Here is a 60,948-nt window from a genome sequence, read left to right as displayed (position 1 = left end):
CCCGCCTCACTTCAGCTGCTCTGGCTTCCCTACTGATCTTGGAGCAGCCACGGGCAATCATACCACAGGGCTTTTGCACTTGCTGTCCTCTCCGCCTAAAGGAGACTACTCTGCATCCGTCTACAGGGTTCACTTCTGCTCATCATTAAGGAGACTCTCCCTGGCCACCCCACGTAGGATTGCACCCCATCCTCACTCCCTCACCTCTGCCACTCGCTAGCCCCCTCTCCTGCTTTACTTTTCTTCCTGGCCTTCATCACCACCAAAGGGACATTCCAAGCATAGTGTTTATTTGTTTATCGTATGTCCCCCCCACTAGAATGTCAGCTCCACAAAGGCAGGGACTTTATTTCATCCTCTGTTGTGTTATCCAGAACAGGGCCTGGTTCATAGTAGGTGCTAGGTGAATATACACTAAATGCATGAAAGTGTTTGAATAACTGAGAAGTTATCTGTTGGTGTCCACTGTGGCATCTTCCCTAAAGGATTTTCAACATTTGCTCATTCAACAAACATTTTATGGAGTATTTTTCTGTGTGTGTGTGTGTGTCTCTCTCTCTCTGCCCCTCCCCCACTCGCACTCTGTCTCTGTCTCTCTCTCTCTGTTAAAAATAAATAAATATTTAAAAAAATTTTTTAAAAGGGGGGGGGCACCTGGGTGGCTAAGTCGGTTAAGCTCCGACTTTGGCTCAGGTCATGATCTCATGGTTTGTGGGTTCAAGCCCCACGTCAGGCTCTGTGCCGACAGCTCAGAACCTGGAGTCTGCTTTGGATTCTGTGTCTCCCTCCCTCTCTCTCTCTCTCTGCCCACCCCCAACTTGTGAGCAGGCGCTCTCTCTCTCTCAAAAATAAACAAACATTTAAAAAAAAAAAAAAAAAAAGCTCATCTCTGGAGAGAGACAGAGATGAAAAAAAAATAACTTAAGGGGCGCCTGGGTGGCGCAGTCGGTTAAGCGTCCGACTTCAGCCAGGTCACGATCTCGCGGTCCGTGAGTTCGAGCCCCGCGTCAGGCTCTGGGCTGATGGCTCGGAGCCTGGAGCCTGTTTCCGATTCTGTGTCTCCCTCTCTCTCTCTGCCCCTCCCCCGTTCATGCTCTGTCTCTCTCTGTCCCAAAAATAAATTAAAAACGTTGAAAAAAAAAATTTAAGAAAAAAAAATAACTTAAATACACATTTGCCCTAAGAGCAAAAGTATTGGTGAGGATGGGGTCACTGGAGAGTCTCATGCATTATCAGTGGGAGGTATAAGTTGGCACAACCTTTCTGGAAGATTTGTCCTTTTGCTCCTGAATCTTCAGACTAGGAATTTACCCCCAGGAGATTACCACCCAAAGGCAAAAAGCCACAGGGATACTCGCTGAACTTTTTTTTCTTTCGTGATAGTGAAAGATTAGAAACCCCAATGGCCAACCAGAGGAGATTGGTTATGAAAAGTGTAATAGATCCACATAACTGATACTAAGGGGCCATTAAACAAGATGTTGTGCAAGAATATTTAGTGGAACTTGAAAAGATATTTGCAATATATTATTAAAAATGAAAAACTTTTCAAAAAACCAGATGGCAGAACAATGTGGCAAGTGTAATGAGATTCTTATATAGACACATTTATATGTGTTTAGATCCAGAAAGATGTTTGGAAATAGGGCCCCAACATGTTTAAAGTGGGGTGGTGGTTTTGATTGCTGAATTGAGGTGATGGGCGTCTGGGTGTTTACTATGCTACTCTTTCAACCTTTCTGTATGTTTGAAAAAAATCTTACAATATAAAGTTGAAAGAAAATGTGGTTATTTTGAGTAGAGTGATTTGGGGAATTTTTCCCCCTCCTTTGTATATCATGTATTTAATTTAATTGCTTATAATGAACCCCTACCACTTTTACAAAAATAATTAAGTGACTTCAAAATAAAATATAGCTCTTTGTACACAAAATGTTTAAGTAAGTTGTTGTTGTTGTAGTAATCTTTCTCCCCAACGTGGGGCTTGCACTCACAATCCTGATGTCAAGAGTGGCACACTCTTTGGACAGAGCCACCCAGGTGTCCCTAAATAACTTAAAAAAAAAAAAAAAAGAATAGTGGCTCTGATTAAAAAAAAAAAAAAAGGACAAGGAGAGACTGTGCAGGCACCTGGGAATAGAGAATTGGGCAAATTAATTATGGTAGTCATTCAAATACTGTGCTACTGTTTAAAAAGGTGTTATAGAAAAGATGTTTGTAGTACTTTGATAAGTAAAAATAAAATAAAAAACAGGCCATAAAACAGTTTGTACAACATTAGCCCCTTTTTGGAAAAAAACAAACAAACAAACAATATATATAATGCCCGCCCATGGGAAAAACTGGAAATATCCACGCCAAAATGTTAGCAGTAGTTTTCTTTGGGAAATGGAATTGCAGGTGTTTTCCCCCTTCCTTTTGCTTATTTGTATGTCATAAATCAGTTTTGTCCAATAGAACATTCTGCAGTGATGGAAATGCTCTGGATCTATATTGTCCAGTATAGTAGCCATGAGCCCCATAAGGCTATTGAGCACTTTAAATGTGGCTAGTGAGGGGTGCCTGGGTGGCTCAGTGTCCGACTTCTTTGGCTCAGGTCTGATCTCACTGTTCCTGAGTTGGAGCCCCACGTCGGGCTCCGTGCTGACGACTCAGAGCCTGGACCTGGTTCGGATTCTGTGTCTCCCTCGTTCTCTGCCCCTCCCCCACTCCCACTCTGCCTGTGTGTGTGTGTGTGTGTGTGTGTGTGAAAAATAAATACATTAATAAAATTTAAAAAACAAAATCAATGTGGCTAGTGAGCCTGAGGAATCGAATTTTACATTTTACTTAATTGTATTTAATATAGATTTGAATGACCATATGTACCGAGTGATTACTTACCGCATTGGGCAGTGCAGTTCTAAATTATTTACAGAGAACACACACTGGCTTTGCAAAAAGGAAAAAAACAACAACGAGCTTTTCTTTCTCTTTTTCTTGTTTGTTTATTTGTCCTGCTACTTGCACAGCTCCTTTGAGATCTCAGTAAGAGGCAGCGAGTGTGAAGGCTTTTTGCAAGTGCTGTACTCAGGAGGTGCTGCTGTGTGTGACTCTTCTTCCTCTTATCCAGGCCCTTTTTCGCCCTTCCCTCCTGGGTTCTGAGCTAGAGCTCCGACTGGAGGAAGCATCCCTGGGTGGCCTCTGGAAGTGGGGAGGGTGTCCTGGGGTCTGGCCCCGGTAGCTAAGGAAGCATTCGTTTCTCATTCATTCATTCATTCATTCAAAAGCCATTGTGAGCCCTCCCCCTTCCACTAGCACCGGGGACAGTGGGACAAGGACTCGTGTATCTGCCCTCCAGGAGATGGGGCGGGGACAGGCTAGGGAGTTACCGAGTGGAAATTAACAGGGCTGGAACATGGAGGCCTGGGTTTGAGCCCCAGCTCAGCCTCCTCTGGGCACGCCGTTTAATCTCCCTAAACCTCCACTTTCTCTTCTAAACGCCAGAAGAGAGTGACGCTGCCCTGCGGAAGCACAGGGTTGACCAGGGCTGGGAAAGCTCATGACACAAAGGCCTGTGGAGATGCTCACAGTCAGAGAACGTGCTCCCCCGGGGGGGAATAATTGGGTAGTGACAGCCAGTTCCGATACGCACTGTAGATATTATTATTAATATTTTATTGCAACGCATCATAGCCTTTTTAAGCGTAGTTAAAATACCAACCTTAGGAAGACCAAAAGAAGGTGTAATCATTCACCCATGTGATGCCAAGGGGGAGTGAGGGGTCTGCCTGGAAATACAGACCTGGATGACCGTCCTCCCCCTCGGGAACCTGACAAGGGAGCAGAGGGGACGCATAAAGAAACAGGCAAACTCCATTCAGCCGTCCCCCTGGTACTTACGGGGCCACTAGGGACACGATGGAACAAGACAGCCTCTGCTCTCAGGAAGCTTCCAAAGGAAGCGGGGAGGCAGATGTTCATCCAACAGGCACTCAAATATGTAATTACAAACTGTGGTAAGGGTTAAGAGGAGGAAGCAGAGTGCTATGGAGGCATGCCATGGGAGATCTTGATTTAATGGTGGTGGGAGGGTCAGGGATGATGTCTCTGAGGCGGGCAAGATCTGAAGCGGTTTAATAAGGGGTGATGGGGTGGGGACAGAGGGCCCGAGGAGAGGAGGGGGAAGAGTGCTCCTAAGGCAGTGTGGCTGGAACCCAGTGGGCAGAAGGGATGGGGTCCCTTACTGGCTGGGGGAGGGGCAGAGCCCGCTGGGTCTGCCGGACGGTGGAAACAGGGACCGGTTGCAGGGGAGGGGCAGTGAGAACGGTTGTTCATTCTGGAATGAACGCCGATGGGGCAGCGTGGAAGAAGGGTGGTCATAATGTGGCCGATGGAAGGGGCTGGCAGGGGGATGCGGAGATGGTGGGAGATTGGGGAGCTCTTTGGAGACCTGGCGTTGCATTCACCCAAACGGAGGTGGCTTCAGAAGGGGTCCTTGTGTGATAAGCTCTGTGAGGGAGGAAGGTCTGACCAAAGCTGACTTGAGGGGCTTTGGGGCGGTCCTCCCAGAGGGAGCCCATCTCTCCGGGGCTGTGGAATGGGTTGCAGCACCCCCTGGTGGAGACGAAGGGGAAAGAGTCTCAGTCGCTGAACTCTGGGAGTTTCCGTGTGCTTGCGGAGCCCTCAGAGAAATGAAACTAAGGTATGTTGAGTCCTGGCCTGTGCCAGGCCCTATTCCAAGTGCTTTACCTTCAGCGCCTCCTTTAATCCCCACAACAACCCTAGGACGTCGGTGCTGTTACAACTCCCATTTTACAGAGGAGAAAACTGAGGCTCAAAGAGGCATCGCCCCTGGCCTGCGAACTCCAGCCAGGCTGACTCCAGTCCCACCTTCTCACCACGGTGTCATTACTGCTCTTGTGGTTTGTGGTGACTAGAGCCTGGGAGAGTCAGAGAAGGGGGAGGGATGAAACCGAGGCTAGAGAGTTGGGCTCACCAAACACTGACGCGCTGCCCGTGACAGGTTAGGGGATCTGGACTCTGCTGTGGCGGAATGGGTAGCACGTTCTTAGGGAAGAGGTGATGAGGTCAGATGTGCTTTTTGGAGAAATCTCTCTGTGTGACCACATAGGGGGAACCGATGGGGGGGGGGGAGGATTCCAGAGGGGGAGACACTTGGAGCAGAAGGGCGCTGGGTGGCAGGAGTGGACTCCAGACAGACAGTTCCAAGATAGAGTCAACAGGGTGGTTGGCAGGTGGGGTGTGAGGGGGGAGCAATCAAACTTGGGTAACAGGATGATGCTGTTTATTTTTTCATGTGCAGAGCAAACTTTTACTGAGCACCTACTAAGTGCCAGGTTCTGAGCAAAGTGCTGAGAACATAGAGGGAAAAAAATGAAATTGGTAACCGAGGAAGCCAAGGAGGGAGGTGGGAAAGGCAGGGAGAGGAAGGGAGAGGAGACAATGATGAGTTTGGTCCGGGATGTATTGAGTGAGTGAGGTGGGGGATAGCTTTGTGGCAATGTCCAAGGGGCATCGGATAAAGGGCCTGGGACTCGGGAGAGAGGCACATTTGAGATGTAGGATTTTGAAAATCGAGGCTTGAGCACAACTTCGTAAATTTGCTGAAAATCATTGAACTGTACACTTAACCTGAGTAAATTTTTATGACATAAATTAGATCTCAATAAAGTTCAAAAATGCAATTAGAAAAAAAAGGTCTCAAAAAGTCATGAAACAGGGAGGGGGCGAACATCCCAGAGGGAAGGCAGAGGACAGGAGGGAAGGTCTGGTAACAGGACTGGATGGTGGGTGTGTGTGTGTGGGGGGGTAACATGGTGTGGCTGAATTTGGGCAACTTGTGAGGGAACAGAAGGACATGTGCCTTGCTCACAGGCCAGTTGCACGAATAACCAGGCTATTGAGCACTGACCCCCTGCATCCTAGGTTGAATCAATCCTCCTGACAACCCCAGAAGTGAGATGCCATCCACATTTTCTATTTGGGGAAACTGAGGTTCCGAGAGGTTAAGCAAGTTACCCAAAGAGACATTGCCTTTATTAAAGGAGTAGAATCAGTTCAGTCCAGGTCTGTTGGTCCCAAAATTTTTTTTTTTTTTTAAATTTTTTTTTCCAACGTTTTTTATTTATTTTTGGGACAGAGAGAGACAGAGCATGAACGGGGGAGGGGCAGAGAGAGAGGGAGACACAGAATCGGAAACAGGCTCCAGGCTCCGAGCCATCAGCCCAGAGCCTGACGCGGGGCTCGAACTCACGGACCGCGAGATCGTGACCTGGCTGAAGTCGTACGCTTAACCGACTGCGCCACCCAGGCGCCCCCCAAAATTTTGTTTTTTAATTAACACTCTGGACCAAGTTTGGCCACATACAACAAATGTCCCCATCCAAGAAGAGGCAGGAAGTGGTGCTAGAACGTGGAACCAAAGCAGGGAGACCTGGGGCTGAGACCCTGGCGCTACAATGGCGCCATCTGCTGGCCCAGATGGGCAGGTGCTCATTCCCCAACTTGGCGCGATTCTCTCAACAGTTTTCCTTCCACCAGCCCTGAGAGGCTAGTAGGCAGGGATTATTGTCTGGCCTCAGTTTACCAGTGAGGAGACCAGGGCTTAGAGAGGAGAAACTGACTGAGTAGCAGAGGACCCAGGATTCAAATCCATCCATGTTCAAGAGAAGCTCTCCACATCCTGTCTGCCCTCAGGGTGGACTTGATCCCCATAGTATCCCCTGAGGGCATCCAGGGACCTCAAGGTCAATCCCCTCCCTTGCGGCCTTACTTATGGGAAAACAGCTTCAGGTCCTGGCCTGACCTACCAAGGTGTGTCTTTTTGTGGGCGGGCGTTTCCGCTGGCAGAGTTACTCCAGGATCTGCCGGAATGATGCTGGGTTTTCAGGCTGGGCAGAGGAAGTCCCATCCCCTCTCCACTAGGGAACCTAAGCCAGGCAGCATTTCTCTTTGGAGAAATGACTGCCCTTTCTCCTTCCCGAACCCTTCAGATATTGAGTCTCGGGTTCAGAAAGGAGGGAGGGGAAGAAAAGAAAGGAGGTCCAGGTAGCAGGGGGGACAAGGAGCTGGGAGAGAGGCAAGGCACCTGCAGAGGGCAGAGGATGAGGCCAGAGAAAGGCCAAGATGGTGCATAATGACAGCCAAGATCCTAAGCTGAGCTGCCACTATTAAGGGACAGGCACTGAGGTAGGTGCTTTATGGGGAGATGACCCTTAACCCCCTCAATGACCCCGACAGACAGGAAGGATTATTACCCTCATGTACAATTGAGGGACAATATCAGGGAGTTTGAATAATGTGCTCAAGGTCACACGCAAGCAGATATGAAGCTGGAGTCTAAACCCAGGAAGCAAGACTCCCAGGAGAAAGGGAATGACGGAAAGTGGAGAGAAAGGGGCAAAACAAGTTATTGGGACAGAGATCAGGCTGGGTGTGGGGAGGAAGCAAAGGGGTCCTGCTGCTGGGGGGTCTTGTCACCGAGCGTATGGATGTGCATGTGTCACGGGGAGGGAGAGGGTCTGAGAGTCTCTTGCCATGTCTTGGCGACAGCCATGAGGAGCCTGACAGGTTTCTTGTCCCCCACATTTCTGGGTTGACTCCTAGTCACCCTTCTCGACTCAGCTGAGGAGTCACCTGCCCTGGGAAGCTGACCCCGGAGAGGATGATCGAGGTGGCTTCTCCCCCAGCTGCTCTGGCCCAGCCAGAAATCAGGTAAGTCTGGTTCTCTGACCCCTTCTCCTGGTTGTCCTGGGAGGTGGGTACTGAGGCCAGGCCCAGGGGACAGGAAGGAAGGAGGACAAGGCTGGAGAAGACAGGCACCGTGTCCCCTGCCCTCCCCAACCACTGCCCCAGGTGGTTGGGTTCCTCTTTGCCCACACCCTCCTTCTCCAGGAATCAAGGGGGCTAGGTAAAACATCCTGGGGCAGCCGAGCCCGACCACCCCGCCAGGCACCTGGCCAGGTACCACCCCCCCTCGAGACTGTTCCCTCAGCATCCCTGGGAACAGCGGTAATGGTAACGGAAATAGGAAACTCCTCTGCGTTTGCAAGCCTCATCCAGAAGCAGGGCTTGGAATAGTGACAGTGGGGGAAGAGGGCGAGGGAGGGTGTTAGACAGACCCTGCTGTTTACCTCTAAGAGGCACGTGAGCCTCAACCTCCTCATACGGAAAGGGGGTAGTAACAGTACCGATTTCAGAGTCTGCTGTGAAGATTACATAAAGTTCTGGAACATCGTTAGGTGTCCAATAAACACTAGATGCCGCCCCTACTGACACTAAATAGGGAAGCATCATCCTTCGTATTCCATCCCTCGCTGACATTAACATCTCACATTCACTGAGCACTTACTAGAAGCCAGATACCATTGTTAGCACCTTACCTGTACCCAGTCACCTAATCCTCACCGTGTCCTTGCGTTTGTTTTACAACAAAGACAGGGAGTCTGAGGCACGGCAGGGTGCCCAGCGAGTAAGGGGTGGAGCTGGGAGTCGAGCTGGACGTCCCTAACCGCTCTGCCGCACGCTTGTATGGTCGAGTTGTAAGCAGTTTCCGTGTCACTCTGTCATTGGGAAGGGTCACCATATTTGCCTCGCTGCAGTTTGTGCCATTCAGCATTTTCTGATCACTCGTTGCTGCCAGGCCCTGTGCTGGGATAGAAAAGGGGGCAACAAAGGGCTCCCAGTCTGGTTGGGGATAGACGCCTTAAGAAAATCCACACTGAAAAAAAAAAAAAAAGAGAGAGAGAGAGAGAAAATCCACACTAGCAGGCGATAGGTTCCATGGCAGTGCTTCTGCCAGGCACAGAGGAGGGAAAAACAAACCTTGGAATAGATGACCAAAAGCAGAATGTTTGGCTGAAAGAGAATGAGTATTTGTCAGCTGAGCAGGGTCTTGAAGGATGAATAGGAGTTTGACAGGCAAAGAGGGAGAAAGAAGATTCCAGAGAGAAGGAGCAGCAGGTTCAAAGGCAAGGTGCCACAGTAGGTTCAGGGAAGCGATCATTTGATCAAACTGGAGGGTAAAGACGAGGAGGCGGTGTGGCTGTTTCCGGGAACCAGGGTTTTTTCACGGGGGAGCTAATGGTGGCACTCCAGGGCAATGTTTTTTGGTTTTGTTTCTGTTTCTCTGGTTTGGCGACCTGTACTTTCTTTTTTGCACAGTTCTGTATCCCCCAAATTCTCGTGTTATAATTTCTTTAATCATAAAAATGTAGATAAATGTGGTTTGTACTTTTTTCGAATTACCTCTTTATCGACATATAGCCGACAGTGTTACATAGTTTCAAGTGCACAACAGACACACAATGTTACACAGTTTCAAGTGCACAACACAGTGATTCCCCGAGTCTACAGCTTATGCTAAGCTCACCACAAATGTAGCTACCGTCTGTCACCATGCGACACTATTGCAATTCGGCTGACTATATTCCCCAGGCTGCACCTTTCATCCCCACGACTCCTTCATTCTACAGGGCAATGTTTGAAAAACTGGCTGTGTGGACTTAGGTGAATTCCTTAACCTCTCTGAACCGCCACTTTCTTTTCTGTAAACTGGAGTATAATTAATATAAACTACCTCGGAGGACTCTAGTGAGGGTTAGACGAAATAATTTCTGTTAAGTGGCTGAAGCAAAGTAAGTGCTTGCTAAATTCTGGCTGCTGTTACTGTTACTGCTGTCACTATTATGAATGTGTATAAAGCGGTGACTTTAAAAATAAAAAAAAACGAGCCAATTTCCTTTTCTCAGATGGACTCCCAGAAGTGGACAAGGAATTTAATGGATTAGCCAGCACATACTGAATTAATAACGCTGAATTCTTTGCACAGAATCTCCCTCCTTCAGATTTAAAGGCAAAGTTCACAGTTTTATATTAACCCCCAGGAGCATCCAGAAGCAGGAAACATGGGAAGAGACCCAATGTCCCCAATAACCCTGGGTTTTGTTTCAAAGTGTTTCAAAGCACTTATTACAAGCTATCATTATGTATCTATGCACTTTATCTTTTTAACCTTTTCTCGAGATAGAACACACATAAAAGCACACAAAGCGCCTGGGTGGCTCAGTTGGCGTCCGACTCTTGATTTTGGCTCAGGTCGTGATCTCACCGTTGGAGGGGGATTCTCTCTCTCTCCCCCTCTCTCTGCCCCTCCTGTGTGCTCTCTCTCTCAAAATAATTTTTTTTTTAATGGGGAAAAACCCGACAAATCCTAAGCGTACAGCTCAATACGTTGTCACAAAGTGAACACGTCTGCATAACCTGATCGAGAAACGAACATGACCAGTCCCCGGAAGCCCCCTTCTCTGGCCTCCCAGTCATCTCTTCCCCCCAGAGGTAGCTGCTGTTTGAGAATTCTCTGTTTATCAATGTCCTAGCACCTGTATCCTCTATGTGTTACTTTCTTTGGGCTGCAGTAACAAATTGCTACAAACTTGGTGGCTTTAAAACAACAGAAATTTATATTCTTACAGTTCTGGAGGCCGGAAGTCTGAAATCAAAATGCCGGCATGGGTTGGTTCCTTCTGAAGGCTCAAAGGGAGAATCCATTCCATGCCTTTCTCCTTTTTCTGGTGGCCACGGGCAAAATCGTTGGCGTTCTTGGAGTGTGACAGCCCTCCAGTCTCTTCTGCCTCCACAAGGCCGTTCCCTCGATGTCCCTCTGTGTCCTATCTCCTATAACGACATTCTCTTTGGATTTAGGGCCCACCGTCACCCAGTATGATCCCATCTCCATCCTTAATTACAACTGCAAAGACCCAAATAAGGTCATATTCTGAGTGGATATGAATTTCGGGGAGGACCCTATGCAACCCACCACAGCCTGTATGACCGCAAGCCCCAGAAAGGCAAGCAGTGTCACTTATCTGTGGGTCCCTGGAACCTGGCCCAGGGCCTGGCCCAGATGAGCTGCTCACGACACGTTGGCTGAATAGGTGAATGGCCGTCCATCTTTATCAGGGCCACCAACGCTGGGCACCTGACACGTGCTGGGTGTCAGTGATTGACAGGTGGGTGACCGAGATTCAGACATGGGTCGAGGGTGAATGCAGAGGGTATTCATGGCAATAGGCGCTGTCCCCCGAGCACTTCCTTTGTGCCCCCTGCTTTCTGTGTGTGGTTCCACTTAATCCGACTTTATGGATAAGTCGGGGAGCTGTATGTCCCGATTTACCAGGGACGGTCTCAGTTTGTGCCCACTGTCCCAGTATAATGAGTGTGTATGTTATGCTCACGCTCCCCTTTATTTCTTAGAAGGGTTAATGAAGAATGTGGTCACCCCACAGATAAGGCAGCTGAGGCCTTAAAAAGTCCTGAAGGGAATACATTCAGCACCTGATTTGTACCCACCTGAGGATCTAAAGCCCTTACCCTCAACTGCTGCTTTGGTGGTTGTGAAATAGGAAAGGTTTCTTGGCAGGGATCAGCTGGTGTCACCCAGCCATCTCCAGAGAGAGGATACAGGCTGGACATCCTCCTGGGACCACCAGAGGCCAGCTCCCTCCTGCTCTGGCCCAGGGATCTTGGAGAAGCGGGGGTTCGTGAGGAAGAATGGAGAGCCTGGAGGACCCTGGATTGGAGGGTAACAGCCCTCAGAGATAGAGGGTGAGAAGAAGGGGCCCTCCTGGTCAGGCAACCCCTCAGGAGAAAGGTCTCTAAGGGAGAAAGCCCCCGGGGGGCGTGGCCCCTTTTCCCTGCTGCCCAAGAAGAAGAGGTCTATAGAAAAGACCGGAAAGCTTCTGAACGTTGGCACAACAGGGGGCTCACTCTGAACTCTGCATCTTTCTCTTCAAGCTTCTTCCTTCTCCAGATTCCCCTTCTTGATCCATGAACTCCCAACCACACGGACCGGCTACATAATTCCCAGGGCCCGGTGCAAAATGGAAATGCAGGGCTTGGAGCTTCTTTAAAAGTTATTAATAACTTCACGACAGTGACAGCAGGGCCTGAAACAAGAACCGGGCCCTTCTGAGTGTGGGATGGTCACACGCCTCTGAAGCCAGCCTTGCAATCACCCAACACCCACGCTGGAGACCTGGCTGCCATTTTGCACCTCTCCCTCCCCCCAGTCGCCTACATTGAGTCCTGTGAATTCGAACTCGTAAACGGCTGCCCTTTCTCTGCCCCTTCTCTGCCCCGAACGCCATGCCTCTGGTTTAGGCAGCATTTCTCACCCCTGGACAACAGCAGCCATTCAAACAGCTTCCAATCTTGCCTGCTCCGGCCCATCCTTCCCTTTGCAGCCAGAGAGATCGCTCCCTACAGGCCACCTTGACCGTCCCAGTCACCTCCCAATGGCACCTGCAATGGAATGAACTGTGTCCCCCCCCCCCCCCACCGAATTCGTGTGGTAATGCCCTAAGCCCCGATGTGACTGTATTGGGAAATAGGGCCTCTAAGAGGTAATGCAGATGAAATGAGGTCATAGGGTGGGGCCCTGATCTGATTGGACGGGTGTCCTGATGAGAAGAGACACCAGTGAGTTTGCCCCCACCCCCTGCCCAGCTAGAGCATAGAGGAAACGATGCCACGTGAGGACCCAGGAAGAAGGTGGCCATCCGCAAGCCAGGAAGAGGCCATCACCAGAAACGGAATCTGTTGCCACCTTGATCTTGGTCTTGGGCTGCTGGCCTCCAGAACTATAAGAAAATAGACTTCTGTCGTGTAAGCCGTGGAGCCTGTGGTGCTGCCATGGCAGGCCTGTGCTGACGAACACAGCTCCCCACTGCCGAGGTTCCGTTCATGGGCTTTGTGGCCCTGTGTGGTTGGGACATACCTTCTCCAGCTACCGGAGAACATCTTTCCTGTCCCTCGCTTCTCGTTCCTGGCAGCCCTTCCAGGAGGCTGGAGGCCAAAGAGCAGGGCCAAGGGTGCAAGGAGAGGTTAACTTTGCACTACCTCCTTCCCAGGGAGAATTTCAACGGTGTCTTCTGGGAATGGGTCATTCATTTACTCAGTCAACAAACATCCATTGCTCTCCCAGTGAGGGCGGGGCCCTAGGCCAGGTGCTAGGACACTCACAGCAGTTGCCTGCGTGTCCCCATCAGGGGACACACAGACACCAGCCATCACACTGTATTGAAAGAGAGTGTCTCCCTGGCAAGTAGTGGGAAAGGGAGGACTCAGATCAGACGAGCCTGGATGCAAATCCAGCCTCACTCTTCATTAGTGGATGATCCTGGGCAATCCACACGCCCCACTTTTTTTTTTTTTTTAATCTTGAAAATGGTCCTGATGTCTGTCTGTTTGGATTAGCAGTTCTCAAATTTTTTGGTCTCAGGAAACCTGTACACTCTTTTTCCCTTCCTTCCTTCCTTTCAAATTGATTGCGTTATTTTTAGAGACAGAGAGAGTACAAGCAAGGGAGGGGTAGAGAGAGAGGAAAAGAGAGAATCCCAAGGAGGCTCTGCACCATCACCACAGAGCCCAATGCAGGCCTGAAACTCATGAACCGTGAGATCATGACCTGCGTGGAAATCAAGAGTCAGATGTTCAACCGACTGAGCCACCCAGGCGCTCCTAGGACCCTGTACGCTCTTTATCATTCTTGAAGACCCTACGGGTCTTTTTTTAATGTGAGTTATTTCTTTCAGTATTTACCGTGTTGGAAACTAAAACTGAGAAATCCTTAACACCCAAGAACACATGTATATTCCATTTCCCATTAGAGTAATGACATAAACCTGCCCCAAGACCCGTGCCCAACCAGAAAAGTGAGAAACAAAATCCCAGCTCCCAGCTCCAACTTTATGAGGAAGCAGAAGCCACCTTTAAACATTTAACCTAGGGGCGCCTGGGTGGCGCAGTCGGTTAAGCGTCCGACTTCAGCCAGGTCACGATCTCGCGGTCCGTGGGTTCGAGCCCCGCGTCAGGCTCTGGGCTGATGGCTCGGAGCCTGGAGCCTGTTTCCGATTCTGTGTCTCCCTCTCTCTCTGCCCCTCCCCCGTTCATGCTCTGTCTCTCTCTGTCCCAAAAATAAATAAAAAAAAAAACAAAAAAACGTTGGAATAAACATTTAACCTAAAAAACAATTTTTTAGGTTAACAACTCAGACGACAACAGATATTGGCGAGGATGCGGTGGAAGAGGCTCTCTTTTGCGTTGTTGGTGGGAATGCAAACTGGTGCAGCCCCTCTGGAAAACAGTCTGGAGGTTCCTCAAAACACTAAAAATAGAACTACCCTACGACCCAGCAATTGCACTACTAGGCATTGATCCACGGGATACGGGTGTGCTGTTTCGAAGGGACACATGCACCCCCATGTTTACAGCAGCACTATCAACAATAGCCAAACTATGGAAAGAGCCCAAATGTCCGTCCATGGATGGATGGATAAAGAAGATGTGGGATATATAGACAATGGAGTATCACTCGGCAACCAAAAAGAATGAAATCTTGCCATTTGCAACTTCATGGATGGAACTGGAGGGTATTATGCTAAGCGAAATTAGTCAGAGAAAGACAAATGACTTCACTCATATGAAGACTTTAAGAGACAAAACAGATGAGCATAAGGGGAAGGGAAGCAAAAATAATACAAAAACGGGGAGGGGGACAAAACATAAGAGACTCTCAAATATAGAGAACAAACAGAGGGCTCCTGGAGGGGTTGTGGGAGGGGAGATGGGCTAAATGGGTAAGGGGCTTAAGGAATCTACTCCTGAAATCATTGTTGCAGTATATGCTAACTAACTTGGATGGAAATTATAAAAAAATAATAAATTATTAGATTAAGAAAAACCACACAATATTTTAGGGGCACCCCGCTGGCTCAGTCTGTAGAACATGTGACTCTTGATCTTGGGGTCATGACCTCAAGCCTCATGGTGGGCACAGAGATTACTTGAATTTTTGTGCGTGTGTGTGCTTAAAACCAGCAGTACAGGGGCGCCTGGGTGGCTCAGTCGGTTAAGCGGCCGACTTTGGCTCAGGTCATGATCTCGCGGTCCGTGAGTTCGAGCCCCGCGTCGGGCTCTGTGCTGACCGCTCAGAGCCTGGAGCCTGTTTCAGATTCTGTGTCTCCCTCTCTCTGACCCTCCCCTGTTCATGCTCTGTCTCTCTCTGTCTCAAAAAAATAAATAAACGTTAAAAATTTTTTTTTTTTTTAAAAACCCAGCAGTACAGATATGCAGAATGGTGATACCAGCTGCTAATCTGTGGAACTATTTCTCCTTCAGTTGAACAGCAGCAGCTGCCCTAAACCCTGTGAGGGTCCTCAGCACTGTGGCAGCCTCAGCCCACCCCAGAGGCCCTCCCTGTCATAACTCTAGAAAGAATGCTCCCAAAATTGTACCTCCTTTTGATAAATCCCTAGAATCAAATTGAGCGATAAGGATACACATTTCAAGGCTTTAGATTCAGATTTCCAAAATGCCCTGGAGAAAGTTTATATTGACTGAAATGCCCACCAACAAAGTATGAAAAGTGCCCATTTTGGGGCACCTGGCTGGCTTAGCTGGGGGAACACGTGACTCTTGATCTCAGGGCCATGAGTTCATGCCCCACGTTGGGGGTAGAGATTTTAAAAATTATTAAAATTAAAACATTTTTTTAAATTTAAATTTTATTAAAATTATTTAAAAAATAAAACTTAAAAAAAAAGTGCCCATTTTCCCACATCTCCCCAATGTTTTTTATAGTTTTTTCATGCTTGAAAACCTCGAAGGTAAAAAACGGTACGTTACTTCAATTTGATTTTCTTTGATTCCTCAAAATGTTTAATATTCTTTCTTGGTTTATTGGCAATTTGCCTATATGCGTGTTGGTAGGGCCTCTTCTTATGGATCTGTAACAAATCTTTGTATATGAATGTGATGGAATTGCAAAGTAAACTCTTAATTCCGGAATGGATTTGGGGATTGATTCTCCCTCTCCTACCCCCTCTAACGTTTTCCACAGAATCAAGAATAATTTTTACCCAATCTGGGAAGGCTTTTTATAAAAGAAATCTTAACAAGATGGAAAATAAGAGATACTGAGACTACAAGTGCTTTTTGTTTGGGAGGATTTTGCTCTCCGATCTACCCTTCCCTACTTCCAACTGTAGAAAGGTTGCTGTGTTCTTTGTAGCCAGAAAAACTGAGTCATACCTCGTGTGATCTTTCTGGCTTCCTTTACTCTCTGGGCCAAGTGGGTCCCCACCCAGGAAACGTCCTCACTCACAAGCTGTGCTTATGCAGGTAAGACACGACCTATTGTCATTTCGCCAAACCCTGATGCACCGTGTCTCTGCCATTGACCGGCTGTGTGTCCTTGCATGAGTCCCTTAACCTCGCTGTGTCTCAACTCCCTTTGAAATGGGCAAAGCGTTACCTCTCAAGGATTTTTGTGAAGATTAGATAAAGTATTTAAGGCGCTGGACACAGCATAGGCGCTTAAGAAACACCTGTCAAACTAACAACTGATGAGTGTTTTCCTTTCAGTTTGTTCTTGGCCTGTGTGGGGGTGTATTTTTGTTTAGCTTTCCCTTTTTTTCAGCTGAAAACTCTTTCAACTTTTCGGAACAATAATATACCAAACCCCTTTGCCTTCACCTCCAGGGGATAGGAACCTTTGGCGACAAGCAATAGAAATTAACTGGAGCTTAATTAGCAAAGAAGGAAGTGGGGGAAATTTATGACAAAGACTCAGGAGTGTCTCAAAGATTCTAAGAGCTTGAGGGCGCCTGGGTGGCTCAGTCGGTTGGACGTCCAGCTTCAGCTCAGGTCATGATCTCGCGGTCTGTGGGTTCGAGCCCCGTGTCAGGCTCTGTGCTGACAGCTCAGAGCCTGGAGCCTGTTTCCAATCCTGTGTCTCCCTCTCTCTCTGCCCCACCCCCACTCATGCTCTGTCTCTGTCTCAAAAATAAAAATAAACATTAAAAAAAAAAAAGATTCTAAGAGCTTGAAATGGGGATTCTTCTCCCTGTTTCTCCCTGAAGGTGTGCTGTGTTTCTGTCTCTCTCTCATTCTGTCTCCCTGATTCATTCTCTCTCTCTCTCTCTCTCTCTCTCTCTCTCTAGATTGGCTTTCTCCACCATTGTAGCCACCACCAACTGCCTCTCCCAGTTACAGTCTTTACCATGTGCAGAGACTCACTAACTGACCCTAAATCCCTAAGCCAGGATCCGGATAGATTTTGATTGGCCCAGATTTGGCCACATCCAAGCAGATGCTGTCCCTTCAGAAATACTCAGTAGGTAACTGCCAGAGAGCCAATGAGTTCATCAAAGTTCTTCTGTTGCAGGGAAAGACTGGGCCAACTGAGAAGTTTGAGTTCTCAAAGGGATTAGTGTAGAAATGACCAGAAATTGAATCCAGAGCTCCCAGAATTGAGCCCAGAAGGTCAGAGCTTAAAAGACATTCATGCAGGGATACCTGGGGGGCTCAGTCAGTTGAGCATCCAGCTCTTGATTTCGACTCAGGTCATGATCCCAGGGTCATGGGATCGAGCCCCAGGTCAGGCTCCATGCTGAGTGTGGAGCCTGCTTAGGATTCTCTCTCCTTCTCTCCTTCTCTCTCTCTCTCTCTCTCTCTCTCCACCCCCTCCCCGCCCCTATCCCCCACTAGTGTTCTCTCTCTCTCTCTCTCTCTCAAAAAAAAAAAGATTCATATATTACTTAGTCTAACCCCTTCCCACATTTTATAGGGAAGGGATGGGGTCCAGAGGTATGTGTTTTTCTGAGAGGCACTCCAGCCAATCAGTGACTGCCCTGGAACCAGAGCTCCTGGCTTCATGGTTCAATCTCAAGGTTTCAGAAGGCCAGACTTGATTTCTCTGAGAGCAGTGCTCTCCGATAGAACTTTTTGTGATGATGGAAATGTTTCACATCCATGCTGTTCAATATGGAGGCTCTTAAGCACTTCACATATGGCCATTATAGTTGAGAAACTGAATTTTAAATTTTACTTAATTTTAATTAATCTAAATTTAAGTCACCACATATGGATAGTGACTACCATATTGAACAGGACAGTCCTACAGCTTGAAGCCTTCTGATAACTCAGGAAAGGAGTAGACAACAAATCCCCAGTAGATGAAGAATCAGAAGATAAAAATAGATAATCCATGCAAGGAAATATATAGAGAAAACCATTACTTTGTAAAAGTATTTGGTAATTATGGAAATGTAAAACAAAATTGCTTTAAGCTCTCTCCTTTTTGCCTATAAAATTGGTGAAAATAATTAACGAATGTAAATTATACCATTTAATCTCCCAATAACCTTGTGAAATAATAATTTCAAGTGTTCTCAGAATGCCTGTCTCCACCCTTTGTGACTTCATCCCCTGATCTGTTACTAATATTACTCCCTACCTCAGAGGGTGTTTTCTAGGGGCAAGTGGAAAAATGCATGTAAAGGGCTCAGCACAGACCTGGATGTGATAGGTGCTCAATATATGTGAGCTGGGATTATTATCTGCATTTCACACGAGGCTCAGAGAGGCAACCAACTTGCTCCACATTGCCCACCGAGTAAGGGCTGGAGCCAGGATTCCCACTCAGGTCTCTCTGGCTCCAAAGCCTTCTTCTGAGTTGTCTCTTTATATGGCTCAGGGTCCCTTAGAACCCTCCCTTCTCCCCCAACTCATTCCTTCCTTATACCTTTACCACTAGAACACTGGTGACTCTGTGGGGTGTCTAGACCGGATAGTCCCTCAGACCTGGCTCCTGAGCGCCCCTCCACACATTGAGAGCTGCCCGGGCTATGCACTGGTGGGGCTGCTGAGGGACCTGCTGGTCTCCTGGCAAGTCTTGCTGCCGCCCATGGGGAGGAAGCTCCCCTCCGTCCTGCAAGAAGAGAGGGAGAGTAAGGTCGCCCCGGTGAAAATGAAGAGGAGGTGGAGGAAGGGTGAGCAAGCCACCAAGTGGCAGAGCTGAGACTTGCCTGGTCTTTGGATTCCAAAGCCAGTTTCCTTCCCAATGCTCCACAGATCCTCAGAAGCAGGAACTGAGAGTCCCAGAAGGGGTGATGCACAGAATCATCCCACGGGCTTCACTTTGCCTTTTACGAACTCATGGGACTTACGGCTAAGAAACTGCTAACACACCAAGATGCCACATAACTAGCGAAAAGCCAGGCTTAGATGGAGGCGAAATTAGCTACACGATCCAACCACTCGCAAATCATTTCTCTACCACCACCTGTATCCAAAGATGAGGGGCCAGTAAGAATACCCTCCAGCTGTCCCCAGGCTCCCAGCTGCCCTGGTTGTAAGACCAGGTTAATCTGTGGCGTGTGGTTAGAGCGTCCCCATGTGTTTTTACTTTGTCATAAGTTTTTTTAAAGGACCAGTCATCAGCATCATCAGGATTTATGAGTGTGGGAGCTGATCTTGAAAGACCACAACACTCAGAGGTAAGTGGACACCCAGGTTCAGAGGGACTAAGGGACCACTGGGGGAGAGGGGCAGAGCCAAGACTCTAATCCTATTAGGTTGGCCTTCTTGGGAGCCTGTTCTTTCTGCCACCTTTCCCTGCATCTAACTGGTCTCCAGGCACAGAGCCTACTCCTCAGGAACTGATGTGCGGGTGGCTCCAGAAGTTCTGGAGGATGCCAGCACTGTCCCGGCCTCAGACTACAGTCTGGTAGCTTGATCTTCAATGCTGGGGCCAGCCCTTCTGTGTGGGAGACTGGCCCCTCTCGCTCATCTTCTTCCCATGTCCTACCCTAAATATTCATTCAACGACCCAGTGCTGGGACCACAGAAATGAGCAGGGAGTGATTCAGGCACGAGTTCACTGAGAGGCAGTGCTGGACTCTGGCTGAGATTCTGGGGTCAATTTGAGTTCTGCTACTTTCTCCCAAGGGATCCGGCTCCTGAGCCTCATTTTCCTCATGTCCCAGGTAGAAATAGCAGTAGCATAAGAGTGATGGTGCATACAGGGCTCAGGGCCTAAAGGTAGTGGCCATTCTGCGTTCATTCACCACACTCAGGGTTTGCCACAAGTCAGGCTGTGTGCAGGCTGCTGGAGGCAGGGATAAATCCATGTGGTTTGTCCTAAGAGGGGCACCTGGCTGGCTCAGTTCGTCGGACATGTGACTCTTTTTAAAAGTGTTTTTAAGTTTACTTATTTGAGAGAGAGAGAGAGAGAGAGAGAGAGAGAGAATGTGAGAGTGGGGGGAACGGCAGAGAGAGACAGAGAGAGAGGGAGATGGGGAATCCCAAGCAGGCTCCACACCATCAGCGCAGAGCCTGACACGGGGCTCAAACTCACGAACCTCGAGATCATGACCTGAGCCAAAGTCGGATGCTTAACCCACTGAGCCACCCAGGTGCCCTGAACATACGACTCTTAATCTCAGGGTCATGAGTTCAAGCCCCACATTGGGTGCGGAGCCTACTTAAAATTAAAAAAAAAAATTTTTTTTTTTAATCCATGTGGTTCTTAAGGCCCAAGAAGATCCAGGAGGCAGATAGGTAAAACATTAGAGCTCCAGCCACTTGATCCTTCTCTTCCCCACCCTTTCCTATGCACGCTCCCCCGCCCCCCAAACACACAGGCCTGATTACCCACGGACCACCTCCCACCCCAGGCCTGCCTTTGACCGTTGGCCCACTTTTAGGGTCCTAGAGGTGGTGAGAAGGGGGTATCAGTCAGCATCTCAAAGCCCAGAGGAGCTTCCTTTGGGTGCTCAGCAGGATCATCCTCCTCCCAACATGGAGAGGGAGAGCCCACCCCCTGTGAGATGGGTGTGTGTTTTTCCCATACATCCCAGCCAGCCAATAGGGACACGGGATTTCAGGGGCGGGCCTGAGAAGTCCTCCATAAAAGGAGGTGGGGACCAGTGCCCGTTGGTCTGTTCTAGGTGTGAGGAGGTACCAGGGGCTCCTCCGGGCTCTGGAGGTAGGCATGTCCTCCTTGGGGCTGGGGGAGAGACCAGAGCATCCTCAGGTGTGAGGTGTGGGGAAAGCCCCTTCTCCGCCCCCTCGGCGAACTGATTTCCTCTTCTACCTCACCCTCGGCCGGCTGAGCTGGCCCGGTCCCAAGGAAGATGAGTTTGGGGCAGGAGGCAGTCAGTTCATGCACTGAGCACACCTCTCCTCTCTCTGAGCAGCTCCCAGCATGGGCAAAGAGAAGACCCACATCAACATTGTGGTCATCGGCCACGTGGATTCGGGCAAGTCCACCACAACGGGGCATCTCATCTACAAATGTGGGGGCATCGACAAGAGGACCATCGACAGGTTTGAGAAGGAGGCCGCGGAGGTGAGGCTGCTCTATCTGAGCCTCCCTGCCCTCCTTTCCAGCCTTGGTTTCCCTGGGAGGGATGCCTCTTGTGGGCTGGTAGGCGCTTTCCTGCCCAATCATGCCAGGCAGGTGGTGTGGCTGCCATTTTCCAGGTGACACAAATGAGGCTCCAAAGGGGGACAGCGCTTGCCTAAGGATGGCACCAAGGTTTAAATGTCAGTGTGACACAGACGCCATGCTGTCTCTCCGAAGGTAAAGCTGCCATTTAAGAGGGGAAAGGATTTATTTGCCATGCTTCTGCCATGGACCTTAGGGCCCTGGATACAATGCTGAACTTGGCAAGCACTGCCCCCTAGAAACTCCTGGTCACACACCCTCCCGTTACACGATAAGCTCAGCAACAGCGTGGGTGCTGTAGGAAGCCCAGTCAGGAACCATGAATGCATCCTGAGAGGCCCTGAAGGCTTCCCCGAGGAAGAAACCTCCTCTGAGCCTTGAGGAAATGGGGCAGGTGTCCGTGAGCCACCAGGAGATTGGAACAGCAGGTGTAGTAGGCCTTGAGTGCCCTGTTAAAGAGCCTGGCCACTTTCCCTGCAGCCACTAAAGGGTTTCCAGCATGCGAGTGACAAGAATCAGACAGTATCTTTTCAGAAAAAGCACACTGGCTGCAACACGGGGACAACAGGCCCAAGGGCCCAACGGTGGGGGCTGGGAAGCCAGTTGGGAGGTTGTTGCTCCTGACCCACAGGAGCAAAGATGGTGGCCTGGGCTCAGGCGGCAGCAGTGGCCATGGCATGGAGAGTAATGGATGGAGTCCAGGGACTTGGAGTTGGGGAATCCACAGAACTTAGGAGTTAGCTGTAGGGAAGGGGCTAAGGGAGGAAGAAGAGCTGAGGGTGAGCCCCAAGTTTCTCATTTTGGAAACTGGAAGATCGGTGAATATCAGGAGCAGAGCTGGTCTGGAGTCTGCTCTAGATGTGTGAAATTTGAGGTGTCCACAGGGCTTTCTGTGCTGATGTCCAGGAGGGCAGCTGAGTATTGGAGTCCAGAGCTCAAGACAGAAACCAAGGTTGGAGACCAAACCACGGGAGTGAGCTGGGTACACGCCGTGGGAAAGGATGTGGGACAGAGTCCCGGGATGGGTGGAGAAAGAGCCCATGCAGGGGAATGAGAAGGGAGACCCAGGGAGGTGGGTGGAAAACCTTAGAGTTGAAAAATGCATCAAACAAGATGGGAATAGTCTGTAGAACCAGCTGCTGTAAAGGTATAGACAGATGGAAAAGAGAAAGCAATAGGTCATAAATCAGTGCCATCAGCTATTTTCCTAATCTTGGCTTCCTTGGGTACAGTTGGAATTGTGGGAGCGCTTATGTGCCAGGGGCTGCTAAGGAAAGTTTTAGAACTTTGAGAAAGAGACTGGTCCACAGTCAATATGACAGAAGCATAACCAGAGTTATAGAAAAAACCAAATGGTCTGATGCAGTGTTTCTCAAACTTTCTGGTCTCAAGAACTCTTTACATTCTTAAAGCCACCCAAAGGAGTTTATGTGAATTATATATTTATGATACTCAAATTTGAAAGTGAGGTTTTAAAAATGCTTAATTCATTGGGGTGCCCGGGGTGGCTCAGCCGGTTGAGTGTCTGACTCTTAATTTCCACTCAGGTCATGATCCCAGGGTTGTGGGATCGAGTCCTGTGTAGGTCTCCAAGCTGAGCGTGGAGCCTGCTTGGGATTCTCTCTCCCTCTGCTCCTCTCCCCCCATTTGCGTGCATGTGCGCTCTCTCTCTCAAAAAAATGCTTAATTCACTTAAAAATAATAGTAATAAACCCTTTATATGTTAACATATTTTTCATACAGAGAAAGTGTGATACTTAACTATTTTCCAAAACAAAAACTGTTGGGAGGGTGGCACTGTTTTACATTTTCGCTGATAGCTTTAACGCCTGGCTTAATAGAAGACAGCTGGATTCTCACCTTCTGCAATCAGTCTGTTGTGATTTCACATGTCATGTAACCCCTAGAAAAGACTACACAATGGCGAGAGAGTGAGGGCGGGGAGGCAAATAATGTCTTCATATTATACATAACAGTTTTGACCTTGCAAACTCTAAAAGGTATCAGGGTCTCCGGACCGCTCTTTGATAGCTGCTTATCTGATAAATATTCTAAACTACAATGGATTTTATAGACGTTCCTACAGCGACAAAAGTTAGGACGCCTGGGTTCTAATTCTATCTCTTAATAACCTAATTAGTTTGCTTGGGGGGTGCCACCTGGTCTCTGGTCTTTCTTGTTCTCCACTCTGCCCTCTAATTAGAGCTAAAACGAACAGATGGCCAGGTCCCGTGAGCTGGCAAGTGGTAGAGTGTTCCCTGAACAAGCATGCTAACTTGAATACGCTACCACCTTTAGGTAGTGTCATTTTTACCAGTGCTGAAAGAAGCTCAACTTTTCCAGGGGGTCACGAGTAATTATCAGCCATAGATACTGGTTTAACATTTAACATAAGGTAGTGGTTGAGAGTTTGAACTGGAGTCTGATGCTTTGGGTTCAAATCCTGACTCTGCTGTTTATTAATTATATGATCTCGGGCCAGTCAGTTAATTTCTCTGTTACTTTACCTGCAAGACGAAGATAATAAAACTTCACTGAGTTGTTGGGAGATTAAATGAGATCACCCATGTTAAATGCTCAAAACAGCACTGAGCCCATGCTCAGAATTCCTTATGTGTTTGCTACTACTGATTGAGGGCTTGCTGACCATGTGCCAGTGGTCCACATGCCTGCCTAGGCGCTCTGTCATTTGGCCCTGCGTCACTCTGACTTTAAAACATGCTCTGAAAGAAAAAATTATATAAGTAATAAATTCTATTGTTTGAAAGATTCAAAGGCATCTCCATACACTGACTGCCCTGTTACCATCCCTCTCACTCTCAACTCGTTTGGGAACTTCTTTCTTGGTTCATGGGCAGCTTTGGATACAGAGGTGACCCTGGGGTCTTCCCTCCTATTCCTGGACCAGGTGGGCAAAGGTTCCTTCAAGTACGCCTGGGTACTGGACAAGCTGAAGGCAGAGCGGGAACGTGGCATCACCATTGACATCTCCCTGTGGAAGTTCGAGACCAAAAAATACTACATCACCATCATCGATGCCCCAGGTCACCGTGACTTCATCAAGAACATGATCACAGGCACCTCACAGGTACCACTAGAGTTGTCTTGGCTCTGCTTTGGGGGTGGGCAGTGGGTGTCCCAGGCCAAATTTGAGCTGGGCCTTCTTGCCCCTGTCACTTGGGCCAGGCAGACTGCGCTGTGCTGATTGTGGCAAGTGGTGTAGGTGAGTTTGAGTCTGGCATCTCTAAGAATGGGCAGACCCGTGAGCATGTACTGCTGGCCTATACGCTGGGTGTGAAGCAGCTCATCGTGGCAGTCAATAAGATGGACATCACGGAGCCTCCTTACAGTAGTGCACGCTTTGAGGAGATCAGCAAGGAGGTGAAGGCCTATATCAAGAAGATCGGTTACAACTCTGAGGCTGTTGCCTTTGTGCCCATCTCCGGCTGGCATGGAGACAACATGATAGAACCCAGCAACAAGGTGAGAGCTGACTGGGACAGGGCCAATTCAATGCAACATTCCCACTCAAATCTTTGAGCTTCTCCTGGAATTACCAGCATTTTTAGCACGCTTATGGGCCAATCACTGTGCAGGGTCTCCTTCCCCAAGGGTTACATAATTTGATCCCCATTTTACAGATAAACAGAGATTACTCAAGACTATGCAACTAGTAAGCACAGAGTTGCATTGTACAATGTAGTAGTTACATGTGGCTATTAAATTATTAAAGTTAAGCCAAATGAAATCATTTCAGTTCCTTAGTTGTATTGGCTACATTTCAAGTGCCCAACAAACATGTGGGGCTACCATATTGGACAGGGAAGTTACAGAATATTTCCACCTTTGCAGAAAGTTCTGCTAAGCAGTGCCAGCAGAGTCTAGAATTCTAGTCCATGCCTATAGCATCTAAGCTACCTCTCAAGGCAGATTAGGAAGTGTGGGGGCAATATAAATGTGTCTAAGATATGGTCACTGTGTTCATGGATCCTGGAACCTAACAGAGTTTAAAATTCTTTTTTTTTTTTAATTTTTTTTTAAACGTTTATTTATTTTTGAGACAGAGAGAGACAGAGCATGAACGGGGGAGGGGCAGAGAGAGAGGGACACACAGAATTGGAAGCAGGCTCCAGGCTCCGAGCCATCAGCCCAGAGCCCGACGCGGGGCTCGAACTCACGGACCGTGAGATCATGACCTGAGCCGAAGTCGGACGCTTAACCGACTGAGCCACCCAGGCGCCCCCAGAGTTTAAAATTCTTAAATGAGTGTCTCCCTACAAAGGAAGTCTAGCTCTGGCATCAGACCTGGGTTCAAGCCCCAGCTTTCTCCCTCACCCAGAGTAAAGGGGTAAGAGAGGAATTAATACTCTCTGCCTAAGGACCCCTTTGATGGGACTGTGAGAATTAAGTGAGAGACTCCACATGGGTTCATGCATACAGTTGGTGCTCAAATGCTAACTCAAATGCTAACTGCTATCTATCACTAACTACTGCCTAAAGCCTACCTTTTCTATAACTGACTTGAGGATTCTTAGCCGTTTCTTCCACATGTACATATCAGAACCTTTTTCTGATTATAAAAGTAATGTCTAACATTTTTACAATGAGCCTTTCATGTAGATATGAAGCATAAACTGCAATCCCATAGCTTATAGATAACCTGGTTTTCATGCAATTCTTTTTAGATATTCACAGCTGGACTTAAACTGTGTGTGATTTTTTAGAAACTCTTTGTTTAGAATCTTCTTTGCCATTTAAACCTGTTTAATACTTAATGGGTGTTTTATATTGCAGATCACAGAGGTACAGCGTAGCCATATCCTTATTAAATGAAAATGGTATTTGAGAAATTACCATGTGCCAGACACCAGACTAAACACTTTACATGGACACAACCCCATGAAGAACGCATTTTATTCCCATGTAAAATAAGAAAACTGGGACACAGTGTAGTTAAATAATAGCCCAAGGTCACCAGCTTCCAAGAATATGGTTTCTTGTTTTGTTAAAAACCACCATAATCATCTTGGTAAATAAATCTTTGTATGTGTCCTCGATAATTTAATTAGAATAAATTGCTACTGAAACAAAGGGTAGGCATTATTTTAGAGTCTTCTGACACATATTGCCCAACTGTCCTTGGGAAAGATGAGAACTACCATTGGCAGTGTGTTCACTTGGATGGTACTTCAACATTTGCATGCTGGGCACTGTCCTTGGTGCTGAGGGTGTGGTGGGGAATGAGACCCAGCCCTGCTCGTGGCACTGCAGTCTTGGGTCTTGGGTGGGAGAGACAGGGGGGTGGTAATATAGTGGATGATGACAAATGCTAAGAAAAACTTAAGGATGAGGGGGGCATGGTATGAGAGAGTTCTTCTATATTGGGTGGTGAAGGCGGGCTCTTCTAAAATGACCATAGAACAGAAACCTAAAGCTTTGATGCCCATTCCCCAAGTATTAGCACATAGTTCAGCTAGTGAAATAAGGGGATTTTATCTTCTTGTCCCTTTGGGCATTTATTGGGCATCTAGTATGTTCTAGATGCTAAAAGAACAAAACATGCAGTCAGTGGACTAGACAGTAGATTTAGGATTTAGCCTCCACTCTCAAGAAATACCTGTGACATTGGAGACATCAGTTTCCCCATTTTTAAGATGGGGGTGATGCTGACCTCCTAGGCTTATTATGCAGGCCTCTGAGTTGGCATAGAGCCAAGTTAGTGTCCAAGTTCATCAAACTAATAGAAGAGATTATCCTCACAATGAGGTTCTGTTTGAGTGGGGCGTTGGCCTCCTTATCAACTTCCTGTTTGGGCATTGGGCAACCTACTTTTGATCCTCAATTATTCCTCTGTAAAAAGAGGAAATGTTCTTTTTTTTTTTTTTACGTTTGAATTATGTATATAAAAATGCTTATTACAGTTCTTCAAAGCCTCCTGCTTCCCTTCCACCCCACGCCCCTGCTTACTAGAGTTGAGTATTAATAGAAATTATAGCTTTATTCCTTGAGTCACCCATTTTTTAGTCCATTAGGCCAGATGTGTTCTGTGTGGCTTCTGTGCTGCATAGCTCTGCTTCTCCCTCACAGAAGAGGGCTTACTTGACTGGAGCCTTCTTCCCTACCCACCAAAGTCATCCCTGATCCCCCTTACCAACCCTTTCACCCACGGCAGTCCCTGCTCCTCTCTCTTCTGAGAGTCTCACTAAGGACTGAGAGATTGTTGTGTGTGATTCCAAGGCCAGGGCACCTCTCCCATGTCCTGCCTTTAATCAATAGGTAAGGGCTGCTATTGCTTTGACACTGATGGTAGACTGAGATTTCAAAGCCTAGGTATTTTCTCAAGGGTCTATGACTGGAAAGGAGAAATGTGACTGGGATTCCACCAGTTTGCCTTAGGCCTGAGCTAAGGCCACATGCTGATCAGCTCTGCCGCTTGATGGCTGGCTGCTCACTTGGCCTTTCACATCAACCTCCTTGGCTCTTTCTGTATCTCCTCTGTCCTGGATTTCCAGTTAACTGATACATCTCTGAAGGCAAAGATGACGTTTCTGATGAAGTTTGGTGAGGGTTTGTAGAGAAGTAAATAAAGTGTCTGCTTAAAAGGCATGCATACGATGTACTGTCATATTTAGTTATCCTTTTAGAAGGCCTCACACTCAATAACGCTCTCCTGGCCTAAGATGTTGGGGAACATCTAGTGTTCAGAAGGTGTAAGTGTTAGAGTATTTGAGTCGTATCTTCATTCTTGCTCCTGATGCTTACTTAATCCTGCTGTATGTTTTTTCTGCTCCTTTGTTTCCCCGTCTGTGGAATGACAAGATGGAATGAGACCCAAGAGCTGATCAGACTCTAGGAATCTCTGCTTCCTAAAAATATTGGCTCAAGTTGGGCAACAACTACAAGATTTAGAGGAATGGCCACCACTTAGTGGGTGTTTAGTACATGTCGAACATTGTGCTTGGTGGATTGCATGTGGCCTTTTGTGTTTTACTTGAGCCTGCAAGGTAGGTGGGGATATGTTTCATAGATGAGGAAGCTGAGGCTCAAAATGCATTAAAAAATTGCTTGAAGTCTCATGTTAAAACCAGTTTGGCACCTGGGACAGACTCCCTCCAGCCTAAGTGAGCTGCACATTTGGTGGCTTTTCCAGATGTCCTGGTTCAGAGGCTGGAAGATCACCAGGAAGGAAGGAAACATGGTGGGCATGACCCTGCTAGAAGCGCTAGACTCCATCATGCCCCCTGCCCGCCCTGTGAACAAGCCCCTGCGGCTGCCTCTGCAGGACGTATATAAGATTGGGGGTGAGTACATGCTGTGTTGGGGGTGCTTGGGGTTGGGGGCTCGTGGAGGTCCGGCTGCTGACAGCTGTGGTCGCTCTGTCCCCCAGGCATCGGCACTGTGCCCGTGGGCCGGGTAGAAACAGGCTTCCTCAGGCCCGGCATGGTGGTGACCTTTGCCCCCTGCAATATCACCACGGAGGTCAAGTCTGTAGAGATGCACCACGAGGCCCTGGCTGAGGCCCTGCCCGGCGACAATGTGGGCTTCAATGTGAAGAACGTGTCGGTGAAGGACATCAGGCGGGGCTATGTGGCAGGAGACAGCAAGAATGACCCGCCCTCAGAGGTGGGGAGCTTCGTCTCCCAGGTGAGGAGGACCATTTAAGGGGTGTCCTCCTGAGACAGCCACACTGTCCTAGGAGAAGAATGGCCCACTGGGTCATTCAGGAAGTGGGCCCTGAGCATATGCTCCATGCTAGGCTCTTGGCCTGCAGTGTAGGTACAGTCCAACTGTCCAGGTTAGGATCCTGATTGCAGCTTATTTACTACTTTGCCCTTTAACTAAACATTGTACTCCGCTGATCTTCGCTTCCACAGTATGGTCTTGATGTCTTCAAGCAGTTTTCAAATCAGGTGGATTAGAATCACCTGGGGAGTGTTACAAAAATGCTGACTCCTGGGGCGCTTGGGTGGCTGGGACTTAGTGCCTGGTGCTTAGGACTTGAGCTCAAGTCATGATCTCCATCGGCTCGCTATCAGTGCCTGCTTCAGATCCTCTGTGCTCTCTCTCTCTGCTCTTCTCCTGCTTGCGTTTGCACGCGCACTTGGCGCACACTCTCTCTCAAAAATAAACATTAAAAATGCAGATTCCAGGGGTGCCTGGGTGGCTCAGTCAGTTGAGTGTCCAACTTTGTTTCAGGTCATGATCTCATGGTTCATGAGTTTGAGCCCCGCCTCCGGCTCTGTGCTGACAGCTCAGAGCCTGGAGCCTGCTTCAGATTCTGTGTCTCCCTCTCTCTGCCCCTCCCCAACTCACTCTCGGTCTGTCTCTCAAAAATAAACATTAAAAATTTTTTTTTATTATTTATTTTTGAGAGACAGAGCACAAGTGAAGGAGGGGCAAACAGAATCTGAAGCAGGCTACAGGCCCCAAGCTACCAGCACCGAGCCCGACGCAGGGTTCAAACTCACGAACCCACGAACCGTGAGATCATGACCTGAGCCAAAGTCAGAAGCTTAACTAACTGAACCATCAGGCACCTCCCCCCACCCTCATAATCTTTTAATGCAGATTCCTAACACCCTTCTCAGTGGTTCTGGGAAGTGATGCAGTAGACATGGGTGGAACCTGGGAATCTGTACGTTAGAGCTCTCAGGTATTTCCTTGGCCCACTTAGAATGTGAAGGCTGTTCTAGATGCAAAGTCTGGCACATTCTTACTTGTGCATGTGGAGGCTGGTGCTACCTTGTAGTGAGCTTGGGAACATTAAATGAGGCGGTGTGGGGCGCCTGGGTGGCTTGGTCGGTTGAGTGTCTGACTTCGGCTCAGGTCACGATCACACAGTCCGTGAGTTCGAGCCCCGCGTCGGGCTCTGTGCTGACAGCTCAGAGCCTGAAGCCTGTTTCAGATTCTGTGTCTCCCTCTCTCTCTGTCCCTCCCCTGTTCATGCTCTGTCTCTCTCTGTCTCAAAAATAAATAAACGTTAAAAAAAATTTTTTTTAAATGAGGCGGTGATATGTAAAACAGCTGACCTGGGGCCAACAGGTCACCTAACAAGTTAGCTAGCTGCTATTATAATCCATCTTCTGAATGGTGGGGAAAAGTAGTACGTAAATAATGTACAAGTGTGTTGGTTTTAGTGTCACTCACCCCCTGCTCTGCCACTTGCCTGCTGTTCCATCATGGGTAAGTTACTCAGGCTCTCTGCTGTGAAAATTAAATCGGAATGCATGAGATCTACTTAGCACAGAACTTGGTACACTCAATAAACGTTCAAATGCTCACTATGACTTAAAATGTGTCCAAGGGGCCTGACCCCTTGGCTGGTCAGGGCTGCCTCCTTTGGAGGATGCTTGGCTAATCCCCTCCCCGGCTCCCATCCCACCCTGGGTTCCAGGTGATCATTCTCAACCACCCTGGCAGTATTGCAGCTGGCTACTCACCAGTTCTGGACTGCCACACGGCCCACATCGCCTGTAAGTTTGCAGAGCTCAGGGAGAAGATCGACCGGCGCTCAGGCAAGAAGCTGGAAGATAATCCCAAAGCCCTAAAGTCTGGGGACTCGGCCATTGTTCAGATGATCCCACGAAAGCCCATGTGTGTGGAAAGCTTCTCAGAGTACCCACCCCTTGGTAAGTCCTGATAGCACCTGGCTAGTGGGACTGCCCCATCCTCCTCCTGGCTCCAGGGAGCCAGTTAGCCAATGTGTCACATCCAAGCCAGGTTGCAGAACCTGGTTAGAAGGACCCGAGTTCCAGGTTAGGGGGGCTCAACAACAAAAAAAAGGAAAATGGTTTTTGTCTAGTGTCATACAGCAAGGCAGGGGCCACTTTAGAGCCTTAGTTACTCAAAGTAGGGTCCGTGGACTAGCAGCATGGGCATCCCCTGGGAGGTGGTTAGACATGCAGAGCCTCAGGCCCCACCCAGACCTGCTGAACTCAAGTCTGCGGTTTAACAATATCCCCAGGTAATCGGGATGCATATCAATTTAAGACACTCTGATCCAGAGGAGGTGAATAAAGCAGAGATTATTAGGGATCTTCTTTTTCCATCTTCTCTAGTGCAGTGGTTTTCAAACCTGGCGGATAATCAGAACCACTGATGGACCCTATTAAACTCAGCGGCTCAGACCCTGATAGATTCACCTGGTCAGGGCTGCAGCCTAGGAGTCTGTTTCTTAGATTCCCCAAGTATATTATACATGGCTAGGTTTGAACAATTAACCTAGAATGTTCTGAACTCTAATGTATAGGGGGTAGGCACTTTTGTACAGTGCCTATTCTGTGCTAGATGACAGATTTTTAAAAAAAAATTTTAACGTTTATTTTTGAGAGAGGGAGAGTGTAAGCGGGGGGGGGGGGGGGGCAGAGAGAGAGAGAGGGAGACACAGAATCAGAAGCAGGCTCCAGGCTCTGAGCTGTCAGCACAGAGCCCGATGCGGGGCTCGAACTCACGAGCTGTGAGATCATGATCTGAGCCGAAGTCAGACGCTCAACTGCTCAACCGACTGAGCCACCCAGGCACCCCACAGATGATAGAGATTTATAAACAAACAAGTCCCAGCCTTCAGGGTCTCCCAGGGTGTGAATTTCAAAAGGCTAATTTTAGAGGTGGGCCACAGAGGCTGCCACATGAATCTTACAAAGCTGGTTTAGTACTTCCTATCTCTGCCAAAAATACTATGAGGTTGAAGCCAGATGCCATGAGCCTTTCCCTCTACCACTTGAAGTCAGAGAGCATTCAAGAACTCTTCTCCCCTAGGAGAAGCATCTGCCAGATTCACAGCTGAATGTAAATGAGATCCGCCCTGTGGGTTGTTGTGGTGGGCACAGAGAAAGAGCTAGTTGGTTGGCAGCTGGAGCATCGGTAGGGTAGGTTGGTGAGTTGCACCAAAAGCAAAGTTTTTCCCTGTGACCTTATGGAAATGGGATGACAGTCCAGGGGCTAAGAATGTAAGTGTTCGTTTGAGACTTTCTGGGTTTTCAACCATCACAGAGTGACCTCCTTCTTTCCCCCAGCTTTCCCAACTATAAAGTAGATAGGAGATCTATGAGACACGAAAATTAAATGCACTCCTATGTATAATTTAGGGTATTACTTACTTGGCCTCCCGTACAAGTGTCCTAGCTCGTGCCTTGGTAGCATTCCCCATTTGTTTCTTCATGTCCCGTGTCCTAGGTCGCTTCGCTGTCCGTGACATGAGGCAGACGGTGGCGGTTGGGGTCATCAAGGCTGTGGAGAAAAAAGCAGCAACTGGTGGCAAAGTCACCAAATCTGCCATGAAAGCGGCCAGGAAGTGAGTGGTGACAGCTACTTCAGGCCTTTCCAGGCCAGGAGCAGCCCAGGAGGAGCCACAGCTGGAAAAGAATGGGCTCAAGGAGAAGCCTTGGACTTAACTCTTCTCTTGCCTTAACTGTCTTAAACCTGCCCCCTGCTAATGCAGTTTTCTCTTTGCTGAGGAGCTTGAGGCATGGGAATAAAGCACACCAAGACTTTTTGCCCCTGCCTCTATTGGCCTTGATGTTGCAAGCAAGGAGGAAGCAGGTGGGGTGCTCAGTCTAATTCTACCCCTTGCTTTCCTTCTGGTGCCTGACTGGTGCAAGAACCAGAGAGCTGGGGTCACAGGGAGGAAAAGGTGTAAAGAGAAAAGTCCAGGGCAGCTTTTGGCCCCGGCCAAATTCATCAGTTCCTAGGACAGGACTCTAGTGTTAAACAGCCTGACTTTAGTGTCTATAAAAGTTACTAAACTTCTGTGTGCCTTGCTTATCTGTAAAATGGGAAAACAATGTCTGCCTCCACAGGGATGTTGAAGTTTGAGCAAGCTGGTACTTGCTGGGCATGGTAATTAGCTACTCTCATTAACATGGTGTGGGCACTGGAGGCAAGTGAGCACTATCCTGGGATAGCACTATCCAGAACTGGAGAAGTTCTGTTGGAAAAAAGTTGGCAGGGGGAGAGTGAGCCCTGAGATTTGTAGGGCAAGCTCTGTTTTAGATCTGCAGGGTACATGTCTCCCTCAGGTTATTTTAACTTCAGCTTGACAATTTTAGAGTTACGAAGCTGCAAGAAACCCCAGGTTTCTTTCACCCAGAATCCCCAAATCCTATTTACCACATTTTTTCCCTGAATTATTCGAGAGTGATCTGCAGACACAATGGCCATTTACAGCAAATGCTGCAGGTGTATTTCTTAAATCCAAAAGAATATTCTGATATAACCAAGGTAAAGTGATCAGAATGAGGGTGTTTTATTTTTTTTATTTTTAATGTTTATTTTATTTTTTGAGACAGAGAGAGACACAGCATGAATGGGGGAGGGGCAGAGAGAGAGAGAGAGGGAGACACAGAATCGGAAGCCGGCTCCAGGCTCTGAGCCATCAGCCCAGAGCCTGATGCGGGGCTCGAACTCACAAACCGTGAGATTGTGACCCGAGCTGAAGTCGGACGCTCAACCAACTGAGCCACCCAGGCGCCCCGAGGGTGTTTTAAATTAACATGGGTCCACTTCTGAAATCTGCAGGTCTAATTCAGATTTCACCAGTTACTCCAAAAACATGCTTCACGGCAAAAGAAAATCCAGGATCATGTGTTGCATTAAGCATCTTGTCTCTTTATTCCAAGTTTTGGAGCCGCCCCTCCCTTGGTTTGGTTTCTCCGAGAGGTTTGACTGAGGCCTCAGCTCTGAGCTAGCTAGTGGGTGCTTGGAGGAAGCTCAAGGGTGCAGGGGTGACTGATGGGGGGGGGGGAGGGGGACGAGGGGTCTTTTTTACTCTCCTCCCTCAACCCAGCTTCCCAGAAGTCCCCTTTGTCCCTACTGGATGAAACAAGGAGAGCCTGGGGGATTTTACCTCCCCTGTAGCAGTGGGAGAAGGGAATTATGGCAGCAGAAATAGGCTTGTCTCTTTTGCCACCAAAGCCTTCTGTCCATTTATTCCTGTTAAAGAAACTGACCGATTGGAGATTCTACCTCCGTTGTGGATCCTGGCAGCCCCTTGAGTCCCGATGTTGAGAATTTAGTGTAAACCAGGAAGCTCTATTACTGTTTGCGATTGGAGCCTTCGTCAGAGACCGATCTTGCAAGCCCTTTTTGTGACTGCAGGTTGACTCTTGACTATACACCGTGTCTAACACATTTTGGGGGGGGGGGGGGCGGGGTGTGTAAGTTTGCTTGTCTACAGTGGGTTTTATATTAAGAGCAACCTCGTATTGCAAGCTTACTGCGTGCCCTACGCAATTACCTTTGATTTTCACAACAACCGCATATGATCTAGGTACCCATTTTATCTTTTAATTTTTTTTAACGTTTGTTTTTGAAGGAGAGAGAGAGGAAGGGGGGGAGGAGTAGAGCAAGGGAGACACAGAACCGGAAGCAGGCTCCAGGCTCTGAGCTGTCAGCCCAGAGCCCGACGCGGGGCTCGAACCCACGAACCTCGAGATCATGACCTGAGCTGAAGTAGGACGCTCAACCGACTGAGCCACCCAGGCGCCCCTAGGTACCCATTTTAAAGCCGAGGGAAACTGAGGCTGAAAGAGGTCTAATTGGTAACCTGCCCTCGGTCGCAGAGCGATGAGCTAGCCAAGATAGGAGCACAGCTGCCTGTCTCCACAGCTCAGGACTCTTAAGCCACCACTGTTCTAATTGTATACATTCCATTTGTTTACATTTTTACCGAATAAAATAAATTTTTTACGTCACAGTTGGAATAATTGATTTCATGTAGTTCTGGAAGTCTCATCACGCAAGAACCACCAGGTCCGGAGACTGGGGGGAGGGAAGAGCGTCAACGGAGACCGGAAGCTCAATGAAAAGTCCGTTCGGGAGTTTTAAAAACCGCTTTTGGAAAACCCAGGTCCCGGGGGTCTGCCGGCGTCGCCCGCGGCTGCCGGCAGCGCCCACCAGGCCTCGCCGGACGCTGCGTCGCGTCGCTCGGGCCCCTCCTGCTCCTCCTCAGCTCTCCCTTTAGCCTGGGAAAAGAGCCCGCCTCCTGACCCATAAGGCCCTGGGCCGGAAGCTCCACTTTCTCTTCCTGTCCTCCACCATGGCGGTGAGTAGCTGAGCCCTCGGTTGGCTTCCCTTCATCCGCCTTCATCCACGGCCGGCCGAGCCCGCGGGAGCTGCCTCGTCCGCGGCCGGAGGAGAAGGGAGCCCGCAGTGCTGGCCGTGCCGAAACTGGCAGAGCCATGCTGAACCCTGTCGCCTCCCCTCCGCTCTCTCAGGAGCGGGCTCGGAGCAGGCGCCGGGAGGGCTCAGAAGCATAGCCCGTAGGCTGCAGGGAGGGCGAGCGGAGCGAACGGAGGGGCTGGCACGCGGTGTCAGGACCTGTTGCCCGTTCTGAGGACTTGAGACCTCCCCGGCGCTGGGGAACCTCAGCCTGTTTGTCCGCTTGGGGAAGGCGCTCGCCTTCTGCCGCAGCCGCTGGGCTGCTTCGGAAGGGAACGGGGACGTCGCACAACCACGTGTTTCCCGTTTCCCCAGCTTTTCAATTCAATTTTCTCCCCCATTAGCTTTATAATGGGGACGCGCTCCGACACCTTACGCGTTGAGTCCCTTGGGCTTCACCCACTGCCTGTAATTTTAACTCCCGATACCCGTCCTCTTAAGTTTCCATTCACCCATTCCGTGCGTCGAGGAAGAGACCAGATCCCGAGCTGCCTGCCTTGGTGCCTCCCAGACTTTTTTGAACCCTTAGGGCCTTCGTTAGGAATGGGGATGAGCAGAGATCGGTAATGCTGTGTATCCAAATGCTGGACTCGCAGCGGTGGCGGGGTTGTGTGTTGACTGCTGCGCTTCCCGTGTTGCAGCAGGATCAAGGTGAAAAGGAGAACCCCATGCGGGAACTTCGCATCCGCAAGCTCTGCCTCAACATCTGTGTGGGGGAGAGTGGAGACAGACTGACCAGGGCAGCCAAGGTGCTGGAGCAGCTCACAGGCCAGACCCCTGTGTTCTCCAAAGGTGAGCAGTGGCAGTCAGGGGAGAGGGCCGGTGGCCGAGTATGCCTGGGTGTTTCCTAATTTACCTGGTTTCCAGCCTGTTGAGGGCCCGTTTTGCAAGTGACAGTTGGTATCCTTCAAAAGCATTAGCTTCCTACAGTACCCCAGACATATCCTCGTTTCAAAATTGGTTTGGGTGTTGGGATACCAGGTTTTTAAGTTAGGAGGGATGAAGCTAGGACTGGTCCAGGGAGAGATTTTACAGACAGAGTGGAAATGTTGGGAATACAGTAAATGGTATTTGGCTTGATTCACATTTAGAATTTAGGGGCTACATTAAGGACAGAGTTGTGTGGGGCACCTGGGTGGCTCAGTGAGTTAAGGGGTGGACTTTTGATTTCTGCCCAGGTCAGGTCATGATCTCGTGAAATCGAGCCCTGCGTCTCGCGCTCCATGTGCTGCTTGGGATTCTCTCCCTCTCTCTGCCCCTCCCCTGCTATGCGCGTGCTCACTTGCACTGCCTCTCAAAATAATAAGCTTTGTTTGTTTTTAATGTTTATTTTTGAGAGAGAGAGAGTGCAAGCGGGATTGGGGCAGAGAGAGAGAGGGAGACAGAATCCGAAGCAGGCTCCAGGCTCTGAGCTGTCGGCACAGCCCGACACTGGGCTAGAACCAACAGACCGTGAGATGACCTGAGCTGAAGTCAGACGCTTAACCGACTGAGCCACCCAGGCGCCCCTCAAAATAAATAAACTTTTAAAAAAATAATGTAAAACACAGGGTTGTGTACCTAGACTAATGGGGTTCAGCTCGTAGCTCCATCACTTGCTGGTCTGACTTTGGCCTTTTTGGGTCTCAGTTTCCTCATTGGCCTGAAGGGGATGTTAATAAGCTTGTGATAGATAGAGTGAATGAATTGTGTGAAATGCCTGCTGCCTGCCAAGCCCAGTGTAGATACTACCACTGTGTTGATTTTTTTGTTTTTGAAGTTTCATTGCTTTAGGATACTGGAATATGGCAAGTTCATGGGTTCAGAGCCTGCCTCTTATTTGGGGCACATTAACCTCCCAGAACTTCATCTGTGATAGGAGGATATTACAGTAAGACTTTAGAGAATGTTAGCTACTATCAATAATGTTTTGTTTAGAACACAGTGGTCATACTCCTTTCTAGTGACCTATTCTGGCCGTGTACTTGGCCCCTGCTGAGACTTCGACATTATGACTTGGAAGCTCTTAGTTGCTGAAGTTACGACTGAGTGACTTGGAATTGGAAAATCTATTTTCTGTGTTAAGGATGAAACAGATGTGGGTGACACCGGTTAGAATGCCACCACTTAGGATGTGGATGGATGCTTCGTGTCTCTTAGACCTGGAGATGATGTTCTGGGGAAGAGGTGAGTGGGGTGGACGTGTGATACCTGACTCCCTGTTTCTCCCTACCTGCAGCTAGATACACCGTTAGATCCTTTGGTATCAGGAGAAATGAAAAGATTGCTGTCCACTGCACGGTCCGTGGGGCCAAGGCAGAAGAAATCCTGGAGAAAGGTCTAAAGGTGAGGCTGATGTCTGTGAATGATTTCTCTGGGTTTTCCTGTGCCCTTTACATGTTGGGAAAGTTCTACGAAATCTACAGTTGTGACGTGATTTGTGTTGTGGGAAAATAAGATTTTATCCATGATCAAGTTAATCGAATCGTATCTCTGGGGTGCTGAGTGTTGTGGACTAAGCTAGTAATTTTGGGAGAATTTGAGTTGACACGGGGTGTAATTGCATTTTTCTCCTTAGGTGCGAGAGTATGAGTTAAGAAAAAATAACTTCTCCGATACTGGGAACTTTGGTTTTGGGATCCAGGAGCACATCGATCTGGGGATCAAATATGACCCAAGCATTGGTATCTATGGCCTGGACTTCTATGTGGTATGGATATTTAATCTTTTCCACTCCTGGTCTGTGAGGAGAGTAGATTCTGCCTACTCCTTTATTTCGTACGTGCTATCTTGATGTTACGATGTTGGATTGAAGCTTTGAGTGTTGTCTGCCTTTGTGTTGTCCCCCTCGGGAAGATGTGCCTCATCTGTGGCAGGTGTAGGAATACAACACTGAACTAGATAGACGGGATGCTGCTATTGTGAAGATTATAGTCTAGGATCTAACAAGCACCATTACGGCTTAGAGGCTGGTGAAGGAACTATTCCACCCACTGAATTGAAAATTTGAGTGAGTTCTGGTGCTGTATTTGGTGTGTGGGTTGGCTGTACTAACTAAGGCTGTTCTTTCCCAGCTCCTTCCCTTAGGGAAGGTAGGGTGGCTTCCATCCAGAGGACGTAGATACATGTTTGGTGATGTGGCTGTTTGCTCAGTCAGGATAGGGATTTCAGTGTACAAATGACCATTTGTGTGTTTGTCCAACCATGAAACTAAATAGCAAAAACCAGAAGTCCTGACTAGTGTGGAACCTGAGTAATGGCAGCACCCGCATTAGATTTGAATATCCAAATGCTAAGGAGAATCAGGTGATCACAGGAAGTTTGGGAGAAGCAAGACTTTAAGAAGCACTTTTGAACTGAAGCAGAAAAAACGAATAACTATTTCTTTGTGCTTCTCAGAATCTGAAATTTTCTATAATGTATATATTATAGTAAGATTTTTTTTTTTTTTTAATTTAATGTTCTTTTAAAAATGTGCTTTGGAGACTGGGGAGGGATGGTGGAGAATCCTTAGCTACCATTGGAAGGCAGGCAGGGAGGGTGGGAGGTGCTTGCAAGTTCCAGCCTCCAAAGCAGATTTAAAGTGTGGTATGTTGTCCTGGATGCTGCTAACAGTTTTATCAGACCCTGAGATCGTGGGTCTCTTGCTCCAGAATTCGCTGGGGCCACCAAATGACTCTTGATGATCAGTCTCAAATGTGTGAGTCTTGTCCGTGTACTCTTGACTCTGAGCTGGCTAGGTGACTGTTGGTTATTCCTGGGACAGGTGCTGGGTAGGCCAGGTTTCAGCATCGCAGACAAGAAGCGCAGGACAGGCTGCATTGGGGCCAAACACAGAATCAGCAAAGAGGAGGCCATGCGCTGGTTCCAACAGAAGGTAAAGCTGATTTATCTCAGGTGAAGTGGTGGAATGTGGTGTTGGAGTTGGGATTTGGGGGTGCAAAATCCAGCACCATTTGGTGGGTAGTTTCTTTAAAGGTAGTATATTTGGGCAACTTGGCAAACGTGGGCTTCCAGGGTTGGTGGTTTGAACACCCAGAATCAGGCTTTCTCCCCACCCCCGTAAATGCAGGTCGTTGGAAGGGGAGGAATATGGCTTTAATAGGAGCCCCCTTTTCTCAGGGTCAAGCACGGTTTGAGCACAATGTAGTAGTTGTTAAAACTGGCCAGCTTCCCGTTCAGTCTAGAAGGGATGTGGGATTCAGAGCTGAATTCATGTGTCAGATTTGGAGTCTCAAACGTTAGCCATTGCTGCAATCTTTGCTGTTGCCTCCTGTTGTGAAAAAATAAAATCTCTTCTCTTTCAGTATGATGGGATCATCCTTCCTGGCAAATAAATTCCCGTTTCTATCCAAAAGGCCAATAAAAACTTTTCAGTGAAATGTATATATTACTGTTGTGTGTTCTGTGAAAGGAGCCTGGCCATATTCAAGTCCCTGGACCTCAAGCCACTTAAAGCTTCAATGGGAATAGCTGGTAACAACCCTGTCGTCCTCTGGATGCCAGTGTTTCCTGGCAGATCGAAGCCTGAGTTCCGCAGCATTGCCTGTGCTCACCATACCCTTGTTATTAGGCTGTGGTGGTGGTACGGTAGTCACGTGGAAACTGATGTTAGAGGGGAGGGTATGATTGGGGCTGGGGTTTGAATATAGAGCCTTGGTTAAAGGTGGGATGCAGGGCTCCCATGTTTCAGGAAGCTCCCTCTATTCAGTAATTCTGCTCTTCACTAGAGATTATACCAGCACTTGCATCTGTTGAAGGAAATCACAGGTTTTGGCGTGTGATGCTTGGGATTAAATTTTGGTTTAACTGTTCAGATTCAGATTTCCTTTAAAATGAGGATGTATAGGGTTGCTAAGGCAATAAAAGCAGAGAAGAGAATGGTCTTTGAGCCAAATTGGATGGGATTCCCTGTCCTCCTTTTTATCCACTATGTTACCTTAAACTAGTTAATCTCTGCCTCAGTTTCTCAATTGTATCATGGTGGCAAGTGATAGCCCTCAGAGGTTAAAGATTAAAGTTTAATACGTCTAGAATACTTAGACTTGTACCAGGCACACAGTGCTCAAAAAGGGTTAATTTTGTGTTTTGGTATATGAGAAATGTTACCTTTTATCAAAGTTTGCTCTTCCTTTGGTGTGAAAGTAGAATTTCCTTATCTTTTCCATGTCACTGAAGCAGTGGCATTCAAAAGCCACCATTTCTCTGACCTTTAGACACAGTACTTGGTTGATGGTTCATAATTTTCAATTTAGGGTTTACATTTTGAGCATGTTAATTTAGTTCAATAACTTACTTGTGACTATTGAGTTCAGTTGTTCTCAGGCCACCTTTTCACTACCATTAAATGGTTCTAATTTGTTAGCTGCGTTTGTAGTTATTTTAAAACCCAGAGGTTATTTGGTGTTTTTAAATTGTTATGAAAACATAATTATTTTTGTATTCCTGATAATAAAATCTTAGTGAGATCAGATACAGTTGCTTAAAGTGGAGAATCATGAAACGTGTTACCATATACTTTTTGTTTCACTTTAAATTTATCAGTATGCTTTCACTTTTCAGTCTGACGCTAGGGCTAGGGCTATCACCCTGTAAACAGTGAAACTTGTGTAGGAGTGATTCTTGTGGTTCAACTTCATTTTTATAGGGGAGGACTTGATTTGTCCTAACTTCTATAATTAGAATAACAACTACAACTGGAATACACATGTGAGAACAAACTGTTGGTGAATATGTAGCTAACTAGTGCTCGTGGGTGCTAGCTGCCTTGGCAAGTCAGTAATATGGTACAGAGATGGAGAGCATAATGCTTGTTTCATTTAAATAAAACAATTCAGAGGGGCACCTGGCTGGCTCAGTCATAGAGCAACCACGCCTTGATCTCAGGGTCGTGAGTTCAAGCCCCATGTAGGGCATGGAGCCTACTTTAAAAAGATAGATGGTTCCAGAAATACAGAATGTAGAAAATGAAAGGCCCTTTAATGCCACCACCGTCCTTGTGCACTTTACTGTTAGCCATTTGCCGTGTATCTGTATGTTTTTATGTTTATGTTCCTGTTTAGCAGTAAAACCTGCCTATCCTTGATTTGGTCCTGCCATGTTGTGTATTCAGTTGAGTTGAGTCCCCATTTTATTTTGTTGTTATTATTATTATTATTTTTATTTTTTATTTTTTCCTTTTGAAAGAGAGAATCCTGCGAGGGGCGGTCAGAGAGTGCAGAGCCTGAGCTCAAGAACTGTGAGATCATGACCTGAGCCAAAGTTAGATGCTTAACCAACTGAGTGACCCACGTGCCCCATGACTTCCCGTTTTAAAATGAAACTGCCCGGGCTCCTGGCCTAGTAGAAAAAGGACTCTTGGGAGTTTAGTGATCTGACCGGATTTTAGTCCCAGCTCTCAGTGGTATTCTGGGTGAGTCCTGGAACATGTGCCCTGGAGCAAGTAGGGAGATTTTTCTAACCAGTTTAGAGCTTCGGTGTTCAGAAAGCTTGCCCCCTGTCCTGGTTAGAAGCTTGGCTTCCAAACGGATGTCAGACTGTTGTCAGATTCACAACAGTTTGAGTTGGCATCTATTCACTTGTTAAGTGGTACTGTTCCCTTGGGGTTTGTTAAAACTCTTGGGCCTCACCTCAGACCTACTGAATTAGAATCTGCTTTTTAACAAGATCTGTAGGTGATTTGCATGTGCACACTAAAGCCTAGGAACTACCCACATGCTAATGCCAAAACAGGGAGGGAGGACATAATACCTAAGGAAATTTCTTTAATAAATTTAGTTTTGTGAAGTTCTTGCTGTGTGGTTGTTTTTCTGATTTCTTCAGCTGCTGTCCATGAAAACATGGACTGACATTAGGTTGCCCTCTGCCCCATGTTACATTGTGGTTGTCTTCAGAATAAGGTTGTGTTCTAGCAGGCATCTGTTTGTATCCCAGTACCAGGCCAAGAAATACTGGATGCTACTTTGCTGAGTGAATGTTCTCTTCCTGCAACTATTGTTTATGACAGAGTTCTCAATCCAGGACAGTAATCTGTCCCCATTCTGGGGTATTTGAAAATTTATGAGGGAGGCCTTTCAATTATCCCTGTAAATATGGCTGCTCTTGGTATTAGTGCCTATAGGTCAGGGGTGTCCAACATTCTACCATTCAAGATAATTGTACAGGTAGCTATGTGGATGGATACAGGGTGGTCACTGATACTTGAGCAGGTGATGGGGCCAGCCAGCTGTGCAAAGGCTTGAAGGTACGAGTGTGGTTGAGAAGCAACAAGGAGACTAATTAGAGAGCAAAAGTGGCAGTGAGTAGTAAGTAGATGAGATCAGGCCAGTGAAGGGCCAGATCACAGCCTACCATTGAAGATTATAATTGCTGCAGCAAGACAGATTTTTAAAAGGAATCGGGGCAGAAACGGGGAAACTGCTTAAGTTGTACCAGAGTGCTTGGCATTTTCTTCCACATAGGATGACCAAAGGGGAGAGATCAAAATCCAGATAAGAGTAGTCTAGGGTTCTTTTTAAAGATGTGATCAACCTTTTTCAGAATGGTGTATGTAAATGGATATGTTCTGGTTTTTGAGCTGGTTGGTAGAAAATCCCAATCCCCACAGGACTGTGTTTATGCCAGATAACTTAAAAACACGTGATGATCACAGGACTAAGGGCAGTAGGTTTTCTTCCCCCATTGGAAACTAGCAAACATAGCTAATGTTAACTTTCAACACAATTGAGAGGAAATGAGGTACAATTTTAATTTGTGCTTTTTTTTCTCAAGTGTATTCTCATATGATTATGCTGGCTTTGTAATATGCTGTCTTTATTTTTTTATCAAAAAAAGTTTTCATGTTTATTTTTGAGTGTCCGATGGGCAGAGAGAGAGGGAGACCATCCGAAGCAGGCCTCAGTCTCCAGGCTGTCAGCACAGAGCCTGATGTGGGGCTCAAACCCACAAACCGCAAGATCAAGACCTGAGCCAAACTCGAATGTTTAACCTACTGAGCTACCCAGGTGCCCCCCCCTTTTAAATTTTATTGTAATGTAATATGCCATCTTTTAGAGGTCTAAGATATGTTGCCTTATCTGTACAGCCAATGCTAAATAATTGGAATGTTAGTTCCATGAGACTGCTCCATGCCCCAGTACAGGCTCTCTCTTGTTTTGGCTGACTGTGTGGTATCTGTAAGGTCCTTGCATATTATCTGATGCAAGTTATCTGATGGTGTGGTATAGTTGAGAAATGTGATCTGTTTTCTGCTCTGCTTCCCCTGCTAGCATCATGACCATAGGCAGGTGACACAAGGCAAATTGCAAGCTCTCTGGCCCTCTAGAACAGAATGGCCTGCTAGATTTTGTGTATGACCCCTTATCTTCTCATTTTGTGCTTTTGCCTTTTTGTGCAGTTTAACCACCTGCTAGTCCCAGTCTGTTCAACTTCACATGTAGGTTGTGCTCTGGACCACTGGTAGGTAAAGACCACAGTGAGTAGGCTGCTAGTGGCTGAGTCCGGGCTTTCTAGGGGAGTGGCAAGTTCAGGGCCTTGGAACCACCACAGGTAGTTTAAGCTGCCAGTCACTAGGGACCTCACTGGTGCCTGGGGGTACAGAACCACTTGCAGAGCAGCTTGTTATGGAAACGGCAGTGTGTGGTTGTCAGAGGGGAATCCAGCTTAAGGCACCCGGGGGGCACCAGGACAGAGCTTCACTCTGCTCAAGGTGCAGGAAGGCTAATGTTTTCACAAACCTGAACAAAAGTGATCAGTTGTGATTGTATCAGTTGAGGACCTTATATAACATGAGTTTCAGGTGTTATGTAATTACATTTATCATTACTGATTTAATTTGCTTTTGGATTAATATGTCAGTAGTTACTTAGAGTTTGAAGTAGCTTGGAAGGCAAAGGCATTCAACAACTTAAAGAAGAAATGCTGTTCTAGACTCCCCTCAGTTACCCTGCTGAATGTACTGCTCTGATAACAAGAATTCTAACCCTTTTAATGCCATGGTAACTGCCCCTGAAAGTGTTTTCCTACAACAGATTTCTATTTTTTGCTTTTAAAGATTGGTTCTGTTCAAACATTACATGGTATATCATAGTGGATAAGAGCACAGAATTTGGGGGTGTGGGGAGATGCCTGAGTGGCTCGGTCAGTTAAGCATCTGACTTGATTTTGGCTCAGGTCATGATCTCACTGTTCATGAGGTCGACACATCAGGCTCTGTGCTCACAGCAAGGAGCCTACTTGGGATTCGTTCTCTCTTTCTCTCTGCCCTTCCTCCTGCTCTTTCTCAAATAAACATTAAACACACACACACACAATTTAGAATTTAAGCATCTCCAGTATGTTGCAGGTCCCTGGCAGATAGCATAGGCTCAATTCCATGGAGAGTCCCACTAACTGCCAAAGCAGATAGTCATACGATGGTGGTTGCTCTGGGAGTGGTCATCCAAGCAAACTCCAGGGGAGAGGCATGCTTTCATGGAAGTTGGTCAGGATTCTCTGACAAGCACCTATTAGTGCGTTTCATTTTCATAATTCTGTGAGTTGTTACAATGATTAAGACAGAGAAGCACAGGGAAGTGAATCACAGTAGTGGTGATGGAGCCAGTCTTCAGACAAGAGGGTCCAGATTCTAGCTCCTCCAGACATATCTTTTTGTACAGTTTAGCTCTTAAGTAATAAGGCTAAACCACACATCTGCCCCTTGAAATATACTTCCATCAGTTTTTCCCTGAAATTCAGGTGGCCGACTACAAAATGCTGTTCATCATTCTAGCTTGTGTCCCCCAAGTCCCCCAAGGAGGGTCAGCACTCAGAATTGGAGTCGGTCTTTACTTGTCAACAGTTGAGTCTATAGGGACAAACACCCAGGTGCCCCCAAGTTACAATTAAAGGAAGACAGTTCCTCAAAATGGGGAGTGTGGACATGTAATGATGTTCTGTAATCTCTCAGGAGACTGTGTCTCACTGTTTGCGGTGTCTAACCTTCCAGACCAGCTGGTTGCTCGGATTGGGCACAGATAGCAACACGGCCACTTACTACCTGGGTGAGACCTTAGGCCAGTCAGCCAGCCTTTCTGGGCCTTGGGTCTTGTGTAAAATAAGTCAATACCTGCCTTGTAGGGTTATTTTCAAGAGTTAAGGTAGTATGTATAAATCAGTTGGCATATAGCAGGAGCTGTTGTGAGTATGTAAATGTCCTGCATAGAACCATTTGTGTGCTATGGGAGGCTTAAATGTAAGTTTTACTCTGGGGTTTGAGTGCTACTCTTTCCTGGTACAAAAAAAAATGAGGATAGGGGTATTTCCTCCAAAGTTACTGAGTAGGCTTGGGTTCAGGGGATTGTTTGCTGGGCTCCCCTTCTTTCAAGAAATCCCTAAAATCTGAAGAACCGGGCTTTGAGGGGATGCCTGGCTGGCCCAGTCAGTAGAGCGGGTGACTCTTGATCTCAGTTGTGGGTTTGAGCCCCACGTTGGGTGCAGAGATTACTTTAAAAACTAAAATCTTTAAAAAAAAAAAAAAACAAAAACCGGGCTTCGGAAGTGACAGCAACTTGGAGAGGGACCACTTACAGCTTCCTGTCTGCTCAGTTCAGGATTTTGTCTCTCGTCATTCATTCAACATGCCTGAGTGCTTACCTAGGTAAAGCACAACCTTGAACCAAACAGATACTGTCTTTGCTGCTAAGTGAGCAAAAGGTACGTGTTCCTTCTCCTTCCCCCACCTTTCAGGTAGAAAAAAATCCAGTGCCCTCTCTAATGTTATAAATAGGAAAATAGATTTCTGCCCAATATGACAGTAGAGTGATATTAACTGTGCTTTTCCAAATCATCCCTTATGGCCACTACAAAAATGAGAGGCCGAGATTTGTTCCCCCTGAGGGAATTCTACCCCCTGACCCCACTCCCCAGTATTGAAGAGCACTGGATAAGTTCACAGAGCACAGTGCTCTATGTGTGGGCTAGGGCCGTCTGCGTTAGTTACCTGTTAAAAATGCAGATTCCTAAGCTCCACTCACACTTGAACTTAGAGGAGCTCAGAAATTTGCATTCTTACACAGGGAAGGTTAAGGTTCATTGTTCTCAACAGCAGTGGCTTTCAAAGTTTTTTTAAACCACAGTCCACATAAAAACTAAATATGTTACCATTATGCATATACTCGCTATTGAAAAATGGTTCATGAAACAATATCCTCACCATAGGCCATGCATTTGCGTTTTATAGTCTTTTGTGTGTATATGTTTTTTCCTAATGCTGGTTCTAACCCGTTAAATATGCAGTTTAAAAAATGTTGCTCTACAGTGTAGTCAAACGTGTCTCAATAGCAAAAGCAGAACTTCTTAGCTAGAAGAGCCCTCAGTGATCATCTGAGTCAGCAGTCCCTGAGACCTAATCCTTGCCGAGTGCTGGACTGTTAACAGGAAAATCACGTGAAATATTTATTTAAAATACAGAGTCCGGGCCCCAACCCCAGAAACCTTAGAAAAGAACACAGGAATATATTTTCAGTCAGCTTCCTAGATGATTTGTACGCACAGCCAGATTTTAAGATTGTAGGATACAACCCCTGCTCTGTGAAGTCCCTTTAGAGTGGCAAAGGATTTGAATTTGTGCTGTAGAGAGGGCAGAGTTTCTCAATTTGTATATCACCTTCAGATTACTTATGAAATACTGTTCACCTGATGTTTTCCTTAAAAGTCCTAAAAGAACCTGTCACTACTGAACTTAAAGACTTGACATGTTTATTATATTAACATTTTTTAATGTGCTAAAATAAACCTGTGAACTGTCTAAAAACGTGTCCTGCTAAAATCATTTATTCAATAACTTTTTTGAGTGCCCACTAGATGCTTAGCACTGTTAAGGTACTTAAGGTAGATCAGTGAACAAAGACCAAGACCGCTGCCCTCATGGAGCTTCCCTTCTAATGGAGGGAGATGGACAATGAACAATCACGAGTCAATCATATGCCATAAGATGATGTGTGCTGTGGGAGAAAAGAAGGAGTAGGGTAAGGGGTAGGGAGGGCTCGTCGTGATAGGCCTCACTGAAAAAGTAAGGTTTGAGAAGACTTGAAGGAGCTAAGAGTTGGCCAAAGGGATCCTTGAGGAAGAGCTTCCCAGAGACGGATCAGCCGGAGGAGGTGGCAGCACAGCAACCAGTATGGCTGTGGCAGAGCGAGAGAGGATGAGGTCAGAGAGCTAGGGGGGCCGTGGCGGGCAGTTTGTGTAGGGCTTTGTAGGCCATTAGAAAGACCCTGGCCTTTACTGGGAATGAAACGAATCACTCTTCCCAGAGTTGTGAACAGAGGCATCACATGATCTGACTTCCACTTAAAACTAACTGCTGGGGGGCACCTGGGTGGCTCGTCAGTTAAGCATCGATTTCAGGCCCAGGTTGTGATCTCGCAGTTCGTGAGTTTGAGCTCCACATCAGGCTCTGTGCCTGGAGCCTGCTTCAAATTCTGTCTCCTCCTCTCTGCCCCTCCCCTGCTCATTCTGTCTGTGTCTCTCTCTCTCTCTCTCTCTCTCTCTCTCTCTCTCTCTCTCTCTCTCTCTCTCTCTCTCTTCCCCCCCCCCCCCCCCAAAAAAAAAATAAGCATTAACAGCAACAACAAAAAACAACTAACTCTGCTACATTGAGACTGGAATTTGGGGGGCCTGGGCAGAAGCAGGAAAATTTAGTAACTTAATCCAGGCAGTCAGGTTGGCTCTGACAGGGTGGGAGCATTAGAAGTGGTGAGAAATGGTCGGGTAATGGATACTTTTTAAAGGTAAACCATTAGGACTTACTTGTTTTGTTTTTACATTAAGATTTCTTTGGGGCGCCTGGGTGGCTCAGTCGGTTGGGCGGCTGACTTCGGCTCAGGTCATGATCTCACACTCCGTGAGTTCGAGCCCCACGTAGGGCTCTGTGCTGACAGCTCAGAGCGTGGAGCCTGTTTCGGATTCTGTGTCTCCCTCTCTCTGATCCTCCCCCATTCATGCTCTGTCTCTCTCTGTCTCAAAAATAAATAAACGTTAAAAAAAAATTAAAAAAAAAAGATTTCTTTGAATGTTTGAGGGATATGAGAGAAAGAAAAGAATGACTAAAATTTCTGGCCTAAGCATTAGGAAATATGAAGCCGCTGTTAATTCAGATGAGACAGTATGTAAAGTAGATTTGACAGAAAACTAGGAGTTCCATTTTGAACGTGTTTAATCAAGGTGGCTATTAATCATCTAAGGGAGATGTTGAGTAGGCAGCCTGGAGGCTGGAGTTCGGGCTGCAGATACGTGGGGTGTTCAGTGTAGAGATACCCGAATTTACAGTCTCAAGACCGGGTGAAATCATAAGAGAGTGAGTGTGAAGAGGCCCGGGACCCAACCTCAGGGTATTTCAGCATGAGGACGGCTGGGAAAAGAAGAATTGATTGGCCAAGGAGACCAAAGAGGAGGGACCGGGCAAGTTGGAGAAAAGGCAAGTGTTTGGTATCCTGGGAGTCAGGTGAGAGTGTGGTGGAGGAGGGCCGGATGTGCTGCTGACGGATCAGGTAAAACAAGAAACTTGGCTTTCCCTAGTGACCGGGATTGGAGCGGTGCTGGAGGGGGATAGGAGAGCGGGCTGAGAGAGAGCAGGAGGACAGTGACTGGAGACAGCTCATAGAAACAACCCTGACAAGTTTTGCTGCCCAAGGGGACAAAGGTGGGAGAAACAATTTTTTTTTTTCCAGTGACTGAGAAAATCCAGTAGAGAGGAAAATTGCTGTGGGTGAGGGGGACACTTGCTGTAGCAACAGCCTTGACTAAGAGAGTTTAGATTTGGACGCCAGTGTGGCTGGGGCACGGTAGTAAGCTGGGAGGCTGCATATGTGGGTGCAGACGTGTATGTGGGCGATGGAGATGTATGGAAGTTCTCTTCCGTGTGAAGGGGGAGAAAAAGAACAGGGGAAAAGGAGTGGGAGGGTTTCCGCACCAGGTATGGGGGGCACCGCTGAAGGACAGGAGCCCTGCAACAGCGCCCACAGGTGAAGAAGCAGGTTTGAGAGGTAAAGAGCTGTGTTTGAGATCACACAGCTGGTTAATGGCAGAGCCAAGCCTAACCCAAATTGCCTAGTCTCCTGGCCTGGTACTTGATAGATACACGTGGAACTGATCTTTTCCAAGATAGGATTCTCTTGGCTCTCCTGGTAGCGTGTCAACCTGCAGGACTATTCTGAAAATAGAGAGCTACCCTGTGAGCAGCTCGCTCTCTCTCTCTCTCTCTCTCTCTCATCTCTGCTCTTGGTGTCTCCATTCTGTCTTGGCGGTCTTCTAGCCCTGCTCTGTATTTTTGTCCTCTGGATCAGTGATGATCAAACTGAAGAGTGCATCAGAGTCTCCTATAAGATTTGTAAAACCTAGATTTCTGAGACCTCACCCTCAGAGTCTCTGATTCAGTAGATCTGGCCTAAGAATTTGCATTAAAAAAAATTTTTTTTTCATGTTTATTTCTGAGACAGAGACAGAGCATGAGTGGGGGTGGGGCAGAGAGAGAGAGGGAGACACAGAATCGGAAGCAGGCTCCAGTCTCTGAGCTGTCAGCACAGAGCCTGATGCGGGGCTCAAACTCACAAACTGAGATCGTGACCTGAGCCGAAGTCGGTCGCTCAACTGACTGAGCCACCCAGGCGCCCCTAGAATTTGTGTTTTTTAAATTTTTTTTTTTCAACGTTTTTAATTTATTTTTGGGACAGAGAGAGACAGCATGAACGGGGGAGGGTCAGAGAGAGGGAGACACAGAATCGGAAACAGGCTCCAGGCTCCGAGCCATCAGCCCAGAGCCTGACGCGGGGCTCGAACTCACGGACCGCGAGATCGTGACCTGGCTGAAGTCGGACGCTTAACCGACTGCGCCACCCAGGCGCCCCTAGAATTTGTGTTTTTAACACATTCCCTGGTGATGTTGAAGCTACTGATTGGAGAACTATGCTTTGAGAACCACAGAGCTAGACTATACATTTCTCCATTGAGTTGAAGTTTGTGAGCTTGGAAAGCATCTGTCCTCTGTTGTGTCTTAGGAAAACCTCCCACTGACTGTGTTCTAAGAATGTTTGCTGAACTCGTTCATTCATCAAATTTATATTGAATACCCGGTGGCTATATGTTGGGATCTGGGAGATAACAGCAATGGAAGACTGTCTCTGTTCCCAAGGAACTAGCGTTTTAGTGAGGGAGACAAATGAATAAGTCCAACAATATGCTTCAATTATTCCCCCCAGCTTTCCTGATGTATAATTGACAAATAACTGTCTATAATTAAAGTATGCAGGGTGATGATCTGATCTGTGTACATATTCTGAAATGATTCCTATGGTCAAGTTAACAGCCGTTACATTAATCCAGTGAATTAACAGCCATTACCTCACATAGATATGTATTTATTTATTTTTGGTGAGAACACTTGAGTGTACTTCTCTCCTTTTATTCATTCCAGTACTGCTTTTAGTGTTTGTATTTTTGCCATATCTGGGTATGACCTGTATTATTACCTAATGTTTACTTTACATGGACCTTGTTAACTTTACATCTCTACATTCTACTGTAAATGGAACATGAGCATCACTAGCTGCTTGCTGAAGGCTCTGGGCCTGAGGCTTGCTCTGCTCAAGGGTAAGTGGCAGTGGCTAGAGAGCTGCTAAAGAGAACTGTGATGGCTTCCTGCCCCTGAGCATTTACACGCGCAGGCAAGCTGTTCGCAGCTCCCGTGATCCTTCGCATGACCCCATTTATACTATTTCTCTGTATAGTACAGGTGGAGAAGCTGAGGCACAGAGAAGTCAGTCGGCCACTATGTGGCAGAGCAGGGGTTGAACCTAGGCAGTCTAGCTCCAGAGGCCATGCTCTTAGGCACCACCTACCTAATCACCACCCCTCACCCCCCCCCCCCCGCCCCATCTGAAACTTACTCCTTGCAATTGGAGATTGAAAGAGAACTAGAATGACGCCCTTGCCTTGTGATTCAGTAGTAATTAGGATTGTGTCTGTGTGCCATCAGAGATCCTGTGTGCCACCATAGTACCCACCCAACACTTTCAGATCCAGTGGGTTAGAAGACTGGTGTGTGGCGGGCCAGAGGTTTGCTTAGCCTGTTCTGTGAACACTGCATGTAGGACGGTGGGCGGGGAGGGGTGATGACAAAAAGCTCAGTGGAAGTAACTCTCAGTATCATGAGTGAACCAGGCAAAGAAGAGGGTTGAGGAAGATCTTTTCAGGCAAGACAATAGTGATCCCTAAGAATGCAAGACAAAGCTGAGAGAGGTGCTGGGGGCTTGACAGAAAAGCTTTGGGAAGACAGTTGGAATGGGGAGGACGAGGGCTCTGGGGCCACAGAGATCTGGAATGAAATCCCAGTCTTGGCTATTAATAATCTCATAATCTTGGTGAGTTTCTTCATTTCTCTGAATTCCGTGTCATCTTTGGTAAACAGGGATAACTATTTCGATCTGATCTGGTTACAGTGAGGAACAGAAATAATGTAAGTATTATGACATGAGTGGTCATTATTATTCGTTACCTCTGTGTTTAGAGAGCTCATGCTCTCAGCGGTGTACAGGGGGCATCGAGACAGGGCAAAAGCAGAATATCTTGTCATACTCCTTCCTGATGGAAGATGAGGAAGCCTGAATTGAGGCAGTTGGAGAGGGGAAGACAGGTAGGGATAGCCGAGCGATATCTGATGTTGGCAAATTTTAGCCAAAATTACTGCTGTTTGCAAGTGACCCTGAAAGTCCGTAACAGATTTTACTTCATAATTTTGCTGAGACACCCTAAGAGGTATTTTTCATGAAAGTCGCTTGCTGGTGAGGGTGATGGAAGTGAAAAGAAAATAATGCAGCCTAAGGAAAATGGTTTCTGAGACAGAAACCCACCAAGGATGAAGAGAAAGGGTCAGACTGAGCAGACTTGGATCCGTGGTGTGGCCTCCGTGTAAGCAGAATGCGGTGCAGGGTACCTGCAGCAAAGAGGAAAAGCCATTTGTTTTCATCCAATGTAAAAAATCCACATCTGAGGAGATGGGACAGGTCAGGTAAAAGTTAGAAAGAGTTTAATAGCTTTACAAAGCGCTGTAGTCCTGGGGATGCCTGCTTGGCTCAGTGGGTTAAGCGTGAGACTCTGGATTTCAGCTCAGGTCATGATCTTGTGTTTCATGAGTTCAGTGCTGACCGTGCAGAGCCTGCTTGGGATTCTTTCTCTCCCTCTCTCTGCTCCTACCCTGCTTTCTTTCTCTCTTTCTCTCTCTCTCTCTCTCAAAAATAAATAAACATTAAAAAAAAAAAAAAAAAGACACTATAGCCCTGGGTTTATATGACCAGGGTTATCTGAGGGTCCTTTTTCCCAGTTACACTTTATTTCATATTTTGGGGGCAATTATTTGGAAGTATAAATTTAGAGAATTCTCAGAAGTCACCTATATCTCCAGAATATCAAGTGTTCTATATAGAATTGATAGGCTTTGTCTGTAATTTTTAAGGCTGTCCTTTTCTCATGTTTTCAAAGATATCAACAAGTGAAATCGAGCATAGATCTGAAAAGCAATTACAGGCCAAGGAGCTTAGCCTGAGACACATCAATCTAGTGCCCTGGTCCAGTCTTTCAAAATATTTGCCACTGATTAGAGAATATCTAGAGGACTGGTCAGTTGGAAAGTGTTTTTTTGTTTATTTATTTATGAAAGAGAGCACACGAGAGGGAGAGGGAGAGGGAGAGAGAGAGAGAGAGAGAGAGAGAGAGAGAGAGAGAGTGAGTCTTAAGCAGGATCCATGCCCCAGCACGGAGCCCAACATGAGCTGTATCTCAAAACTGTGAGATTATGACCTGAGCTGAAATCAAGAGTCAGACGCTTAACTGAGTGGGACACCCAGACGCCCTGAAGATTTATATTTTAAGAGAGAACTTGACATATTAAAGTAAGGTCAAAGGAAGGCCTCCAGGTATACAGTATAAAAGATGTCTGGACTGTCTGAAATATTTTTTTTTTAATATTTTATATTTATTTTGAGACAGAGACAGAGCATGAGCAGAGGAGGGGCACAGAGAGAGGGAAACACAGAATCGGAAGCAGGCTCCAGGCTCTGAGCTGTCAGCACAGACCTCGACGCGTGGCTTGAACTCACGAACTGTGAGATCATGACCTGAGCCAAAGTCGGACGCTCAACTGACTGAGCCACTCAGGTGCCCCAGGACTGTGAAATCTTAAATACACCTCATCCATCTAAACTAGAAGCATATGATTATACAGACTGGTGGGTTCACCCTAGATTTCCCATTGGGAAAGGCTGCAAAAGGAGCAGGTGAAAGAAACCAAGAGTTTGATAGTCTGATTTTAGACACATTATATTTGAGATGTCTAAATGATCTGGTCTTTCAAACATATTTTGAGTATCACTTCACGGCCTTTTGGCTAAGATCAAGCTCAAACATACTTTGAGTAGAACTTGATGCTGGCCTTTTCTCCCCTGTGTATTCAGTTTTTCCTTCCTGTCTCTCAAAAAAAAAAAAAAAAAAAAAAAAAAAAGTAAAGTACCATACTTTGGAGGACAAATGACTGAAAGTCCTATGTCTCAGTAATAATTACTTCTGACCTGAGTCTCATTTACTTCACCTTGCCTGAAATCACAACATGAATCAATGGCAGAGTCAGAATTTGAACCCAGGTCTCTTGCATGCTTTGCGTTATACCCGACTGCCATATGCAGGCTGTGTATCCTTAGACAAATCCTCAAGCTCTCCATCTGTTTCCTGCCAGGCCCCAAAGAGATAGCATATGTGAAAGTGCTGTGTGAACCTCAGCGCCGTGTATCCTTGAGAGGTGTTCTCATCCTCGTCATTTAGATGTTTTCCGTGTTAATGTGCTTAAGGTTTCTGATCTGGGAATAGTAAGGTTTCTTTCCGTTCTAATTGTGGACTGAGCCTCCTTGGAGAGAAAGCGTGCTGTACAATGAATTCCTCTGTACTCCAGAACATGTTCCTTTGGTCTCTGTTTCAGAAATTGCCCCATGGTGATCAAAACTATAAAGGCTTTCCAAGACGGCTTATCACGCCCATCAGCTGAGCACACATGGTGTGTGTGGCAGCACTTAGAGACGGAGTTAAGGGAGAACCAACATTTCATTGACATCACCTCCTTTGTTCCAGGCCCTTTACATATTTGAGATAATCTTTACGGTTGCCCTAGGGATTATATAATATTCCCATGTTATAAATGAGGAAAGACAGGCTGAGTCACCACCAGGAAGTGAGGGAGCTTGAATCCTAACCCTGTTCCTTCCGACTCAGAGCAGCTTTCACATCGTGCCCTGTTGCCTCAAGAAGAAAAGAGAAGGAAGGATACTTGGGCTCCCTTTTATATGATTCCTCCTAATAGCTTCAAGTATAAGACCAGAGGAAGGGTGAGCCCTACAAAAAGGCATGAAAACGTTAAAAAACTGGGGCAAACAAGATGCCCTTGTGGGCACCCTCCTTGGGCCTTCTGGGATGGAGAACCTGTCGGGGACTGCTGCCACTTTTTTTCTGTTTCCGTCTGCTTCGGGCTTCCCCTTCACCCAAATCGTTGCCGTTTGTTCATTCACTTAACAAACATTGACTGAAGCACCAGCTCTTACTGAATGAAGACAGAATTGAGACAGACATGGTTCCTCCCCTGATGGGGCTAAAGGCTGTAGTGGAGGAAGGGAGCAGGGAGAGTGTAAAAGGATGGATAAAAAGCAATATATATTAATCATAGAATTGCCATTTGATTCAGCAGTTCCACTTCCAGGCATATACACAAAAGAAATGAAAGCGGGAGAACAGATACTTGTACACACACGTTCCCAGCAGCGCTATCCACAATAGGCAGAAGGTAGAAACTGACCCAAGTGTCCATGGATGGATGCGTCTATACACAAAACGTGGTGCGTCCCTAATGATACAATGTTATTCAGCCTTAAAAAGGAGTGAAGTTCTGACACATGTTACAAGTTGGAGGAACCTTGAGGACATTACTCTAAGTGAAATAAACAGTCGCGAAGGACCAATTTTGTCCGATTCCACTCACGTGAGGTTCCTAAAGTGGTCAGATTCATAGAGACAGAAAGTAGAACAGTGGTTCCCAGGAACTGAGGGGAGGGGAGGATGGGGAGTTATTCTTTAAGGGGTGCTGTCAGTTTGGGATGATGAAAAAGTTCTGGAGACTAGTGGTGCTGGTTGCATGACAATGAGTACACTTAACGCCACTGAAGGGGACACTTGACGGTTACAATGAGGCCGCCTGGGTGGCTCAGTCAGTTAACCATCTGACTCTTGGTTTTGGCTCAGGTCACAATTTCACAGTTTGGGAGTCTGAGCCCCACACCGGGCTCTGTGCAGGCAGCACGGAGCCTACTTGGGATTCTCTCTCTCTCCCTCTCTCTCTACCCCTTCCCTGCTCACTCTCTGTTTCTCAAAATAAAGAAACATTTTTTTTTTTTTAAATGGTTGAAATGGTAAATTTTATGTTGTGTCTATTTTACCACAATAAAAAAAGTAATATATTTGGGGCTCCGTCTTGGAAAAAATGAAATGAAAAATTAACAACATATTCATCTTATATTTAACCAAAAAAAGGAACCTGTGTCGTCATATGATAGCCGTCATGGTAAGGGCCACGGAGAGTGCTCCCTGGAGCGGGAAGAGAAAATAGCTCTGGTTAGTGGTGGGAGGCGGGGGTGGGGAGACCGGAGGACTTCCTCAAGAGAATGGCATTTAAACTAAGTCCTGAAAGGGGTGCCTGGATGGTTCAGTTGGTTGAGTGTCCCAACTTCCGGCTCAGGTCCGTTCAAGCCCTGAGTCGGTCTTTGTGCTGACAGCTCGGAGCCTGGATCCTGTTTCAGATTCTGTGTCTCCCTCTCCCTCTCTCTGTCTCTTCCCCTCCCCTGCTCACACTCCATCTCTCTCTCTCTCTCTCTCTCTCTCTCTCTCTCTCTCTCTCTCTCTCTCAAAAAATAAACATTAAAAAAAAAAAAGAAAAGTAACATCAGCCCTGAAAAGAGTTAGCTTGGTGAAAGTGGGGTGGGTAAGTGTGGAGGACACAACACTGCAGAAGGCCAGGAGCAGGAAAAGCCCTTGGGGCAGTTGAGGATCCACAGGGCCTGTGCAGAAGAGCACAGGAGGAGACAGAGTGGGGGCGGCTGGCAGGTTGGGTTTGCGGGGCCTTGCAAAGGATTTTAGGTTCCTCCCAGGAGCAGATGGAGTCCACCAAAAAGTCTGAGCAAGGGATTTTTATTTCTAATTGGCAAGCCCATCGACTCCATTGAGATTAAGTAGGAAGGAAGGAAATTAATGTTACTGAGGGATTACTCTGTATCAGCTAGCTGCTTTACCTACCGTTCAGCTTTCACTACGAGTAACACTTGGCCCACTGGAGATGATCCAAGCGGTTGACTTTACAGATGAGGCTCGGGGAAGTAAAGTCATTTGACCCATGACACTCAGTGCTGCGTGTGGGATCCTGGGCTCTGTGCATTAAAGGGTCCTTCCCTGGACCTCCTCTAGGAGCTGTGCACCTCCTCACAGGGTGAGAAGGCCATGGGGTCCAGAAATTGTGCCAACCCAGAGCCTGTACCTCTTCCAGACCATACAGTAAGTGCCCAAACGCCACATTTCCTTGCTCAGATAGCCCCTGCTCTCTTCCAGAGCCTCTTCCACGGGTCCCTCCTCCTAAGAACACTGGTATGTGTACCCTCAGGCCCAAGGGGTGGCAAAGGGACAGTTGTTTGTGGGAGCGTGACTTTGGATTTGTGGCTGATCTGGCCCCACAGGTGAACCAGAGGCCCTTGTGGTGCAGGGCAGAGCCTAGGGCAGTGCACTTGTTTCCTAATGCTATTATAAAAAATTATCACAAACGTATTCTCTTACATTTCTGGAGGTCAGAAGTCTGAAATGGGTCTCAGTGGCCTATAATCCAGGTGTTGGCCAGGCTGAGCTCCTTTCTGGAGGCTTTACAGGAGAATCCATTTACTTGCCTTTTCCAGGGTCTAGAGGCCACCTGTGTTTCTTGGCTTGTGGCCCCTTTCCTCAAAGCAGTAATCATATGACTCAAACCTCTGCCTGTGTGTCACATCTTTGATTCTTCTGCCTCCCTCTTTCACTTGTTAGGATCTTTGAGATTGTATTGGACCCACCCAGATAATCCAGGATAATCTCCCTATTTCAAGGTCAGGTGATTAGCAATCTTAATTCCCCTTTGCTGTGTGAAATAATATATTCACAGGCTGCAGGGATTTGGCTGTGGATGTCTTGGGCGAAGGGGGCATTATCCTGCCTACCACGGGTGGGAAGAGAAGTGGGTAGTTCAGGGGCTGATTTTCCTTGTGCTGCCATAATCCCAACAACTCCAGAATTCCAAATTCAAACCTAGCCTTCCAGGTCATTATGAAGGTGTGTTTATTAAAGTAGGAGAATGGAATAGAAACTATAGGTAATGGTTTGTTAGTTTATAACTTTCAGCCCTTCAGACGTACCACGTATGGGCCTCCGTTTGCACTCCTGCCACCAGCCCATAGATTAGGGGGAGACCTGACCCAAAATCACATCGCGAGTGTTCGAGTTAGAACACAGATCGTCAGTTATTTCCATCGCACAAAGAGTAGGAAGACAGCGGCTCCCCACCACCATTTCACTCAGTTTTGGTACTGTGTTTATCTCTCTGCCCACAGGGCTGCCTGGTTTTAATCTCCCATCCAGAATTTGGCTTCATGAAGCTTCCAAAGCTGCGGTTCTCCTCTAACGGGTGTCCAGTCTGCTCATACCTTGCTCATACCATTTACCACCCTATGTGAATATCTCTTATACAGACTCTCCTCTGGGTCATTCACATTCATTCATCTATGGATTCACCAAACAACTGGCACCTTCACTGGAGATACGGAGATGGTTTAGGCACCAACCCTGCCCTCCAGGGGCTCCCAGTCCAGTGAGGGCGCCAGACAATGAAATGGACAGTGACAATAGCTGCAGTGGCAGTTGTGATGACCATCAGGGCAGATCCAGGGCTGGGGTTAGGTCGAGCCTTTTCAGAGAAAGTGGTTCGCAAGCTGAGTCTTAACTAGGCCAGAAGGCTGAGGGCTGGAATTTGGGTTGAGAGAGTGGCATGTCCGTAAGCCACAAAGGGGCAAGTTTCGGGTGGTGCTAATAGAGTGGGAGGAGGAGGAGGCAGAAATAAGGCTTAAAATACTAAGAGCTGGATTGACCCTGATAGGCCATAGGCTTCATGAAGGGCTTAAGCGCTATTCTTCGCTTAACCTCCGTGCCAGCAGGGTGTCTGGTATATAGCAGGTAGTTAATAAAGATTTACCGAAAGATCGAGTGACCTGGAGTTCCCCAACGCCATACAGAGGAACCTGCACCCTATATATCCTGGAGCCCAGTGGTTCTCCACCCTGGCTGCATGTTAGAATCACCTGGGGGAGGTTTTAAAAACTAATCATCTGGGCCCACCCCAAACCAGGTTAGTCTGAATCTCAGCGTAATGGGGACTTGGTTTCTTGGGATTATTTTAAAAACTCCCTAGGTGATTCTAAAGTGCAGCCAGGGCTGAGAATCGGGGCTGCAGGCCACAGGAAGCCATGGAAGGGTTTTACCCAAAATCAGATTTGCATGTTAGAAATGCTCTGAAGTGACAGCGCTACAGGAAATGAATGGGGCTGGGTGCCGACGACGTGCTGTTGTTTAGAGGTTATTTTGATGACCCGGGTGTGAGAGGATGAGAGCCTCGACTCAAGGAAATGGAAAAGCAAGTGGATTTGGAGAGAGTTGAGGAAGATAGAGTCAGGAGGTTCTGGTGGCTGGGGGTGGATGGATAAGAATCTAGGATGGGCCCCCTCACCTCAGGCTTGGGCAATTTAGTGAATGTTAAGTGTGACTTAACTTTAGTTGAGTGGCTGTTAAGCCCTGGGCTCTCCCTAATCTCCTTCACCTTGCCTCAGGCCCTGAGTATAGCTCCAGCTAAATTCTTTTCTTCTTCGCCGGTCTTCACTACCCATTCTGTCCCATTGGGGCAGGGTGGGGGCGGGGCGGGGTGGGGAATGACACTTCTTCCACAGAATCTGACTCACTGGTAGCGGTCTGTAGCTCCACTCCTCCATGCTGTCCCCAGAACACACTCCGAGCCTGTTTTCTTTAAAAAAAAAAAACAAACAAAAGGTAATAAAAGGGGTACAGGAATAAGGGGCGTCAAGGAGAAGTTTTCCCCTACCGTTATCTAAGCAACACTCACGTAAGAACATTTGGAAAATGCTGAAAAAGTTTAATCGATTCGTGCCCACATGCACCCAGTCGCCACCATCATTCTGGTGTGTTTCCTGCCCTCCTTCCCCATTTCACTAGAGATAGGTGATTCTGTTTTGTTCCTTTTATAGCTGTAATCATATTAGTGAAACTGCACTGATTATAAAAATGAGAAGGCACCTTCGGGGAGGCAGCTTTGGAGGGTGGTGCAGAGAAAGCTGCAGGAAGCTATACCCGGTGCAGACCAGGGTGTGCAGCGTGGGCTCTCATACAGCGTTGGTGGGAATGAACATACGTTGGTACATTCTGGGTACACTCTGAGCCTTTCTGGGGGGCAACGTGACAACATCTACCAAAAACTTATGTATACATGACCTTTACCCCATAATTCTACTTAGAATTATCCTACAGAAATAGGGGCGCCTGGGTGGCTCAGTCGGTTGAGCGTCCGACTTTGGCTCAGGTCATGATCTCAGGGTTCGTGAGTTCCAGCCCCACGTCAGGCTCTGCGCTGGCCGCTCAGAGCCTGGAACCTGCTTCGGATTCTGTCTTCCTCTGTCTCTCTGCCTCTCCCCCGCTTGTGCACTCTCTCTCTCTCTCTCTCTCTCTCTCTCAAAAATAAATAAATGTTAAAAAAATTGTTTAATAAAAGAATTATCCTACAGAAATAAATATTCAAGTGCACACATTTAGGTGAACAAGGTGCTTAGTATGTCCATTTTTAATAAAACAAGGAGAAACTGGAGACAACCAAAATGTTTGTAAGGAGCTAAGTTAAATAAATTATAGTTAAGTCCACAGAAATGGACCACCACACTGATAAGGCAAGTGCTCCATGGTGAGTTGTTAGAAGGCAGACAGCGCGTTGCAGGATGGCACGTGTGTTCCCTTTTTGTATTAAAGGCAAACACACAATGTGTTTTGAGAGGGAGCCGCTAACCTGTGAACAGTGGTGGCCACAAAGAGTAAACTGGTGAGATTCGGGAGGTAGGGACTTGACCCCCGGAAGCTCCACAGGCCTGCCAGCATCGCCCCGAGGTTCAGGCTCTACCGCGAGGCCATGGGGTTCAGTCCCAGTGCTGCTTCTATAACCAGCAGTGTGACCTTTGACCAGTCGTTGCCTTTCTGTGCCTTCCTTTTGTCACAAGTAAAGGGGGGCTCATGACTGTTCCTGTCTCACGGGGCTGAAGTGAAAATGATTGAATTCACGCACAGCGCTTCACAGGGCTTCAGACTGTGAATGTGCTTGCCCGATATGAGCT

At 47.3% G+C, this 60,948-nt stretch overlaps 2 protein-coding genes and 1 long non-coding RNA gene across 3 annotated transcripts; 2 read left to right on the top strand and 1 right to left on the bottom strand.

The window, feature by feature from the left end:
• Positions 1 to 20,918: 20,918 nt before the first annotated feature.
• Positions 20,919 to 32,742, top strand: LOC131505291 (elongation factor 1-alpha, somatic form-like). Its single transcript, XM_058718666.1, has 7 exons — positions 20,919 to 21,193; positions 24,201 to 24,380; positions 24,479 to 24,775; positions 28,443 to 28,593; positions 28,680 to 28,936; positions 30,687 to 30,921; positions 32,468 to 32,742. The coding sequence occupies exons 1-7, from the start codon at positions 21,050 to 21,052 to the stop codon at positions 32,587 to 32,589; spliced, it is 1,386 nt and encodes a 461-aa protein (XP_058574649.1). The 5' UTR covers positions 20,919 to 21,049; the 3' UTR covers positions 32,590 to 32,742.
• LOC131505292 (uncharacterized) lies at positions 23,213 to 35,211 on the bottom strand. Its single transcript, XR_009258346.1, has 5 exons — positions 34,980 to 35,211; positions 32,392 to 32,521; positions 30,733 to 30,815; positions 30,440 to 30,496; positions 23,213 to 24,015 (listed from the first exon to the last, which is right to left on the bottom strand). It is a non-coding gene; the product is annotated as an uncharacterized LOC131505292 (long non-coding RNA).
• Positions 35,212 to 35,309: 98 nt separating this feature from the next.
• Positions 35,310 to 39,814, top strand: RPL11 (ribosomal protein L11). The gene is made up of 6 exons (XM_058718665.1): positions 35,310 to 35,333; positions 36,091 to 36,241; positions 37,668 to 37,774; positions 38,007 to 38,138; positions 39,195 to 39,305; positions 39,736 to 39,814. Exons 1-6 carry the CDS (start codon positions 35,328 to 35,330, stop codon positions 39,763 to 39,765), a joined length of 537 nt encoding a protein of 178 aa, XP_058574648.1. The 5' UTR covers positions 35,310 to 35,327; the 3' UTR covers positions 39,766 to 39,814.
• Positions 39,815 to 60,948: the final 21,134 nt, after the last annotated feature.

The sequence above is a fragment of the Neofelis nebulosa genome, chromosome 2, assembly GCF_028018385.1.
Source record: "Neofelis nebulosa isolate mNeoNeb1 chromosome 2, mNeoNeb1.pri, whole genome shotgun sequence".
NCBI classification, from domain to species: Eukaryota; Metazoa; Chordata; class Mammalia; order Carnivora; family Felidae; genus Neofelis; species Neofelis nebulosa.
Note: the sequence above shows the minus strand (reverse complement) of the source record. Positions and strands in the feature narration are given on the sequence as shown.

Excerpts from the sequence above, each read along its gene's own strand:
- RPL11 (XM_058718665.1), top strand. Across the intron at positions 36,242-37,667 it reads GACCCCTGTGTTCTCCAAAG|CTAGATACACCGTTAGATCC; the intron begins GTGAGCAGTGGC and ends CCCTACCTGCAG. Across the intron at positions 38,139-39,194 it reads ATGGCCTGGACTTCTATGTG|GTGCTGGGTAGGCCAGGTTT; the intron begins GTATGGATATTT and ends TTCCTGGGACAG.
- LOC131505291 (XM_058718666.1), top strand. The coding sequence starts at position 21,050 with ATGGGCAAAGAGAAGACCCACATCAACATTGTGGTCATCGGCCACGTG. Across the intron at positions 24,776-28,442 it reads TGATAGAACCCAGCAACAAG|ATGTCCTGGTTCAGAGGCTG; the intron begins GTGAGAGCTGAC and ends TGGCTTTTCCAG. Across the intron at positions 28,937-30,686 it reads TGGGGAGCTTCGTCTCCCAG|GTGATCATTCTCAACCACCC; the intron begins GTGAGGAGGACC and ends CCTGGGTTCCAG.